General features: G+C 43.3%; 1 protein-coding gene across 2 annotated transcripts; it reads left to right on the top strand.

Annotated features, from left to right (window-relative positions):
• The first annotated feature begins 6,964 nt into the window (after window positions 1-6,964).
• On the top strand, window positions 6,965-48,003 carry si:ch211-137a8.4 (neurofilament heavy polypeptide). 2 transcript variants are annotated; one of them, XM_005929351.3, is made up of 4 exons: window positions 6,965-7,159; window positions 38,644-40,211; window positions 42,432-42,959; window positions 46,962-48,003. In XM_005929351.3, exons 2-4 carry the CDS (start codon window positions 38,849-38,851, stop codon window positions 46,982-46,984), a joined length of 1,914 nt encoding a protein of 637 aa, XP_005929413.1. In that variant the 5' UTR covers window positions 6,965-7,159; window positions 38,644-38,848; the 3' UTR covers window positions 46,985-48,003. The 2 variants fall into 2 exon arrangements, with proteins under 2 accessions (XP_005929413.1, XP_005929414.1); XM_005929352.3 differs by lacking the exon at window positions 6,965-7,159 and adding an exon at window positions 24,465-25,481.
• Window positions 48,004-53,697: the final 5,694 nt, after the last annotated feature.

Genomic DNA, 53,697 nt, shown 5'->3' with positions numbered 1-53,697 from the left:
AGCATGTATAATGTAAACAGAATTGGTCCTAGCACTGAACCCTGTGGAACTCCATAATTAACCTCAGTGTGTGAAGAGGACTCTCCATTTACATGTACAAACTGGAGTCTGTAGCCACTTTTCCATAAGTACCTAGTCACAACACTCGAGTTGGATCGACTGGTTTTCCATTACAATCTGGTACTACCTAACATGTGTGGTTGTCATCATAGCAATGTGTCCAAGCATCATGCAACACGAACGCTACAAAACAGGTGGATGTCAAAGCAAGAATATACCTGCTGCTCGGTCTGTGGCTTTTCATTACACTCGGGGAAAACGGCGTTGTTTCTTGTTCGCCGGGTTTCGAAATGGCCGTTTTAATTTTCATGAATGAGAAACTCTCATGAGTAGTGAAGCTACTGACCAGCCAGTCGGTGGCATGCAGTCTGGCAACATCACATTTTAGTACCTGCTTGGATCGCCTGGAATCCTGGGCAGGTACTAAAAAGTACCTGGTACCAGGAACTATGACCTAATGGAAAACTGTGGCCAACTGTGCTGAGTCGATCCGAGTAGGTACTTATGGAAAAGGGGCTTGTTAGACAGATATAATTCTAACCACTGCAGGGCAGTGCCTTTGATACCTACAGGATGTTCAGATCACTGTAATAAAATATTATGGTCTGGTTGCCGTTAGACCGACTGCAGATTTCAGTTGCTTGCTTTGCGTTTTACTTCCCCAAACATAAGACACAAAATCTGTCAGCCCGACACACAGAATCAAACTCTCAGATTTTAAACCAGGTAGACATTTCTGCCGTAAACTGTACACGTATAAGTAGGACCTCCACACGTGAAACGTAACGTGCCCATCCCTCTGCTCTGAGGAATCCCACGGAGCAGCTGTGAATGGAATTACACGCTTACCTGAAAGCATCAGTGCATATTTATGTGTGTGTCAGTGCTCCTGGTCTCAAAGGCTCATTAGGTGAGCATATGGAGTGATGAGTGAAAAAGGTCTGCCGGTGATGGGGAACAGAAACAAGCCTGACTCAGCACTCTGGCTGCTGAATTACAGCTCGACGGTTTTACCTCTCAGCTTTTAATACACCGCGCTGAGTAGAACACACTAAAACTCGCACGACTTACCTTCGAATATCCGAGATTTGTTTTATTGGTCCGCAGAGATTTTATGCAGTCTTTAAAAAGGTAGAAAATGATTTTAATTTGCCTTTTAACCTTTTTTTTAATATACAGACAGGAAGTGTCCTCTGAGAGGGACGGACCTGTTACTGCTGTGCAGGAGCAGTCAGGTGAAAATGATTTTTCCTCGGTTCAGTCGGGGATTTCAGCATGCTGTGACCCTGCAGGCAGTCTGAACCACTGGTAATAAAATGGAGACACATTAATTCCTGAAATGTTTCGAGATATCAGAGCGTGCAGTAGAACATCAATATATCATTACCACTTAAATGTCGAGACAGCAGTGTAATTACTGCAGACGAGAAAGCTGCCAGCCTCTATCAGTTCAGGAGATGTTTATATTCCCTCATGAAGATGCAGGATACTGAGAATGTGCTGCACATTTTAACCCCTTAAATCCAGCCACCGCTGATGATACTGAACCTGTTGTAGAGGTTCTGGACTCCAGATTTGCTGCAACAAAAAACAACAATATTGCAAACGTTCCAGTCACAGCGGTGTTAGGTGGTAGAGTGTGCCTCACAGATTAGCTTTTTTGTTTCCTGTCAGGCTATTTGACCGGTAAACCAACATCACACTAATGACTTTCTCATCGGCACACACTAATAAGACAGTGTGTCACTTTGACTGCGAGGTTTATTTCTTGTTAGCCGACATATGAGCCAAAGGAAAAGGCAGCTAACATGATGAGTTGGCTAAACTTTAAAAATGTAAACCAAGCTTGCCAATGTAGCTGCCATCACCAGTGTGTGAATGTGTGTGTGAATGTGTGTGTGAATGTGTGTGTGAATGGGTGGATGACTGGATATGTAAAGCGCTTTGGGGTCCTTAGGGACTAGTAAAGTGCTATACAAATACAGACCATTTACCTTTTTTTTTACCAAACTTGCTACCTCAAAAAAGACTGACTGTGTAGGACTTCAAATGGATACGTTAAATACACTTAATATAATGATAATATAATATAATGAATACAAAACGTTACCTGATGAATCGTGATTTATGCTGAGACATTCAGAATTTGGTGATGTTGTCATGTCAGTATGGACTAAAAAGTTTACTTTGTTAGTCTTTTTCTGAATAATTAAGAACACATCAGATACACTTCATCTCCATCTATCTATCTATCTATCTATCTATCTATCTATCTATCTATCTATCTATCTATCTATCTATCTATCTATCTATCTATCTATCTATCTATCTATCTATCTATCTAATCTATCTATCTATCTATCTATCTATCTATCTATCTATCTATCTATCTATCTATCTATCTATCTATCTATCTATCTATCTATTGTTACTTATGTAATTTTTTAGTATACTTTGCATAAAAACAGATAGAGAAGAATTTTGGTAGAACTGTCCTATAGCCTGTGAGTCCACAGTATTTAAATTATGTTCTAACTCTCTATGATCTCACACTTTGCCTCATTCACATGAAAATCTCCAATAACACACAGTTACAGAACTTTAATACATTAGTGATTACAGTTTTTCTCAGTCGCTTTGGTGCATTTCTCACAACAGAATTGAACTCTCCACCACTACTAAGGCACTTCTCAAAACAATTAGTGCAAACTGCAAAACATGGTGGATAACTTGCAAAAGTGAGTCACTCCATCAAAAAGAAAAGTCAGGTGTCCAAAATAAGTTGTCAATGCATCAACAACAAATCCCTTGAGCAAAACAGACAATACATTCATCAAAAGCAAGTACTGATACCAAACAAAGTGTCAGGGCTGTCACAATTACAAGTCAGTAGTCCAGCACCTTTGGTCACGAAATCACATGGTCTGAACATGTTCTCATTGTGACGGATGTCTTTGTAGGTGCTTCCCAATGACATGTCAAGTCCGGACCGCATGCATGGCATGTTGAAAACCATAAATTGTAAAGGACAATCAAGACACTCCATATGCACTCTTGATAATATTTAATTTAAACTGTTCACAGCATTGTGCAAACTGGGGAAATACAGTAAATCCAACATTTTACAGCAAACAAACTCACTTAGACAGTAAACCTCACTGCAGTAGTTACGACTCAAAAAAAACAAACTGAAAAACAGACACTGCTGCATATCAATCATTGATATCTAGACGCTCCTGTCTGTTGGTTTACATTACAGTATATATGTACTTGTGGAGTGGGGGATGCTGTGCCGCGGTTCACCTGTGACTGGGTAGGAGAGGCTTTTCATTGGTTGCAAGTAGGAGTGACACACACCAATTTTCATTAGTGTGAGATAAGGTTCACCTGAGACATGTAGTTTATGGAGATTTTCATGGGAACTCCTCCAAAATAGGGTTTTCAAAATGGGTGTATGAATCGTTTGACAAGCTGTTCAGCAATTTTGAGTGCACTGACACAAGCAATGCAATGAAGACTATTAGTTGTAAGGACAATGACTATTCAGCCGGTACAAGTATGAATAATTGTGACATTCATGATGAAAGAAAGGAGATAGTGATGAATAGGAAGTCAAACGTGACCATTCTTTAGATATTTGTACTCACTCAACTGCTTCATGTCCAAAGGCATTTGCCTTTGGACGCAGTGAACGTGAAACCGCCACAGGGTTGTGCCAAAACGACTACATGTTGTGGTGGTTGAACTAACTGTTGTGCAATGTTTAATTCTGTTGTGAGAAATGCACCAAAGCGACTGAGAAAAACTGTAACCCTGAACACGAGCACTGTTGCTGGTGGCCTGTTGCTGCTCTCGCTCCAAAAAACACTGGAAAGCACTTCTCATCCACTGGAATGACCAGTTAAACACATAAACATGACTAAACTAAGGCAGGTAAGTATGAGTATTCTGTACTTTGAAAAACCAAGTACGAGTCACTGACTCAATATGAGTATAAATAAAGTTAAAGGCAGTCCACTGTGTGCATTTACAGTGTGAGGTCCTGTTTGCTCTGCCGGACTTTATATTGCTCACATTGTGGCATGTTTGGCATCGTTAAAAAGACTGTCACGTTTTTTATGGTCAGAAGATGTTGTTGTGGGCTGAGACATCTGCAGTCATGTTTTAAGTCTCATTGCTGCCAACGTCCAAAAACTTGGAACATTTTTTAGAACATCTTATCAAAATGGCCAGATGTGCACCCCAGAAAACGGGCCTGGATCAGATTTTATGAGGGATACAATTCATGTGGAAATGTGCAGTCAAATAATACATCTTCATCTGGTGACTTTTCTTAAACTATGAAAAAACAAGTTTGATTTCATCCACTAGGATCCTCTGTTGAATCTCCTTTGTTCTCTCCTTGGCTCTCCTCCTTTGCCCATCCACTCCTTCCCCATGTCTCCTCTCCTCAGAGGCACAGAGGGGGGATGAGGGCAGAGCAGAGGTAAAGGAGGAGCAGGAGAAAAGGAGGCTGCTGGCTGTCATGTCAAATCATCATCAGCATCAGACTGCAGAGTCAACGGCACGCTGAGTGACACATCCCTTTTCTGCTCGCTCACTCTCTCGTCTTCTTCGTGTCTCTTTTAAGATCCTTTAAGGGGTCGGCGTTGGACCGCGCTGTGTCTGCACGTGACAATTAACCCAGTCCCAGAAGCTTTAGGCTTCAGAATAAAACAGCTACATTTCTTCTTTGCTCTTTAATGATCTGCAAACGAATGCACTGCAGTGTTGGGCAGTGGAGCAGACGTTTGTTTTTAAACTGGACTTATTTTTCTCATTTCCAGCTCCTCATTTCAGAGTAGCTTTGCGTGATCTTTTGTGGAAAGCAACCCATGTGAAATCTTTTTAGAATGAGCATGAGCGTTTCTGGTGGGTCAATAGAAACTCTAAAAATTCATGCAGGGAAATTAAAAATCTTAACTGACACACAGCAGGGTCACTGAGTTGGGATAAATGGGATCAGTTGTAGTCAGTTCCAGCTCTATATTTTCATGCTCCTGCTAATAGATTTGCTTTGCATGATTCACAGTTCAAAATGATCCTTATTTGAATATACTGGGCCTCGGTGCAGCCCCTCAGTTTATCAGCTGTCTGAAATAAACAGTTTTAGCCCCTCCCACTTTAAGCCAACAGCTTTTTTAATTAGCTGTCCCGCATAAACAACAAGTTTAAACAACAGGTGGGTGGAGCTTTGTGAGATGATCAGATTATGGATGGTCTCACTTTGTGATATCATCCAGAGCTAAGAGCAAAAAAACAAATAAACATAAATCTGTGTTTAGAGCAATGTCCAACAATATTCAGTTATATCTGTTAAGATCCAATGAATGCAGCTTATTGAACAGTTGGCATGGAGTGAATGTTTAGCAGAGACTGTGATTTGGTTTGGTCTGTGCAGAAATTCAGAGTTGTGTTATCAGTTAAGTCTGTGAAGCAGCTTTCTTATGACTCTCCTACATAAAATAAAGCTGGTGTGTCACACTACTGCAGTAGTTACAAGGAGTAAAGTGCAGTTGCTGTTTATTGCTCTGCAAACACACTTGAAATGCTGTAAAACCAACCGTATCATCCGTCGCTGCTGGACACTCCCCCAAAATGTCACATCAGGACAGCTTCTTCAGAAGCAGAGCGCAGTTAAAGGATGAAGATTATTAGACTGTGGTTGTGCCAAGTCTGTTCAGGTACATTAAAAACTAGAAATTTCGTGCCCAGAAACAGAAATGTGAATCTTTTGTCCTGTCTTGCTCCCCTAAACCCCAACTGCTGAGGATTCTTCCTGGTAAAGGGGAGTTTTTCCTTTCCACTGTCGCCAAGTTTTTGCTCATGGGGGTCATTTTTCAGTTTTCTACCTTTACTGCTGTTTACTGTAGATGCGATTTACTGCTATCTAAATAAAACTGAACTGCCTTGAATTAGTAAATTAACACTTGTGAATATTTTACAAACTGCTGTGAGACTGTTATTATCATAGTACAGCCAAATATTTTTGACACTGCCCCCTTATGACAGCAGATCCTCTCTGCAGTCCGTAGCTTCCAGCGAGCTACCAATGAGCTGCCTCCACTGAGCTATCATTTCCCCTTAAAGTGGACCTCAGAGCAACTGCAGTTCTGCAGGTTTCCAGTTGTGCTGAAAGAAAAACTGCAGCCATAATGTACACACAGTGAAGATGCAGTGTGGACACAAAAGGAGGAAATCCAGAGAAGATCCGAGCGTTTTGTGCATATTTTAAATTTAGGAGGAAGGGGCCACCTCGCCCTGCACCCTCCTCTCTTTTTCTTCTTTTCTTGCATTGATGCTTTGCCCCCATTGTTCTCTGGCCTACACACACACACACACACACACACACACACACACACACACACACACACACACACACAAGGATGGAAAACAATGCGTGAAGCGTGAATGGAGCAGCCACCACAGGGAGAGTTGTAAGCTGCTGGCGCACAGAGGAGCGCCGCTGACTATCTCACTCCATCTGCTCCCTTTGTCTCTCACTCATCTCTCTCTCTTTTAATTCAAAGTTTGCACGCGCATCCCTCGCACGAGGGATGGAGAGAAAAATCTTTTTCACATTTTCTCAGAAACATTTTTTTGGGCAGTCTAAGGAGGTGGAGTCGGGTGAAGTGATGGTGGTGAGGGTGGAGATGATGGGGCTCCTGGACAAGGGGCGCAGAAGGGGTGGTTGCTAGGGGCAACCAAATAACGTTGAGAGGTGAACGGTGCGTGTGTGTGTGTGTGTGTGTGTGTGTGTGTGTGTGTGTGTGTGTGTGTGTGTGTGTGTGAGAGAGTGTGTGAGTGAGAGAGAGAGAAGAACCTGCCAACGTCCCGCTGCTCAACCCCTCGCGCCAATTTCATCTCACACAATTGGCTGAGCGAGAGAGAGAGAGCGACGACGCAGGCAGACGCGCGAGCGAGCAACAGAGAGAGAGAGAGAGAGAGAGAGGATGGCTGGTAGGATTTAGCCCCGGCAGCGTCTTTTCCCGTCCAACACAACAAGCTTATTACCTTTCTGTCCACGCGCCTGGAAACGGATTTACGCACACGAAAGGAGGTTTGTTTGCCTCTTTTATTTCTGCATTTCTCCACTCTGACCATCACTCTGCCGAGTGGCACATCTCTGGCGTCTTATTCATGTTTTCCTGCTCACCTCTTAATGAGCGGAGCCTTTTATTTCGGCTGCAGTTGGAGGCTACAGGTCGCAGGAGTGTGTTTAATGGCGATTAGCCGGCGGGTAATTAGCCTTTAACGGTCATATTAACCTGGTAGTAGTAGTGGTGGAGGTGGTGGTGGTGGTGGTGGCGTGCGGGGCAGTGAGGGTGTGCTGATCTGGGGTCCTCGTGCGAGGGCTTGTTTTTGTCGGCGGTGACGGTTGCGGAGGGGGACAATGAGCGGGGGCTGTTGTTTGGCGACGTCTCGCGCGCTTGTGCCCAAAAAGCCTTTGATCCAATTGCGTCTGTTTGCAAAGAGACACGTTTATATATATTTATTTCCATAGATTTTTTTTTCTTTAATTGAGTTGGGGGGGGGGGGACACAGGATGGTTGCCGTGTTTTTGTGACGTTATGGAGCCTCACAGGAGCTGTGTGTGATAGGTGATGATACTCGCGCGGGGCTTGCGGTTGATACTTTGATGTCACACGGAGCTGTTAATGTCTCTCCGTGCTTCCACGCGGCTCCAAGGGGCGTTTGTTGCTCTCCGGGACGGACGGTTAGGTCGGTCCCTGTGGCTCTGACATGTGTGTCTGTCATCTCCTACTTGCGCGCGCGCGCGCGCCTGTGTGTGTTTCTGTTTTGAGCGCGTGCAGTCTGGAGAATATCCTACCACAAAAATAAAATCAGTGAATTAGAACAAATAATAATAATTTCAAAAACAACCCGTCGAGGCGCGTGAGGTTGTTTACGCGCCCGGACAGCAGCGAGCGCAATAAACACAGAATCTCAGTCTGAATGCGCGCGCAGGAAGAAAAGAGACTGGAAAGGGGGCGGGGAGGGGAGAGGGCGCGTGAGGGTCTTTAAGCCATTTTCGATGAAGCGCGTGTTTAAAAAAAATGGTGCGCACATGTCGACAGACAGAATCACATCACAATCAGAGCCCAGCGTGCACGTGAGAAACGTAAACGAGGTCAGCGCGAGGAAAGCGGGAAAACTCGTGTATGTAGTGTCACTACCGGCTGTTTCCCGTCCTGTTGGCCCTGATGTGTCGAGGCTGGGGGTTAAAAGTGAGAAGTATGCCACTCTTTTCTTCCTCCAACAATAGACAACGACGTGCTTGTTGGGAATCTGGCGCTTCACTTGTTTTGCTCAGTGATGGATTCTCTGCGAGCCCCCCTCTCTCTGTTGTTGTTGATCTTAAAGCCATGAACCCCTCACTCATTTGCTGCTTATCTTGATTATGATTAAACTACCAGGTGGTGATTAATCGATCATTTAGCGGTTGTTTTGGGGGCCCATGTGCCGTCCATTGTTCCCTGTATAAAGCTTTTCATAAAGACACATTGAACGGTGTCGAGTTGGAGCTGAATGCGAATGTTTGTGCTGATATTTTTCTGTCCTTCCTGCATCGATGTGAAGTGTGTCTGCAGCAGGTGTAGTAAACACTGAAGTCTGCTGACCTTCTGCATCATCATGTTTTTATCGCTTTGTTCATATTTCTGCAGTGTTTCAGCTCTGATTTGGATTTTTTTACTACATAACTTACAGAATTATCCTTTAAAACTGCAACATGGTGGTAGGATTTTAAACGTTTTCCCCTCCTTTGGTGTGTTTGGGAGGAAAGACGAAGGGGCACACGATTTAAAAACATGTCGCCATATTAGAAGCTTTTTTTGCCCCCCAAAATGGAGGGGGGAGGAGGCTCAGAGAGGAGCTCATTAGCAATGCAAATTAGTTTTTTTCCCCTCTTCATCGGGGGCTCGGGCACCTGCTGTCTCGAGCATGCGCGCGGCTGGCTGGCTGGCTGGCTTCCTCCCCTCGTCGTCCTCCTCGGGCCTCGTGTGCGCGCCTCCCTCCCTCCTTCCCTCTGCCTCCTTCTCATTAGACTTATGTTCCATTTTCCACTGCGCGCACACGCTGCAGGAGCTTTGACGGATAAAGAATAAATAAATAAAATAAGAAGGAGGAGGAGAGCTCGTGCACTCCTCTCTCGCTCATGCAGCTTCTAGCAGAACATGGTGGAAATAAACGGAGGAAAAGAGGGGAAATAAAAATGTGGGAGGACGGTTAGGGTTGAAGTTAAACTAGAAAAGGAAGAAGGACACGGAGCTAGGAGAGAGGAAAAAAGGAAGCAAAAGTGAAGAATGAGAGGTCACCTTATTTTAACTCAAATTTCACATTCACACGGGATAAAATATAGATAGTTGTGGTCTAACGCACATGTAGGGTTGTTTTATCTGCTTGGAAAGTCTGACGTCATACATTTACAGGTCCAAACGCTCCTTCAGGTTCTAAAATCAAACCAACCCTGAGACAGCACTCCAAATCCTTTCAGCTCCCTCTGACTGAAAGATGCTAAAAAAGAAGAAATTAAAGCATACAGCTGTGCTACAACTCTGCAGTATTTTTATGTGATATAACACTGTTGCCTATTGTTACACCCATTTTTCTGTATTTTGGGGTGCCGTCAGGTGGTCTGGTGCACTGCTCCTTGCTAAATGGCGCTAGGAGAGCCAAGCGTCTCCTCGTTCAGACGGCTCATGTCTGAAATGACTGATTTGTCACAGCAGCAGATTAAATTTAGAGTTTGGTGTTTAGACTCCGGGCTTGCTGTTTTTTGATGATGGATGTAAACATTGGTGCATGATGAGTAAACGTCTGCCTGGAGGCTACAGGTGGATGCTGGGGTGGTGGAGGGGTTGAAACAAGTCAGAGGAAACTTTCAGTGTGAGTGTTTTTGGAGTTGTGATCAAAGTGAAGTGTGTTGTGACACAGGGCAGTATTTTTTATGTATTTTGTACTAAATTTAACTTCCATAAGTTTATTAAGTACATTCAGTTTTAGTTTAGTTTTTAATAGATTATTAGAATATATATTGGTATTTATCAGGGAAAAAAATGTAGTAGATACTTTAGTCTGAATATTAGTCATAAACTGAATTCTCACATAGTTTCTCCTGTTTCTGTTATATTTTTCTTTATATTTCTTATTTAATTTAAATGATACTCTTCTTATGACACATTGTTTAGTTTTATTTTGTTCACCTTTAGTTTAGTTTCAGTTAAATAGATTAATCTTCCTCACACAAATGCGTCAGTATATCCGTCCAACATCTATAGATTTATTGATTTTAGCGCCTGATATTTACCTGATGTTGCCTGGATTTTGTGGCTTTATAATATTTGCACATTACATAAAGAAAGAAGTAGAAGTGGAAAAACTAGAAAACCAAAATAAACATTAAAAATAATCAGAACTCAACAGTCAAAGTTAAAATATCAGCATCCAACCCAAACTCACAGTGTTTACATTTTACAAACAGGTTTAGTTTGCTTTTGCCGATGGGAGGAAACTGTTGTACATACCAGTATGAATAAATCTGCAGAATATTTGTATGTTTGCTGATATGGTTAAAGAATAAAACTGATGTCAGAATCTGACATTTATCACATAAATTTTTCATGAGATAAATGTTTAAAGATCTGAGAAAGCTAAAAGGCTGCAGTTTTTACATAACGATCAAAGGGAGGAAAAATGTCGCCATTAGCTTTGGTTGTTTTAAACATCGATGCTGGGGCAGAATTCATAGTAAACACTGATTCATTGACGCACAGAAGATGGAAATCTGGACTAGAGCCCCGTGTTTTGATCGGTATTGGCCTTGTCCACTGACATCGGCACAGAATAAAACGGCATTTACTGAAGTCAGAGCCGATGTCAGTTGCGTTACATCAGTTTTTCACCAAATTAATGGCATTTAGTAAATATTTATGATTAAGATTTCTCTGTTTGTCTGCAGGAAAGGGGGATAAATAATAATCACTAATAGAGAGAGAGAGATCGGTGTCAGCTATTGGTCCAGTTGTGATGTCACACCCAGTTCTGATTTTTCTTACAAAAATCTGTGTATAACATGTCGAACGTTTAGTTTGACCTTTGACCCTAGGCTGCTCATCGTTGCACAGTCAGTATAACGTTTAAAAACATATTTCAAGTTTTGACTCAGTACCAAGGCGATATGGTCACCTTCAGCACACACGCAGTCCCAGCTTGTGTCAGAAAGAAGACTAATTAGCTGATAAGCAAAGGTTAATGGGCTGAATGATGAATGGGAGATAAATGAACGAACGCAGGAGACGAGAAGACGGGACGACGAAGATGAACGATAGACAAAAATGACAAATTATTGTTGGGGTTAAAATGGCGAAAGTAAGAAGAGAAATGGGCAGGAAGCAATGACGAGGAGCAAAAGGATGGATGATGGCTTATACGTGGAGGAACATGCATAAAGGAAAGGAGAGAGCGATGTAGAGGATGGCACGGCAAATTAAAGAGACAGAAAAAGAAGAAAAGGGTAAGAATGAGGAGAAGAAATGAGGTTAAGAAGGAGAAAGAAGGCACAAAAGGAAACAGGAAGATGTTAACAATGAAAGATGGAGCAGAAGGATATTAGGAGCCAAAGAGACAGTGAGGAAAGGAGTGAAGAAATAAGAGAAGGGTAATAAATGGAAGGAAGGGAGGAATGAGAAGTGGTGAAGGAGGTCTCATTTAGAGGAAGATTAAAGGAGACAAAATAGTTGAAGGTGATAATGATCAATCAGTGAGTGAAATATAAATGACAGAAGTTTTGTGGGAACCCAGGACGCTGTGTTCAGCATCACGTATCGCAGCTAACCGCGAACAATCAGCGAGGAAAATGGATCTATAGATGCCGAATGCGGCGAGCGCGATGGGAGAGCAGAGGAGGGGATTGTTTCCTCTGGTCACGCGTGGATCATGTGGTTGTTTTCAATTCAGTGAAATGCACAACATGTGCAAAGTCTTCGCTTTACTGTCATGCAAGACTACGATGGATCCACGAGTTTCTCCGTATACGCTCATCTTTACCATTAAAAGGTCACCTGTTTAGCATCGATGTCCCACGTGTGGGACTAATAAAGGTTATCTTATCTTATCTTATCTTAAATCATTGGGATACGGCTAAACCCTGATTTCTGATTAGCTTAGTCATGCTCATTTTTTAAACTTCTCACCTTACAGCGTGTTTTTTTTCAGTATGTTTGATTTATGTAATGCTCTGCATGTCTGCAGCGATGTATCTGCAGCATCGCTCTGGTAGGTCAGGAACAGAGTTTATGATGTGAAGTGTCTGACCAGCGCTGCGTTTCTGGGTCGGATGTTGGTTGATTGATATATTAGCTTATGCATTGCTCATTTTTTGGTATTAGCATTGTGATTGCGAGCTAGTTGGCACATCACATACTCCCCCTGAAAGTGTGACATGATGACAGCTTTTGTCAGACATCACCTGTGGCTTAGCAAAGGTGCCAGCTGACACAGCAGCGTTGGATGCAGGGAGACCTACAAGGTGCACACTGGAAAGCTGTAGTAGTGGTGAGGAAGTTTTGGCTGTAAAAACTGCCTGGTCAGGTGGAGGAAACAGTAATTCAATTCAATTCAATTCAATTTTATTTATATAGCGCCAAATCACAACAAAAGTCGCCTCAAGGCGCTTCATAGATACAGAGAAAAACCCAACAATCATATGACCCCCTATGAGCAAGCACTTTGGCGACAGTGGGAAGGAAAAACTCCCTTTTAACAGGAAGAAACCTCCGGCAGAACCAGGCTCAGGGAGGGGCGGGGCCATCTGCTGTGATTGGTTGAGGTGAGAGAAGGAAGACAGGATAAAGACATGCTGTGGAAGAGAGACAGAGGTTAATAACAGATATGATTCAATGCAGAGAGGTCTGTTAACACATAGTGAGTGAGAAAGGTGACTGGAAAGGAAAAACTCAATGCATCATGGGAATCCCCCGGCAGCCTACGTCTATTGCAGCATAACTAAGGGAGGATTCAGGGTCACCTGGTCCAGCCCTAACTATATGCTTTAGCAAAAAGGAAAGTTTTAAGCCTGATCTTGAAAGTAGAGATAGTGTCTGTCTCCCGAATCCAAACTGGAAGCTGGTTCCACAGAAGAGGGGCCTGAAAACTGAAGGCTCTGCCTCCCATTCTACTTTTAAATACTCTAGGAACAACAAGTAGGCCTGCAGAGCGAGAGCGAAGTACTGGGTTAGATTGTAATGTTGTAGGCTGCATATAAGAATTGGACATAAACATTAGAGGGCCTGCATTAGCTTCATTTTTCAGTCAAAAAGGTTGCTGTTTGATTCAGATCTGCCCCTTTGATGAAAAATGATGAGTTTGGAATGACCGCCCTGTCACCTTAACTCCCCAGAACGAGAACGGGCTGGTTAGCAACTTAAGGTGAAGACGCAGCTCGACTCACTGTCGTCTGAGCTGCAGATTCCAGCGTGTGCTGCAGACAAGTTAAAGAGTTAAAAACACTGAAGTGAATGGACGTGGATGTGACAGCGCCATTTCTAAAGCACCCCAGTCATAAGGGTTTTATATTGGCACATACTGGATGACACAGACACTCAGGTGTCTGGATTTGGGCTATAAATAAACTGGATTTTCAAAGCTGAAGAATATATGAGTAAGGGAATATTTAACTTAATTTAACTAAAGTCCAAACACGATGTCTTTAAGGAATGCTCTGCTGCATTTTGTTCACATTTCTCTGAGAATTTAACATTTTAAGAGGAGTTAAAATCTTTTGAAGAGATGTGCAGAATTAACCAGAAACTCTCAAACTTTCTTTTAATAATCACCCCCTTGTTTCTTTGAATATTTGTGGTTGTTGAGACTGTTCATCCAACAAAACAAGTGATTTGGGGAAGTTTTGAGATGTTCCAGAACAAACTGGGAATAACTAAAAACAACAGCAACCTGCACCTCCGCAGCAGGTTTTGGCTCGTCGAGGTGGCTGTTGACTCGCATATGTTTGTGTGTTGATGCTGAATGGCTGATATGAAGAGATTATTTGACCAGAAAATAAAATGTGGAGGAAAAAAAGAAAACCTCTGCTGGAAAGACTTAAGAGATAACATCAAATCGGTATTAAGCTACGCAGACAGATAGCGCTGCCATGGATAAAATATTTAGCTGGATTTCCAAATCAGCCTTTTCCCCCCACATTACTCTGAGAGTGTGTGTGTGTGTCTCCCCCCAAATCCTACCCAGCATGCCTGCGGAAAACAGGGTCAGGCCGGAGAAAAAAGAGAACGAGAGCGAGCACATGATGGGCAGATAAAGGCTCGTCTGTGTCAGAGGGAGAAGAGAGCAAGGAGGAGGAGGAGGGCAGGACGATGAAGGGGCCTCTCTGTTGAAGGAGGGAGTTCAGGCTCTATAGAAATCTCCCATGGTGGACAGAAACAAGGCATTTAGTCTGTGAGTCGGCCTCTGGAACGCCATAATAGGCTCTTATAATGATGCCACTATGGACAGGGACTAGAAAACACAGAATGTCCCTTTAAACTGAGCTTTTGGTGAGAAATGCCTGTAGTGTGAAGGAGGTGGATGAGCTGTTGGAGGGCCTGCAGTAACATGGACTCTCTGTTAAAGTCAACTTATCCTACTTTTACTTACTTCATGGGCAAAGTTTTGAATACTGAGGTCAGAGTATGTACACGTAATCCCTGAAACCGAAGGTCAGACTTCTCTCTGCTCCCAGTGCTCAGTGTTTTACTCTTAGATGTCACAGACAGCAGATTTCCTCAATATGGTCATTCACGCAGAGAAGCCACGCCCACCTGCAGTATAGACTTGCTTACGAGGGGCAGCCAATGAAAGGAAAATATGACAGATTTTTCTCCCAGGATTCAAAGTTTAAAAAAATATGGGTGCCTAATGAATGGGTTTCAAGAATGCATGGTGAGTAAAAAGTGGATTAAAAATGATTAAAATCCCCAAAGAGGATACAGTCTGAGGAAAAACATAAATCTACCCAGATTAAATTTATCTGTAAGTGTATCAAAGAAAATTTGCTGATTAATTTCACGAGTTGTGCTGAAATAACACTGAGCGAAGAAAAGAAAATCTTCCACTGTGACTATTAAACCATTAAATAGACCAAATATGCTTTTCTCTGTGATTTTTGTGAGGCACGGCCAATCAGAAGACAGTCGGCTTAAAGGAGGAGGAGCTAAAACAGCTTGTTTTAAATAGAATGAACTGAGTTCCCTCAGAACTGAGAAGGATTATTTTGAGTTGTGAATCATGCAAAGCTACTCTATTAGGACTTCCAAGCATTGTTTGGGGAATTTGGTTAATGCTCACGCGTGAGTTCTCGTATATTCACTTAATGAGCAACTGGTCTCTTTGGAAGAGAACTTGATTGGAAGTTAATAAGTGTTAACTGGAAATGTTATAGGTTTGCAAAAATTACATATTAAGTTTGGATTCCTGTGTTGAACCTTGAATATAAATCATTCTGTCGTTAAAGAAGAGAAGCAGGGCTGATGGTTGGAGAAACTTGCCTCTTGTTCAGATAATGTGGGAAGTAGTTTCACAGTTGGAATTGCAGTGGATGTTTTTCATTGTCCACGATGCATCTGTGCTTCCAGTCGCCCACGCTTCCTTCACGCCAAGCTTCAAACAGAAGATGCTGTCGTTTTGGTCTTTTCTGCAGCTTCGAATTTGAACGTAAAATAAAAGGCTGACTTCTGAGAGAACGTCACATCTGTACAGCCTGGATTTCATTTTGACTTCTAAAAAGAAAAACCTTTATTCTTCTCAGACTGTCAACAAATATTTGACCAGATAGAGGAAAATTCCTTCTTCCCAACTAGTGAATGATATGTTTTATTAGGACGAGCAGACAGCAGCTTCAGATCCAGGTATCCATTTAAATGAAGTCAGGAAATATACCGACTTATTATCAGTCACGTATTTCATATGTGAAATATCATCAACACTTTTCACAGGATTCTACATTAAATGTGTGTTTGTAACATGGTGAAAAGCTGTTTTCCTATTCGGTTTAATTTACACGGCACCAAATCACAACAACAGTCGCCTCGAGGCACTTTACATTGAGAGGTAGACCCTACAATAACACATACAGAGAAAAACCCAACAATCATATGACCCCCTATGAGCAAGCACTTCCAGGTGTGCCTCAAGATTTTATGACATATTCATTATAATGCATTTTAAAGATAATGATATATGTATAGAAAACATTGTTTAAATCACTTCTGTCAGAGGGAAGTTTGGTCTGTTGGTTCACTGGTGGATGGTGGGAATTATGGGAGGGTAACACACATGCTCTGAACCACAAATAAGGTGCAGATGATCCACTGCCTAAAGAATAGAAAGGAAGTAAGTCCACTAAAATGGAATATTAATGCTTTGATTGGACATTTGAATGGGATATCAGTCCGATCCTGTCTTAAAAAGTTGGTTCAATTGACATTATTTGATTTCGTCACCTCGGATCAGCTCCACAACGTGTCTGTGAGGAGCAGTAAAGGAAGGTAAACTCCGAGTCAGAGGAGGAAAGTCAATAACAGCAGTTTCCTAATGACTCTCAAAGTTGAAATCAAACTATCAAATTTGTTGAATAACATTAAAATATTTTTGTTCCTAGTCTCCGCTTCACAGTCGGGGTTACAGCTTTTTAATTTGACACCATTATTACAGAACCCAGCATGAGCAGATACCAGAAGCAAAGGTATCAGTATTGGACCTGGAAAAAAATTGGATTGGTGCATCCCTAACTTGGACACCAAACATCCTTTCTATTCATAGGAGGGCTGAATCTGAACCAGACACAGGAAGATTGTGAATTAGACTGTGTCAGAGTGTGAGGTGATGCAGGCAAAGAGGAAGGCATCAAATCTGAATTTTGCATATGTGAGTACTGGTGTGATATGGTCAGAAAAGGTTTCACCTTTGTTGTGTTTAAAATATTGACAAATGATTAACAGCAAAGACGGAAAACACCGGGTCCAAATTCCAGGAGGGTCCATGCAGAGTGTTTGAGTCGGCCTTTCAGCTCTCCTGTGAAGGACTTCATCAGCTTCTAAAGCTGAAGATGCCGTTCAGATGAAACTTTTGCAGAGGACATAAGTTTGTCCAGTTTGTCTTGAGTCAAGCATATTAGCCCATCGTGACCGGCATGGACCTACACACATATGTCTACAAGGAGAACCTCACACAGCTCTAACAGATCAATACAAACAATGAGCCGACAGCTCTGTTTCTTTTTTGTCTCCCAGATTGTGTGTTCATGCTCTCCGGGTGTGGTGCAGATAAAATAAAACTCCTGATTTCAGCTTGTAAGAGAACCAGGAAGTAAAAACAGACCTTAAACTCCGACTTCACTGTGCATGGACAGTTTGGCCTCTGAGACTTCCTCCACTTGGCTAAATTAATGAATAACTTTCTCAAACAGACACCGTCACTGTAGTTCTTCAGTTAAAATGTAAACCGTGCTGTTAATCAAGCTGCAAGTGAAACAGCAGAGTCCAAAGTTACAGCGGTGCCCCGGAGATATAAATTAATCTTAAATACTGTCCTTACTCCTTGCTTGGCATCAACCCAAATTAGTCTGGATTAGGACTGCTGTCTCCATCCTTCTTAAGATGGTGTGACAGAGACTTCCCCCTTTTAGGTTTTACTGGCTGTCAGAAGATTTTAGTGAGTTCAGACTCTAATGTCTGTGCCGTCTCCAAAAACTGCATTTTTCTTTTAGTGGGTGCACAACAGTAAAGGTAATTATTCAGTTAGCTTTACTGGTATTCAGTTATTCAATTCCATATTTTTATTCATGGACTGTATCAGAGCAGCTTTGCATTATTCACTGTTCAAAATAATCCTTGTGTGTCTTGTACTCGGTCTAAGTGCAACCACTCAATTCATCTTCTGTCTGACAGAAGTTGTTCTAGTCCCTCCCCCTTTTGGGATAACTTTTTTTCTGATGGGCGGTTCCATTCATATCTACATACCTGCCAGTCCAGACGACAGAGTGGTTGAGCTGATGTATCAGTGTGTCCCGATAGCTAACATACAACAAAAAGTCATTATGTCCGCTTTTCTTCATCGAGTTCTTCGCCTTTCTCAACAGAACTCCATCTGGAACTGATTTAAACACAGAATGACTACAAGTTGCAGCTTTTTAACCTCTAGTGTCGAATCACTGCAAAAAGTAAACGCAGCACGACACAGATTTCTGTGCCATGGGTCTGAGTCTGGACACTGGTGACATTAGTTCGACTCCACTGTGGCCTTTTCTGCTGCTACCAGGGTCACAGCTGCCACAGAGGACTTCACGTTCGTGTCCTCTAAAAGTTTCTGGCAAAGCGAAAATGATCTATCGAGGTTTTTAAAGATGGTGAAACACGATTAAACAAAAGGCATTTTAGTGTTGTCTGCTTTGAAGATGAGCCCCTTCTCACCAACTTTTAACCAACCTGCAGGCCCGAAAAAGCCAACACTGAAGTGCAGTTTCTCTAATGACCATTAGAGGCTGCCTCCAAATCTTCAAAATGCTACCCTTCAGCCTTCTAGTAGTTGCACCTGTGGTATCAATTGAAAGTCCTTGGTAACCTTAACACAGCTGAAGTGCTAAAGTTCAAAGTAATCCTTATTTACCGTCACATTAAAGGCTTTAATGGACCTTCATGAACTGCTGTGAGAGTTTGTTGGAACGAACCTGCTGCACAAATGTTCAAGAAAGCTGAGCAAGGGTCACATGTCAGATGGTTTTCAGAAACATTTCGGATCAATTGTGTTTGTTAGACTTGATTTTGATTAAACCAGCAGAAACTGCTGGTTCTGCTGCAAATCCATTTAAACAAGTTTTTATGTCAACACTGAAGATGTGTGAGGGAAGTCCTTCACAGGCAAACCCGTGTGAGGACACTGTGTGTGGTCTCTGCTGCTCCTGCAGATGGATCTAACATGCTTAAAGCATGTGCCGTGTCATTTGAAACTTTATGGCTCAGCGAAATCGTCCTGTCTCTTGACCCTCTGCACTCTGTGGTCAGAGATGAAGGTTAGTGTCAGAGCCAGACACCTGCCTGGAGTTGAACTGTTTTACCTTCAGCAGACAGGGTGGAGGTGACGGTGGTCCCGCGGCCCCACTGTGCATCAGGGTAGCATTTTAGATCAGAGAGCTTGTTTCATGGTTTTAATTTTAAGTCTGTCCTTTCTACTTCAGGTTCACCGGAGGCTTTAAAAAAGATGATGGTCTGGGTTAAAACAAACCCCGTGTCACAAACCAAATCGTCCATCTGTATACGTGTGGTTACACATGTGTGAAACAGCACTAGCGTAGCTTTTTAAGAGCCAGTGTGCTTCATAGACGTGGCCTTTTCAGTTCAGTTTTATTTACATAGCACTAGGGCTGCTCGATTATGGCAAAAATGATAATCACGATTATTTTCACTGAAATTGAGATCACGATTATTTGACGATATTTATTTAACCCTTTAAGACCTACTATAGAACCAAGTCCACCAGAGCTTTTTTTTTTTACATGCTGTAGTGCCATTTGTGGGAGCATTTCAAGTTGCTATACATCAATACAACTGTTATAGCCCATATTTTAATAATATGTATGCATTAAGTCCATAGTAATTACATAAATTGCAAAAAAGTGCAATAAACTACAAAAAAAATTGAAAATCGCTTTTGTTTTGTTTACATATATTTCTACTTGGAGAAATTTAAGAGGTTTATCCCTCAAAACTTTAAATACAATAAAGTTGCAAAAAATAGTTTCCCACCACAGGAAATTTATTTTGAGTGTCTTCATAGTTTTATTTTGGAGATACAGCAATTTTTATATACTGCAGGAAAAACAAAAAACAATCCTATGATGCAAATTTGCAAAGAAAACAGCATGGTGCATCATTTCACTGTGGGAAGTGTTACGAACAGCTGATAGGAACGGCAAAGCGTGTTTCTGGAATATTATGTTTTTGTTCCTGCAAGCGCTTTTTATGCAATTTTTGCAAAGCTATATGTGGAACGAAACCGTGACCGAGGACAAGCTGATGGCATCAGATGTAAGTACAACTCCTCCGGTTTCATATGCAAAACAAATTATTGCGCTAGCTTACACGGTTCAGGTTCTACAGGGATTTAAAAATAGTTACGCAAAACGGAGCGTGCTGCTCTGACCGGCTTTAAAGGGTTAACAATGACTTTAAAAAATAATATAAAATAGTGTGCAACACCACTGAAGTTTTTTTTTTACTCTCTTTCAACCAACGGCAGTCACTCTCCTCTCCAAATAACTTCTGCTTAGCTTTCCAAGCTTCCCTCGGGTCCTCTTAATCAGCGGTCTCCAACCTTTTTTGCGCCACGGACCAGTTTATGCCCGACAATATTTTCACGGACCGGCCTTTAAGGTGTCGCGGATAAATGAGGGAGGGGCTAATAATCGGCTCAGTCATTTTTAATGATCGTTGAAAGCCCAGATCGTAATCGTGATTAAAATTCGATTAATTGAGCAGCCCTACATAGCACCAAATCACAACAGCAGTCACCTCACGGTGCTTTACACTGTAAGGTAAAGAACCTGCGATAATGCAGAGAAAACCTCAACAATAAAAAAGGGGCTTCCATTGAGCAAGGCGACAGCGGGACAGAAAAACTCCCTTTTAACGGGATACACCTCTGACTGAACCAGGCTCAGGGACTCATCTGCTGCGGGACAAAGGACACTAAACATATTCTCTCATATCTTCATTTTCTTTGGTAAAACGTTGGCCCTGCCTTCCTGGATTTGATTATTTCTCACTGAGAGGCGTTGCTATCAAATCCAACAACCTTGAGTTTCAGGGCAAACTGTTTAACATGTCAGCATTCGGGGGATATTTACCCTCTTTTGTGGGCTCTTTTAAACTGAAGGATGAATCAGGAGGACAGCGGTCTCTTGTTTTTCTCTGCTCTTGTAGTGGTTGAATGGGTTGCTGTGTTGTTATTGCATTTCTGCAGATGTCACGGCCCTGTGGAGACTTAACACTGTACGTGTGATCTGTTTTTAATCCACAGTAGTAATGTGTTTTCCCCCCTCTCTCTCTTTATCTGCCTTGTAGCTACTCTCCTTTTTGCAGCTCTTTGGCAGATTGAGCTGAATTGAAGGGTTTTTGATTCAGCGTTGTGCCCTCATTACCATGCAGACCTATATTTTCAAAATACAATTCCCTAATTATCCGTGCTGTCGTAGTTCTGCATCAGGAGCAGGAGGGGTGCTCTGAAAAGGCTTTCATGTGCAGCGCAGTGAGGGTCCCGTTATTCTCAACTCCTTCATCAAAAAAGAAAGAAAGATTTGTGTGTGCTGGTTCAGATGAGAGCGTTTGTTCCTGGTTATTCAGGGAAAGAAAGAGCAGGAAGTCTTGCATTTTTGGGAGGATTGTTGAAGAACTGCAGCTGTTTGGTTTTTTTTAAAGGACCACCTATGAAAGTACAAATGAACAAGGGCCCAGCCAGCGGTGCATTACATGGATGGATGGCACTAATAATTGATATTTAGGTTCAAACGGTTAACTCATTGGCCAAGCTTCTTCTTCTGTAAATGCAACACCCTGAGAACTTTCTTATTTTCCTGACACGGGTGGATGCAAGGCTAGAAGATGAGCAGCCAACTGTCCTGCATGGTGGTGTGACCCTTTAAAGTTTACCCAGAATGCATTTTTTGAGGTGAAAACAGATTGAATTGGGTGACAATGCTTGTTTCTATTCCTTTGCAGACATTAGGGGCCAGATTTACTAAACAGGGCAAAGTATCACAAAAAGCCCAAATAGTTGTGATTTTATGGGGGATTTAAAGAAATTGTGCCGTTGTCCAAATCCAGGTACTGTCAGTTCACTTCAATATCAACAAATAAGTATTTAAATCAGTCTGCACACTGGATTTAAATATTCTTCCCCTGATATTTCGCAGCTTGAGAAAGGAAGTCCCAGAAACACACATCCAACAGGGTCAGCTGCAGAAAGCTCTGAATTCTCAGCTCTTACAGTCTTGTAGCTGCGCTGTCTTTGTAAATACAAACTTCTGCTTTTTGTCCTGGCACAGTACGCTAGGAAATCCTAAACATTGTTCTTGTTTAACTGCGTTGTATAGCACTAAATTTTGAAAGACCAAAACCAACAGTGTGCTCCTCTGGTATTCACAGGAGAAAGCCCTGCAGGTTTTCCTGTTGCTTTTCATTCTTGCTGTTGAATTTACAGACAGGACGTCACCACACATATCCTTACAGTCAAATATTCAAAAACAAAGGGGAGATAAAGACATAAATGGAGGCAACTCTCAGACAGCAGCAGAGAGACTGTGTGGTCCCATGGGCTGAATCCAGTTTAAATTGGCTGCTTTCCTCGCTCAGGATTAGACCTGGGCTTAATACCTTTACACTAAAAGGCCTTTCCGTTCTCTCCGAGGGCAATCTGCTGCAGGAACACACCCGGCTTTTAATCCACAACAACAACAAGTGCGTGGCTGAAGCTGGCGGAGGCGAACCGCACCACGACGAGCTCAAAGTCTAGTTTAAAAAATAACAGAAGTCTGGGAAATTATTAGACAGAGTAAATCGGTTCTTATGCAAACGAGGAAGCGGTTTCTGTTTCTGGCAGCCATCTTTGTTTTGGTCAAGGAAGGTGCAGCTTATGGGGAGCTTTCAAGTTCTTTAACAACAACCGGATACAGGAGACTGGTGCCAATTAGATAAGTTCATTGACACAGATTGAATCAAGAACTGGTCTAAAAGCAGATTATTTCTTCTTCTATGGTTCTTTAATGTGAAGGTGCTGTTTTCCTCGCTGGTAACCGGAGTATCTTTGGATTTTGGTTGGATAAAATGGAGAATCTGAAGACTCCAGTTTGTTTTTATTTGACTTTATGATTGTGTCATGCAAAAACACCACCATGTCCAACTGTAAACCCCCCAAGACACAATCAAGAAGAAACTGCAGCCATGCTATGAATATTACAGAGTACTCACACAACCTGCATGTTTGTAAATCTGATGATTTTATGGGTAAGAGGAAGGATTCCTGTTACAGACCATTATCTTATTAACAGCTTGCCGTAACGTCATGTTCATGGCTGAAGTTTTACTTGATCCAAGTACGTTTGTTATGTTGTTAAAAAATATTTCAACAAGTTCTCTTAAAACAAGTCAATAACTTTATCCTAATTATGTTTCATTTTAAATTATTAACACACTGTAGCAGAGCAGTAATGTTGCTGCGATTCACGCTCAGCTCTCAGGCGACCTGTGAATCCTCCAAAAAAATAAAGACTTGCTGTTTTTAAATGTTCATATTCATACAGTCGCCTGCAGTTAATTGCATTAGTGACTAGTGACGTGAACTAGCCTTCGAAACATTTCAGAATACGGTACGAAGCAAGCGAGCTCTGCTGAGCTTTAGGGCTGCCGCGATTAGTCCACTAGTCACGATTACGTCGACTATTAAAATCGTCGACGACTGATTTAATAGTCGACGCGTCGTTTGAAGCTTTGTAAGATCCCAAAAGCCGCAGGAGTAAGTAGCAGGATTTAAGAGTGTAATAACAGACTGAAACAGAAGATGGCAGCACTGCATGTACAAGGATGCCAGCTGCCGTTAAACCCCGAAGAAGAAGAAGCTGCGGCCCAGCTCAGTTTCCAACAATGGCGGCAGCTAGTTAGTTTTAATATTACTCTTATTCTTCTTTCTGGGTCACAAAATAAACGTTTAGGCGAGAATGTAGCTGTGTAAACCTCAAATATCTGCTCAGTTTATCAAGACACCACATATTTTGAAAAGCGCTCTGACACTTTTGGAGACCCACTAGCTCGATAGCTAGCCGGGGGCTAGGTCACTAGCGCCGTGAGAACACCGGACTCCCGGCAAATCGTTTTCAAACCCACCGCCGTCTTTCACTACTCAGGTTAAACATGATATATAAGTCACTTAGATAACTTAAAATGTTATTGTTTGGCTTTTTTCAGTATTTTATTTGTTCCTGAGTAAATCGGTTTGGCTGAGATTAAAGTTATAGTTTTTACACAGCTGATTATCAGAAGTGTGAGATGCTCCAGAATATACTCCGGTGTCCTGTTATATTTTAGATAGCAAGGAGTTTATTAAACTTCACCGAAACAATCTGCAAATTTCATTAAAATTTAATAAACTATCATCTTGTCTTTATTTTTAGTTAGCACATAGCTGAAACACTTAAAGCTGTAAGCTAATGATAGTTATATAAGAGCAGAAGCTGCTGGTGCAATAAGCTGTACGTTTTATGTCCAATGGATGGTGATCTGATTAGTCGACTAATCGCAGAAATAATCGGTGACTGGTCGACTATCAAAATAATCGTTTGTGGCAGCCCTACTGAGCTTAAGTCCGAGTACCGGAGGAAGCAGTGCAGTAAAGCTGCAGCAGTGCAAACTGAAATATGACTGAATTTTTATGTTTTCATTTGATAACTCAGAAAATGCATATTTACACTTTTCTGTTTGGTCCTAATTGGCTGTTAAGCCTGTTTGAACATGGGTTGGAAAATGTGTTTGTCTCTTTCTTGTCCGTTTATCGCAGAGAATATTGAAGCTGCATTTCACGTTGAGCTTGATCTTCTCCATCTTCAGGCTGTCGTCCGAATCGCAGCAACTGAGCTGTTTTTTTGCTGTCATAATTTTAGTGGTTGTGATGTGGTGAAGCGGGCAGCACTCAGTTATTTTGCAGGTGAGCAAAATGATGTGACGTCCTGCTGTTATGTGAGCGTGCTCAGAGCCTGAGGCCTGGGTTAGCAAAGGAAGCCGATGCTTATGTTTGGGGTGCCGTCATCTCTGACTGGGTTTTAGATTTCAGCAGCAAACCAGTGTTTGAAATTCTTACTGAATATATTACCAAAATTATTCAGACTAATTATCATAAACAAATAGTTTCAAATGTATTAAATTAACCAGTAATGCTAATCCAACCAAAGCACCTTCAGACAGCAGAGGCAGGGTTCACTTTCTGTTCAGACTCACAGGAAACACCTCTGAGGAGCCTCCTTACCTGTCCTTAAACCCTCCCACTGTGAAATCAGCTCCTGGCTTTACAATCAATCAAAATGTGCTGCTTTGCGTTTTGCTTTGATCTGATTGGCTCACAGTCTCACAGTATGGTGGCCAGCAGGGACAAACTTTACAACCAGCAAGGAACAAAGAAGTAATTAGTCTCAATCAAGTAATCAAGGCGATCAGAGCAGCTGATTGAATTTAAATTCTTCTGTCATGTGTTGGGACGCTGTGTGGTATTTTTAGGCTCTGATTAATCCACCAAATGCTCTGATGTTACCTGCCGGCACACGAAACGAGGCAAAATGAACTCCTGAGGTAAAGTCCTTGTTTTTGTTCAAATAATCCATTCGAGATTTTGGTTTCAGTTTCCCTGGTCCTGTTGAAATATGGCTCAAGTGTTTGGGTGCAACAGTAAGCTGCGTATTTGTGAAGCGTGATACGTTTGCTGCTCTGAAGCCAGAAATGAAATGACCACATGTGTGCCGGAGCCGGTTTTATACACACTTCTACTCCGGCTGCTGGTTTAAGCCCAGGTAGCTTCGCTCTGTGGTAGCTTTCAGTCGTTGTGGACTACTTCTTTATTTTCTCTCTTGTTTAACAAGTGGACAAAACAGCACTTTTATTCTGTTTAATATAATAACAATGAAAAACAGTTTTCAGTTCTTTATCTGTGGTGAAAACACAGAACAGTTTCTTTCTTCCACGTGATCCCAGCATCCTCCTCCGTCACACCAACCCTCAGCACGTCCTTCATCACTACATCCATCAGTCTTCTCTGAGGTCTTCCTCTTTCCCTCCTGGCTAGCTGGAGTCCAGTATATCCTCCCTCCCTCCTCCGCACATATCCAAGCCATCTCAGCCTCTCCAACTTTGAGCCGTCCCTGTGATGGACTCATTTCTGATCCCGTCCATCGTGGTCATTCCTAATAAAAATCTGGACATCTTCAGCGCTGCCTCCTGTCTTTCCGTCAGTGCCGCCATCTCCAAACCTTCCCTTTCCTTTTCTCGCTGCCAGTCACAAATCACCCGCTCCACCCTGCCTGCATGCTCTTCTTATCTGAATTTAAAAATTCAGTTTTCCATTATTTAATATTTTATCTACAATGAAAACAGAGGAAACTGTCTGGTGTTTGATGATGGATGCGTGGTTAAAAACGTACACCTTTTTATTTAATGGAATACTAATACCATTAAATCCCACCTCATCCTTGGGTTTTTAATGGTATGCGTGGAGTGAAAATACAAACTACACACGCCTGTGACGATACGAGGTTTTTGCATGAGGGACAAATCCACAGCCTTTAATTTTGACTTTACATGTTCCCTCTGTAATCTGTCATCCTCAGGCTGTTGATTCAGCAGGCGCCAGAATCTGTTGTCAAATGAGGTTGAATTGGTTTTGTCTGTACAGCGTTCAGCATATTAAAGACAGAGTTTTCTGTTATGTTATCAAGGTTAGTTCCTGATTTTTGCCACTTTCAATGCATCACGCTGTGTAAAGGCTGCTGTCCTGGGAAACCTGATCATCTCTCTGTTGTCGTCGTCCAGCTGTTTGTCTGAAGGCAGTTAAATTGTGAATGCTTTTGCCTTCGTCTCAGCCGCTATGCTCGGCCTCCGTCTCAAAGGTCACAGGTTCAATTCCCTCAGCAGCTACTGTGTCCTGGAGGAAGATTTCGGCTCGTTATCGCTGTACTTCTGTCAGCTCTGTAAAGTGGACCTTTTCCTGCAGGCCTGGTTTCATTTAATGGTTTTTATTACAAAGCGCTGCAGAGTGCTGGAGTTCAGGGCTCGATATTTCATGAGTGTAACCTCACATCACCTGGAATGTCACCTTCACCGGTACTTTCACACAGTGAAGCTTATCGCTGTTGCATGACTTAACCTGTGAATGTCTGTTTGCTTTGTTATCTGTTATACTGTTACACATCTGGCTCCTCACAAAGTTTCAAGAAATCAAACCGTTTTTTTCCCTGTCCCTGCAACCTGATAACTTAGACAGTGGATTTTACTAATATGGTCATCTGAGACCCAGAAGCCCCGCCCACCTGTTTTTCAGACTGGGCAGCCAATCAGAAGAAAGCTAGCTTTCACTAAGGGCATGTTTTATAAGAAGCCTCTGCTTTTTTATCAGAAAGTTTATTTTTCTACCCCAACACATCCACTGGACAGTAACGAGTCTGCACCACGTGATTCTGAAATGTTTTCCAATGAAGTCACTCTGCTGGTGTCAAACTGAGTAAGCAGAGGTTTTTACTTTTAAGTGTGTGCTAACGTCGCGCTGTCAGACTGGGCTTTTGTCACTTTGGACTGAATAGTGTGGTGTTTGTGAGCAGCAGGAATTGTGGCCTTCAGCTGTTGGAGATGTTTGTGTGTCGGACACTTTGCTTCACATGCAGCTCAAACCAAGTTACAGTAATTTAATTTGCTGTAAAACCAGGAATAAAATGAGGTCAGGGGTAAAATCTACTCAATTACTAACAGAATTATGTAAATTAGCAGTGTGACGGGGAAAATGGTGGCACATCTTATTTTTGCTGTTGTTATGCTTCCCTTTAACAACAACTAACCTCCACAAAAGGTTCCAGGTAAAGCGGCGACTGCTGAGTCAGTTATTGGACAGGAGCCTGTGTTTCCATGTCATCTGTGACTTACTAAATAGATTACCCACAAATCCTCTCTGATCAGGCGTTGAGCTGTGGACCATCTTTGTCACCGATAACTAAACAATAACCAGACAAATAAGAGAGCGAGCGACGAGCACCTGTATAAATATATTTAAAAATCAAAGTTAAGTTGTAAAGTCTTCAATGATCAGCATGTTGTTTGTTGAGATTATACTTTAGAGATTTCCAACATAATGTCCCAGGGACAGAAAATGAATGAATAAAACATTCTTTTATGTTAGGGCTGCAGCCTTCAACTATTACAGTAATTCAATATTTATTCTATCAATGAATGAGAAAGCAATAATAAGATAAGATAAGATAACCTTTATTAGTCCCACACGTGGGAAATTTGTTTTGTCACAGCAGGAAGTGGACAGTGCAAAAGTTATGAGGCAAAAATTAGAATACAATAAGAATAAATACAGTACACAGCTGTACAGAATAGAATAAAATACTATATACAGTAGAATAAAATAAATATACAATAAGATAAAAATAGAATACAAATACAAATGCTATATACAACTGAGTAAGAATACAACGATGACTATTTAATAACTATTAAAAAGAGAAACACAAGCCTTTTAACATCAATTAAATAGTTTAACTGCACATAATAGATGTTAAAAGCAACTAAACCTTTTGTTGTTACTTAATATTTTTGAAAGAGAACATTTTCATAAATGCAAAAATAATGACAAATGCAGTAAAATGAAATGGCCATTACTTTGTCTTCTTGGAGAGCTTTCTTACTAATGCAGGAAAGCATGTTGTCTAAAAATTGCAAATAATGTTACTAAAGCCTTGAAATGAATCCAGTGCCCCCCGTGCCCCCCTTTAGATGCTCCCCTGATTATTGGAGGTATGACAGCGATGGAAAGTGGGACGGCTGCTGATTTAAACACGTAACAGTTCATCTACATACATGCACTTATATTCTACTGTAGGTTTACTGTAGAGTTTTCACTGTGTAAAACAAACAGTAACGTGCACACAGACTCAGCCTCGACATTAAACTAGTTACAAGGTGACAACTGAGTCGTTTGCATCAAGTTTTTAAAAAAAAAATTTAAATAGCTGAGTAATTCAAGTCACACGACGAGTCATTGGAGCCTTTTTTATATACTCAGCTTTATGTAGAACATTACAACATACTGTAGATTTATGTCGCCTGTTTAATCTGTGACACAGCTTTATAATAAATGTGAAGGCTACACCGCGCCCTCTTTAGAGTCCCTGCTGCATGCTGCTGTCTTCTAGAAAAAGAGAGGAAGGACATCTGTATTCTTACGTTTACAAAAAATAAGATCAACTTAAACTAAACCAGCAGTTTATCTGAATAAGCAGAAGTTTAGTTTCAAGTTTTACTTCAGGTTTGCCGTCTCTATAAAAGAAAGCAGTGCTGAATGTGAAGCGGCTCCACCAGAAGCTTCATCTGCACTGCTGCTGTGTTTTCAACCTTTCTGTTGAGCAAAACAAAGACTGCTTGAATCTTAGGATACGTCCTGGTCACACATGTGCCCCTCAATACATGTAACGGTCCATCTGGTTCAAATGTGAGCGACACGCTGTACGGCCCTGAATCATCAGCGTCAGCTCCCTGCTGTGTTTTCTGCTTCACTAAGAGCAGTCTCTTTATTTCATTAACCTCAGGCATTTCCTTTAATGTGACAGCAGGAAAAATCTACTTGTTAACAATGAAACTCTACTTAAACTTAACGTTGAATTTTAATTTTATATAGCGCCAAATTAGGACAACAGTCACCTTATATTGTAGTGAAAGGTACAGACTTGGTTATGCTGACAAATCAAATCATAATCAGCAATCAAACGACTAAACATTTGGCGACAGTGGGAAGGAAAAAACTCCCTTTTAACAGGAAGCAACCTTTGGCAGAACCAGGCACAGTGGGCGGAGCCATCTCCTGCAACAGGGTGGGTGTGGACTGAGATTGCTATGCCTACTTAGGCGTTGCAGGTTGGAAAATGTCTTGAAAGTAAAAGCTGGTTTAGTCTTTGTGGGCAGTATTTGTGTTGTTGATCATGTTCATACAGATCAGAACAGAATCGGAGTGAATGGCAGCTGCAGTGAACCATATTTTTGTCGTTACTGGAAGTAAAAGTATCCACGAGCGCTTCAGTTCCTCAGAAGGTTTAAATGTGGAGCTTGACAGTGAGTGTGAAACCTGCGAAGGGTTAGGTGAGGAAGCTGAGTGCTGTATTTGTGTGTGGATGCAGCACTGAGTGTTTTTACGTGTCCATGTTGGTATCAGGAAGGTGTGAAGAGGAGGCCTATTATCGCAGTGTGAAGTGGTAAACTGTGATTGGCCATTCTGACGCTTCCCCATTGACCCCCATTATAGCTGCATTAACGGGCGTCCTGCAGGATTAGATTGCCATCACAGAGAGTGAAAACACATGCAGCTGGAAATGCACCCGAGAGACGCCGAAGGCCCTCGCATGATGACAAAGTTATCTGCGCCAGCGACGGTTTACCTCCAGAACTTTCAAACTTTCTAATATGAACAGAGTAAATCTCTGCAGACAGGTGAGAAGGGAGACGATGGTGTTCACTGTAGGGCTGCCACAAAGGATTATTTTGATAGTCGACCAGTCACCGATTATTTTTGCGATTAGTCGACTAATCAGATCATCATCCATTGGATGTAAAAATACAGCTTATTGCACCAGCAGCATCTGCTCTTATATAACTATCATTAGCTTACAGCTTTAAGTGTTTAAGGTGCTAACTAACAATAAAGACAAGATGATAGTTTATTAAACTTCACCGAAACAATCTGCAAATTTCATTAAAATTTAATAAACTCCTTGCTATCTAAAATATAACAGGACACCGGAGTATATTCTCCAGCATCTCACACTTCTGATAATCAGCTGTCTGCTTGACGTTTATTCAGCTGTGTAAAAACTATAACTTTAATCTCAGCCAAACAGATTTACTCAGGAACAAATAAAATACTAAAAAAGCCAAACAACAACATTTTGAAGTTATCTAAGTGACTTATATATCATGTTTAACCTGAGTAGTGAAAGACGGCGGTGGGTTTGAAAACGATTTGCCGGGAGTCCGGTGTTCTCACGGCTCTAGTGACCTAGCCCCCGGCTAGCTATCGAGCTAGTGGGTAACAGACGTCTCCGAAAACGTCGGAGCGCTTTTGAAAATATGTGGTGTCTTGATAAACTGAGCAGATATTTGAGGTTTACACAGCTACATTCTCGCCTGAAAACATGTTAAACGTTTATTTTGTGACCCAGAAAGAATAATAAGTAATATTAAAACTAACTAGCTACCGCCATTGTTGGAAACTGAGCTGGGCCGCGCTATGAATTCTGGGACACAGCTTCTTCTTCTTCGGGGTTTAACGACAGCTGGCATCCTTGTACATGCAGTGCTGCCATCTTCTGTTTCAGTCCGTTATTACACTCTTAAATCCTGCTACTTATTCCTGCGTCTTTTGGGATCTTACAAAGCTTCAAACGACGCGTCGACTATTAAATCAGTCGACGACGATTTTGATAGTCGACGTAATCGTGACTAGTCGACTAATCGTGGCAGCCCTAATTCACTGGTACATAAATATTAGATTTCTGCTTCAGTTGGCGTAGATGATGGATTAAATGTTCCCTTTCTGTCAGGTAATCTACAAAATGTACATACTGAACATGGACAGAGCCACTGATTAGTAAAGTCCAACCTCTGACTCCTTAACTGAGCATTTTCATAGCCGCCATTTTCGTTTTGTGAAACACAAAATGTGTAAAATGAGGATCATGTTGTTTTAAATAAGACTTGAAACCATAAACCAGGCTTTACATAAACCTTTGGATTATTCATTGATTGGTTAGCGTGAGCGTCTTACTGCTTTCAGTTCGAGTCACATGGTTTTCTCCTTTCCTGCTCTCAGTCTCACTGCGAGCACACCTCCGTGCACAAAGAGTGGAGCAGATTTTAATCACAGTGAAGATGCAAGAAAAGCTGTTAGCATGTTAGTGTGAAATGCTTTCTAACTGCTGATGCTTTGCTGTTAGCTTCCGTCATGCAGTGTTAGCTCTCCTCTCACCTACAGCATAATCATATAAAGCTACAGAGGCATAATTGATTCCACTTTTGTGTGGACACGTGTTTAAATGTTGCGTCCGGCTATCTTGCCCTAATCTTAACTGTGCATCGAGTTGGCTCTGAAATAATAAAGATGTTTGTTGCAAGTTGCCAAAGACTGATGGAAAACAAATCAAGTAAATTGCTAGTGAACACTACGCAGCTTTCAGATGTCTTCATTAAAATGTTTTCTCATTACGTTGATAAAAATGAATTCATTACATCCTCCCAAACTGTATTTGCTGTTCCAAATTGGTAGTTCATGAATTAGAAATATGCTTCAGCTCGCAGCAGTGTTGCTGTGTTTACGGTTACGATACAAAGAGGTTTCGAGTCTCATGCGTCTCACTCAGTCAGCGTTGTGCTTTGACTCCACATATTACACACGTCCTAAGCTCTGACTGTGCAGCTGTGCTTTTGCTTTCCATTGGAATTGAAGTGCAGTTGTGTGCTTTCGATCTTTTGCATGAAGTTAAACTTTGACTCCCGGCCGTACGGTGCTCACAGACAGACTGCATCATAGTGAGTCTGTACCAGCCCCGCGCAGAAGGTGACTCATCCCAGCTGCTTCATGTGCCTAAAATGTATTATTATCGACAACGCTCAACTTAACTCACAGCTGCACAAACGCAACACATCTTGTTGGTCCTTTGAGTCTTCACTTGACCTTGACAAACTACACCACATCCACTCCCTTCGTTTAAACCTTTCCAAGATGCCGGCGTCACGATAGCGGTCGTTGCTCATGTTAAACGAAGACGGTCGTTTTCTCGTACCAGTCAGGAGCAGTGTAATCAAAAGAGATTTTATTTTTTCATATTTCCCCAAGACCTCAGAACAGAACGAGGCAATGACGGCAGACATGATATTTATAAAGTCAGGAACAATATTTTAAAAAGGGAGGCTGGGGTGAGGTGGGCTGCACAGCTGGTTGCAGATGTGACTGTAGGTTAAATGAACATTAATAGATCCCAACTGTAGCAGGTCTGAACCAACACTGTGGTCGATTCCATTCTCTTTACTTCATTAGACCAAATTTTAATTATTTCTTCAAATACTTTCAGGAGACTCGAGCTTCAGGACTCTTCTCAGTTTCCAGAACTTGTGGTGTTGAGTTTTTACGCAGTGGTGTGGTGGTGGATTGCCAAGCGGCTTGCAGAAGCAAATGTAGGTGGTCTTAAGCATCTTGGCTCAGTGTCCTTTATGATATTTGCCATTGATATGTCTAGAAGGAAGTCTGCTAAACCACCAGATGATGTGGGCTGAAACCAGATGAGCTGATCTGCCGAGCTTGACTTCATGGCCTACCTGAGTGAAGGTTATGCTTGATTGAATCAATTAGATTTTAAATGTTGCTGAAATGTGTGGCTGACTCCTACTTCCTGTGGCAAACATTGAGGACATCAGCATTTAAATGTATCATTTGACTAGTTATGGGGACATGTGCTCGGCTCTGTTACAATAAATAAAAATGGTGAATTTGGGTCTAACAATCAGAAAGATGAATATAAAGCTGATAAACCGGGAGAGATGAAGACTGACAAACAGGTTGGAGGAAAAAGATCAAGTCAGAGATGGAGAGACATGGGAAGGTGAACGAGAACAAACGTGATACAAAAGATGCCGAAAGAAGAAGCTGGCATCGCAAAAGACACGAAGGCAAAAACGAGACGGTGACGGCAGGAGAGACGGAAAGAGTGAAATGAATAACTGAATGTGGCTGAGAGGAAAAAGGAAGGAGGATGAATTAAAGTGAAAAGGAAGAGACAGAAGAGAACACAGCATGAAAGGAGAGGCAAAAACACCCAAAGACAAAGATTTAATGAGAGGGAGAGAATAAAGACGAGTGCAAGAGAGAGGAAAACAAACGAGAACGAAAGAGACGGACGAGAAAAAAACAGACAGACGGAGGTGAATGGTAAGAGGCAAACGAACAGAAAGAGACGATTCACAATCAGCCCATGTCTGCGCCACTCCTCCTCCTCCCCTTCCTCGCTCCCTCCCTCCATTTTGTCGTCGTCCTCTGTCTGATGCTGTTCCAACACCTCGGGGCTTCAGCCTCACATCCACCATCCAACACGCTAATGCTCCTCTGCTGCAGCGTAATCAGACGCCAGCAAGAAACACAACAAAAACACAATCCATCCAAAATAAAGAGCGACTGAAACAAAGCCCCAGCTCGTCTCGTGTGGGCGAACGTGCCTCAAACATCGAGGTAGAACCCAGCAGAAAGTTGGATCAACTGATGCTATAACGTCTGTTTAAAGCTGCAGTGATGAGGATTTCTATTCTCCCGTGTCGCCGTGCGATTAATCCTTAAATCCCGTTTAATGAATCCGTGGTTGAGATGATCGGTCACCTCTAATTCACAGCAGAGCAACTTTTTCTCACCGGTCCTGTTTTATTTGAAGCACTTGTCTGCTCTCTGAAGGCCTTGGCTCAATGCTGATGTTCAGTGTTCTTTGAATCAGTTTATTAAAAATGTAAAAAACGGTCTGTTAGGTTATGTCAGTTTTGAAGCTCAGCGTTACGCCAAATGAGGAGCGTGAGACGAGTTTCAGACTTTGTTAGAAGCTTTAAAGACGGGATTGAAACGGCTTTCAGATGCAGACATGAAGGGTTAGGGTTACCCCTCTCTGGTCTGCTTAAGCAATCAATAAATAACAATTAATGTGTGGCCCAGGTGTGCCCCACATCTGCATTTCTGGTAAGTATTGAGACCTTTGTGCCAGACCTCCCTCACGCAGGTAGATCCTGTAAAGTCCAGCTCCTGACTTTTTAGGGCTTGTTGGACCCTCGTGATACCTGCTGTATTCCAGCTCATGAAATCAACCTTTTTTGCGCCACGCACCGGTTTATGCCCGACAATATTTTCATGGACCGGCTTTTAAGGTGTCGTTGATAAATACAAAATAAAACTAGTACCGGTACCGAAAAAAAGATTTATTCATAACACACGTGAAAAGACCCAGGAAAACAGAGTACACGATAACAAAATAACACTAAAAACCGCTAAAACCCCTGAAAACCAGACATTTTACACCTGAGCCTCAACTCTCGCAGCCCGGTACCAAACGACTCACGGACCGGTACCGGTCCGGGGGGTTGGGGACCGCTGATCTAGGGTAGGGGTACGTACCATAACCTCATGTCATGTCACAAAACGCATAAATAACCCGGTAGCCTAGAACACAAAACCAGTGGCTGACACTACTACTCTTTGTTTAAAGTCCAGTGGATTTGATTCGATCCAAAGAACATCCCTAAAATCCCACAGGTCTGATTCTTTGGTAGGTTTTGTAAGACTCACTTAAATGATTAATAATGACCAATATTAAAGTGAAAACAGCCAAAACAAAGCAGCCTGCAATGGAAAAACAGATGGTGGTGCCAGTGTCCATCAGTCTGTATGACTTGTTGTACTTTGGCATCAATCAGCGGCGCATCAATGAAATTATTCTATTTTTCATCCTGTAAAAACGGAACTGAAATGACATATCGAAGTAAACCCGAGTCGACGTTTGCTTGGGAAGTATTTTGATGAAACCAAGCCCATCGGCGTCTGAATTATTGATAAGCAGAATATTTGATCAAGAGCTTCTTAATCTCTGTCCAAACTCAGCTGCTAATGTGATGTTTCCAAACAGTCTGAGCGAACGCGTCGCCAGATGAAGGAAAGAGGCAAACAAACCAATTATTGGAAGAACGGGACCAAGATGGCTGATATTTGACAAACTGTGATGAAGTCCAGTGAGCTGGAGTTAAATCAGTCAGCTCCAGCTGGGGGGGGATAGTATAAAGGTGAATGCATGTGCTGAGCGTCATGTGGCTGCTAGCCTAATTTGTGTTTATTTCGGCTAAATGACGCAGTGATTTTAATATTGTGTGATAGTGGCGGTGTATGTGTTTCTATCCCTAGGCTACAACCTTCAGGGGCTCAGAAACCAGCCACATGGTCACATTTATTTCTGCCAATGCTTTTATTTTGTCTCTTGGATTTTAACTCTAATGTTGCTGCTTTTTCCAGTCACTTCATATAATTTGTGTATATTTTTTGTTTTTATTAAATGCTGCCCTTCTTTAAAACGCACCAAATAAATGAATAACAGCCAGTCAGGCCCATTAGTGTGCTTGACATTGGTAAAGGTGAAAAAATATTCACCATTTGAGCTTCCAGATTCAATAACTCAGACATGAAATGATACGAAACCTCTTTCTGACTGCGGTAAAGTCCTGTACAGCATGAAAAACACGAGTAAGAAGTGACCATTGTGGCTAAGGCAGCCACGGCTATAAAAGTATTTATTCCAATATATTTTTGCATAATTCAGGGCAGTTTTTATTGCCCGACTGTACGGCCCACAGCTGCACACACAGTCTGGTTTCAGGTTTCCTAGCTGGATAATTTTGATGTCGATTGTTACAGCTTGGACATCATAGTCAGACTTCCAGGTCTGAGGCTGGAACAAGGCTGATTGCTCCCTCTTGGTTAAGGAGTTGTTGTCCCAAGCAAGGAGCTGAAGTATCCTGAGTTCTTGTTAATGAGTGATGGGAAGGAAGGTGCAAGACCGACGGACTGACGTGCCATCCAACGTTCGCAGTCAGTATATTTGTGGCAACGAGAGAACTGAGCTGAGCTCACACGACCACCAGCTGTGGGTCGCGGCCAAAAGAGTATAATCTCAGCTAAGAGTGCAAGAAAGGAGCTTCCTCTGAAGGGCGTGAAGGTGACTCTGATGAAGGAGATGGGGAGAGGAGATCCGGGCATCTCTGCTGAGACTGCTGCAAGCGGCAAAGAAATGATGCATGGATGGAGCACTTCGACGCCGTCCTCTGTCACCACAATCTTTTATTACAACGATTAGTTTAGCAAAAAAAGGGCTTTTATCACCTGCTCTCACCAAACCTTTGAAGCGTCAACACTGGCAGGCATGAATATATAAATGAGTGAGTCGGTCAGGCCGGGACACAGCACTTTGGGGCAAAGCCACATAATGTTGGTATCAAATGTCACAGCGAAGGTAGTAAAGATAACACGTCATTTAGATGTGGCACTATGTCGCAGGTAGCTCTTTGCTCTTCCCACAGATTTCCTTTCGTTCGTATTTCCTCCGAGCAATGTCAGCGAGGTCTGTCGCAGGTGTGCAGATGTGCACACATCACTCAGTAACTGCTCTCTGTGATTGCCGTCCGTTATATCTGAGAGCCCTCGTGGTTTTTTGCTGCATTGTTTTGTTTCTAGTCATTGTTTCTGCATAATGACGGGGTTTCGCTTTTTGTGTGCGTAGGTATGAAATTGAACTTGATTTGAACTAAAACCAGCAGCAGTTTATGTCATTCACTCCAGAGTAAGATGGTTGTAACAACGTGCAAAGGTAAAAGCAGTGCTGTAAAATTAGTGATTGGGGTGGCTGGGTAAACCAAGCGTCTAACACAAACGCTTTGTATCGTCCTCACCGGGATTTATTTATGTAAATCCAAATCTTTACTACAGAGGTGTTGAACAAGAAATCAGACGGCCCGTAAATCTGCCTCTCGCGCCGCTCAGCCATCACGGGATAATGAGCGCAAATCATCCGTCCCATCAGCAAGCCAGAATGACAGGCAGTCGACCAGTAAGCCATCCAGTTGGCCGGTCAGTCAGTTGTGGCAACAGCATAGTGTGAGATTATCTGGAGCATGTGATGTATGTGTTTACACCTCGCTCCCTCCGTCTGCCTCTCCTCTGTGTGATTGTCTCTCCACCTGAGTGCCTCTCCATCGGCGTCTGACTCACTCTTTTCACCTTCTCCTCTGAGAGTGTGCGACTGTGCACACTAAACGTCTGGACTCTCAGAGCTGAAAATTACTCTGCGTCGGCACTCGTGCACGTGTGTGTGAGTCATTGATCTGCTGATTCATTCATTAAACTGTCAAAATGTGTTACAACCGAGGAATGTTTGGAAGCAGCAGTCTGGTCGTGTTTTATAGTTTTCCTCAATGAAAACAAACCACACCAGCAGCACACTGATCTCACCAGCAGGTGTTTTATGTGCGTCTCTCAGAACAAGACGGACAGTGTCTAATTGGTGCCACGTACCAAACATAAAATACACGATGATTACCCAAAATGCACTTTTGCTGAGTCAGTGCTTGTGTTCTTATACATCATAAAGAACACAATTGGTGTCAATTTATGATTGAAGCTAACATCCCGTCCCACTCTCCTGTGATACTGATGGAGTTGTAAAGGAAAAATAAATCGTGCTGAACGACAACAAGCAAACAACAAATGCGTTACAAGATCCTGTGAGCGCGACACCGAGGCCTTCCACTTCTGTGTAGGTTTTGCATTTCATCCTTTTAAAAGGTGTGTTGCGTGTATTTATATCTTTGTGTGGACCAAAAATTGCAAGTTTACTGTATTTATAGGGACCAAAATCCAAGTCGCACAAGTTGAAGGAATTTTAGAGACAAAATATGTGGTTTTAGTGTCAGGGTTACAGTTAGGCTATGTTTAGGGTAAGGTTAGTGCGTGTGCGTGTGATTAGGAAACATGCCTGTATTTTGTGTCCTGCTGAGATTCCTTATCATGTTACACTTCATTCCTCATTCGGTGCAGACCAGACCAGACTCATTGAGCGCCTATGGTGTTGCTTCAGACTATTAACCATCTGTCTCTTGCTCTCTCTCCCTTTTTTTCCTCCTGCAGGAGTTTGGAGGTCTAGTAGGATGCTGAGTATCTTTCCTCCTCGCCACTGCTCTCAACCCTGCTCTCCATGACCTGAGAGTACCACCACAGCGGGAGGAACGAAACACTAGAGAGAGAGGAAGAGGAGGACAGAAGGCCAGGGAAGAAAGGCAGGCCGGAAGGAAGAGACTTTTTTTGTTGTTATTGTTTGGTTTCCCTTTCTGAGATGGCGGCAACGGAGGCCAGCACAGCACCAGTGCTCCAGGAAGATGGAAAAAGCACAGAAAATAAGCCAGCAGAGGTGGAGCAAGCGGCCAAAAACGCCAACACGAGCTCAGAGACTGTCAACGACGAGGCTGTCAATAAAGACAGCACAGCCGTCAACAGCGAGGTTGTCGAAAACAAAGAGACTGTGAATAACGACACAGCGGTGGCGGACACAGTGGGAACTGAGGAGGGGGGAGCCGCGGCGGCAGGCGAGGATGCGCCGCCGCCTCAGAGCTGCGAAAACACCACTTCCTCTGAACCCAAGACCTCGTTCCTGGACTCCTTCCTCAACAAGAGTGGCCTGGGAAAGGTGATGGGTGGAAGGAAGAAGAAAGAGCAGAGCGCCCCCACGGCTGGAGGCGAGGAGGGCGCGGCTGAAGGAGGGGAGAAGGAGGCCGACAAAGGAGGGGAGGAAGCTGCAGCAGCAGCAGCGGAGGGAGGAGCAGAAGGAGGTGCAGAAGGTGAGGCGGCGACAGAGAAGGCTGCAGAAAATGGAGAGAAGGAAGACGAGAAGAAAGCGGAGAAGGGCAAACCAGCGGAGGCGAAATCCACAGTTCGAGATTTGATCAGGAAGCCTGTGGCGAGAATCTTCTCCCATCGCAGCACTGAGAAGAAGGAGGGCGCCGCTGCAGAGCCCCAGAAACCAGTAAAGGTCCGGTCCAAGTCTCTGGACCGGCTGGAAGATCCCGAAGCACTTAACACCACTGCAGACTCCATCGTAGAAGAAGGAGGAGCAGCGGGAGGTGCAGAAGGGGAACAGAAAGCCTCGGCCTCTTCAGCAACCACTAAGCACATGAAGCGCTGGCACTCCTTCAAGAAGCTCATGGCTCAGAAGGCACATAAGAAGACTGGAGGAGGTGAGGATGGGAAAGAGGAAGGTGCAGAGGGAGAAGGAGGTGGCGGAGACTCCTCCACACTTGACTCCAAAGAGTCAGGCCAGAAGAGGTGGAAGCTCAAACGCTCCTGGACCTTCCAGGGCTTGAAGAGGGACACCTCCATGTCCGGCATCAGCGGCAAGGCCAAGGGCTCCGACAAAGACTCCGCTGAAAACGCCAAGCCCGAGGAGCCTGCAGGAGGAGCTGAGGGAGGAGAGGAAGCAGCTAAGGCAGAGGGAGGAGCAGAGGAGGGCAAGACAGAGGGAGGGGAGGAGAAGGAGAAAGCAGAGGGAGGTGAGGAGGAGAAGGCGGCGGCAGCAGGTGGAACGGTGACACAACACGCCAACGAGATCTGGACTTCCTTCAAGAAGCGGGTCATCCCCAAGAGCAAACGCACCAACACGGAGTGCCACCCCGGAGGCGAGGAGGAGGCGCCTGTGGCCTCGGGTGAGTCAGCGCAGAGTCGAGCGCGCGAACATAACTGGTCTTTACGAAGTCTTCATCTGACCTCAGTCACCCTGACGTCAGCCAGCCAAAGCAGTTGCAACCGTCTTTATCCAGGCTGTCAGTGAAGCATGTGCAGGTCCAGTGGCTGCAGGTGTGTAACCGCATTCTGCAGGTATGTGGGCGTTAATGTGGGAGGAGCCAAGGCTGATAATGTTAGCCACACTCGGCAGACTGTTGCTTTAATTTAGGCTTGTTTTACTCATAAATGCAGCCTTTTAACGGCTTCAACTCTGCATATCAAGATGTTCTTCTAAAGGACAGGGTGTGGGCATCCGTGCGTGACGAGTGACCGTGTTGGTGTTACGCTCATCAACTCTTGAAACTTTAGAGGTTCCTCTTTAAAATCCCTCCATCCATCCATTCGCTTCTGCTCATCCAGTTTTTACAATTATAACCAAATGAAACTCATTTAATATCTCGCCACTTATCACATGACCTGCACTGGGGGTTTGGCCTTTAGATTGAGAATCGCTGCACTTTGGGCGTCGTCATTTCCAAGTTTCTGCTTCATGATCTTTTGGAGGAAGTTAAAGCGAGCAGAGATGTATTAAGAGTCTTTCTGCAGGTCTTAAGCGTTGCTGTGTTTTTGTCAGCGCCACAGTTGGACACCGTTTAAAAATTCAGCTTCTGAAGCCGGCAGCTTGTTTGCACTCGTTTCAGTCTGTCGCTCTCCACCAAGGACACGCAGGAGTTAAAGGCTTTCTAACTCTGGGGGAGGTAATGTAATTGAACATTGTCCCAAATAAAATATTCAACGGGTGATGTGAAATTCAAATTACAGCATAACTTAGGTCAACAGAAGAGACTAAATTAAGCTTTACTTTCTGCTCTTTCTTCACAAGAACACAGCAGAGTGAAAATGAGAGATTTGTTTCTTTAATGGCTGAGAAAATATTCCACCTTCTTTGGTTCAGAGTTGAAATTTCATGTTTTAATTTTAAAAATCTCAAGTTTGTTCTTGGTTTTTTGCTTTAAGATAAGAAAAACTTTATTCATTGGGAAACATGGCAGCTCAAATATTCACCACAACCTGAAAAAAACTTAAATAACATGATGTCATTGTTATCCAAAAGGGCTTATTCCTGTTCCTGCCTTTCACAATAAAAGACCTCAACAGAAACAGTGTAATGATCCTTGGATGAGCTGATATCGTCGTGTTTGTGTTGTTCCCAGATCATCATGAAAATGTTGTTCCAGGTTCAACATTGCAAGTGACCAATCACATTGTTGTGACGTTATTCTTTTGCGCGCCAAGCCATTCGTTCATTTATGAAATTCCAAATTTTGCAAGTACAATATCAGTTCTGCTTACCGTTTACCGTTTATTAAAGGGTTAGGGTTAGGGTCAGGGTCCGTTGATCGGCGGACAGAGGTGGTTTCTCGCAGCTTAAGTACAGTTTTTTGTTTTACGGCGTTTTTTCCCGAAGTCGCAAAAGTATGACGTCACAACATTCTGATTGGTCACTTGCAATGTTGATCCTGGAAAAACATTTAATATGATGATCTGGGAACAACACCAACACGACGATATCAGATCGTGCAATGATCCTTAACGTAGAAGAAGGAAAATCTTAAAAAAGAAACCAAACTACAGAAATATCAGAAGCACTTTACAAAATAGACTCGACAGCTTGTCTTTGGTTTTACTACTTATCAGCTGTTTTCTTAAAAAGGAAATGAACATTTGTCTTTTTGTTTGAAGAACCTGATTGAATGAATTTCATGAATGTTTGCCAAGTGTAAGAAAGGACCACATTAGCAAAATTAATGAAATCATAAAACAAGAAGAAAGAGAAAACAGGGATGTATTTGATAAGACGTGATATGATAAGGACTTACAGTCTTCAGTGTAATTAGATTAAATGTTGGCACCGCGCTGGGTGAGCAGCGGCGTGAATACGATAACGTGAGAATTAGGATTTTTACATTGATGCCATAGGTGGAGCTACTAAAAATATCGGACAAGTTAGAAGCTTAGAGATCTGGACCTCAAGGACGAGGTCAGACTCTAATATTTTTAATCAATAAATTTGTTTTTAGTAATATAAATATTTGCTAACACTTGATGAACACTTCTTCCACTCACCCGCTGTAATCCTGTGCGACTAATTGATGCACACCCTGATGAACTTTAACCTCAAATGCTTTTTTCCACTCCAGGTGAGGAAGGCGCCACAGAGGACGGCAAAGACGGAAAGTCGGCCAAAGCCAAGCGCTCACATTTTGGCCGTGCGGTTTCCCTGAAGAACTTCATCATGCGGAAGGGCAAGTCCACCAGTGTGGACACGGGCGAGGGCGCCAAGGAGGAGGAGGCCGCAGAGGGAGGAGAGGCAGCGGCGGCGACAGAGGAGGGAGGCGCTGACGGCGAAGCTGCCGCAGCGATTGCGGAGGCCAACGACAAAGATGCAGCGACGGCAGCTGAGAAGACACCAGCGGAGGAGAGTGGAGCGGAGGTGGCGAAGGAGCCGGAGAAGGAGCCGGAGAAGACAACGGCCGAAGCTCCGGTGACCAACGGGGAGAACGGCTGCTCCAACGGCACAGAGGAGGAGAACGCCACACATAATCACCAGGAGGAGGAGGAGGAAAAGACGACGGGGAGCAGCCCCATGAAGAAGAGCAAGGAGGCGGGAGGGGTGAAAGATGAGGCCAACGCCAAGATCATCAACGCCACGGCGCCCGTGAACAGCGGTGAGTTAGAGCACGTCGACCGGGACTCTGACGAGCCTCAGAACAGCAGCAGCAGCAAAGATGGAGAAGCTAACGGCAAACGGCAAGAAGCGCTAACAAACGATAGCAATAAACGCGCCGCACACAGGGACCGCCAGACGCAGATAGCATTAGCTGTTAGCGGGGAGAAGGGGGAAGGGCAGGGGGTGGCGGAGTCTCCGCAGAATGGAGGTTGTCACGATGCTGAAGATTCACATGACCAGAGAGAGGGTGAGGAGGAGGAAATGAGGAAGAGGGATCTAAGAGAGGCGGCCGTGGTCATTGTTCAAAACGTGATGTCAGCAGCAACCGACCAATTAGAGAAGGAGCTGTGTGTGGACAATGGGTTAAACGGGTGCTATGATGCCGACGCCAGATACTAGGAACACACGCACGTGATACAGTGAAATGTGACAATGTAAAGTAACACACACGTTAGCACAGATTAGCACAGACGTGGCGATCATGGAGCTCTGAGGGGAGGAGCCTATCTTTGTGCAACGACTGAAAGCAGGAGGAGGAGCAGTCTCCTCAAATGTCACAAATACAAAAAAATCTGATTCAGAATGAAAACAAATGAAAAGCAGGAAAGCAGCTGACGCCTGCAGGCGCTCCAGAGTTTAGCACTGAGATGTAAACTGAACTTTGTCTGCGGCCGAGGTGACTTAACAAACATGCAGTTACTGAATTTGAAACAGGATTTCCTTTGAACTTTGAAATTCAATAAGAAGACACGATTTGAAAGAATTGAATCTAATTTATTTAGTTTAAGTAATACATTTTTTGGTGATTAGACTCAGATGAAGCTCCACAGCAGGTCAGAGTCCTGGTGAAAGATTGGCTGTCATGAAGACTTGGCTGAGTTTAATAGTGTGGTCAGAAGAGATGATGTATAGTCTAGCAGCCCAAACACCTGAGAGCGCAGGTAGATGAGTGAATACAGATGTTTCTTACTGAACCTGTACAATAAGAGGTTAAAGAGCTGAAGGTGGCTGTTTGAAGCCCAAATCCAACCAGCTGCTGGCCTCCGTGGTGACAGGGACCTGCACCGCAGCCGGGGTAAAATCTAGCCTATGGTCACCGTTTGCGTTACACTCTGATATCACCACAGCCCTGTAACACTGGCGCTCGACTCACTGCAGTCTCCTGCTGAAATACAGGTGTGACGGCAAATTCGAGCTGCTGGGACTGATGGTTCAAAGCTGTTTGAAAGGTTACCGTTTCACCCCGGCTGCATTCAGTCGTTAAGCTAAGCTAGGCTAACCGTGACCAGCTCCATATTCAGCCCACGCACTGACTGACGCTGTTTACCTGTACGTTGAAAGGTGCACGCACAGAACCACGCACTGTATTTATAGGCATGCCAGCTTTTCTGGGCGATCGCTCGGTAAACATAACGCAGTTCTTCCTGAATCCCTTTAAGTAAGTCGTAGAGTAGATGTTTGCTCAGCAGCGAATCACCTGCGAGTGTTCAGCAGAGAGAGAGAGAGTTCATGCACAGATGAGCAGCAAAAAGCCATCAACGGTGACCGGGACTCAGGTGGCGAGCGCGGGAGGAAGCCGGCTGCTCGTGGACTTGTATGAAAATGTAAATATCAGATCATCCGCTCTGCGGCACATCCCGTTAGAGCTAATTTGATGTTGAAGTCGCTTTGGTAGGTTTTGACCCACACACGAGAGGATCGAGGACGGGCACGAGGAAGTGTGACGATGGAGGTGAAATTTAGCATCTCCTGACATTTGGAGCCTTTTCTCTTCTTTACGTGGGGGCGGTCTGCTCCGTGGACTTGCTCTTTTCCTTCCTGTTCCCACCACTTCCCCCGTTCCCACCAGGAAGCCGGCAGGAGCTGCTGGACGCTGATCAGTAGGAGGTGAAGTGCCTGCGAATCAGAAGGTGCTCCGTTTCCTCCTCCATTATTTATCACTTCCAGCCTCCTCTTCATTCAAGCGCTACGTGAGGCTCTGTGTCCAGCGAGCGCCTCGCTTTGATCTCTTGCAGCCCGGCAGATGCTCGCAGAGAGGATCGCAGCTCCTGCTGCTGCTGCTGTGCCGTTCACGGGGAGTCTATTTGAAGCTCCAAGTCTTTTGCTAAAATGAGCTCGGTTTAACGCCCGGCGTTTAGGACAGTGTGCCGAGCTGTCTGCGACACCAGCAGCTGGGCTCTGCTGAAACGCTCAGTAAAGGGTTTTTATTTGGTGGCACAAAGAACCAGCATGGAAATAAATGCCATACCAAAACAGATGAAAATTTCAGCTCTGATAATTAGTTTAGATTTTTGGATGAAGCATCTAAAATTTCACTCAGCAAAACTGGAGCTCAGACTTCATGGACCGTCTGCTAGCATGAATGACCTCACAGCAGCCGTATTATTGGTCACATGATGCCATTAAAAATACTCCAAAAGGCTCCAACAGCACAAACGCAACCCAGAGGTCCAGTTCAGGGACTCCAGTTAGCTGAGGTGAAGCCTAGCAGACCACTAGCACCTACCTGTGTCACCGTCCACCTGTCAGTCAAAGAGGCCACGCCCCTAACCCCTAATTGGTGGTGAGACCAGTGTCTGTATCAGGCTGTAAACGTGCTTCTTTCTGCTGTAAAGTTGCACATTTTAACACAGACTCTGTTTTTGGCACTTCGGCGTTGTGCTTTCAGCTTCCAGCCCTCTAACTGGCTGCTTGGTTGACATACTGGTGGAGCTTCTAACTGAAAATGCTGCAGCAATTTGGCAGCTTTTTAAGGCTCAGTGTGTGATGAGCAGAGAAGGTGAGAGGTTTGGAAACCAAATAAATGATGTGGCACAGCTCTTGGAGAAAGACTCAGATGTCTTTACATCTGTAGTAACAGAATTACCATGTTTGTGCATTTAAACCTCCTTTCTTCTCCGGCCAGTACAGAGTTGGCTTCTGTTATTTTCCATATGGATGCTGTGCAAGTCCAAACTGCCGTCGATAACGCAGGAAGATTAATTTGTGGAAACTCTCAAGTTCAGTGCATGAAGTGTTATTGTAACCGTCACTGCATTGATAATATAAAAACGCATCTTTTGGGTCTGAAGTGAAGCCAGTGCACAAGTGCCTTAAAGCTGCATTCTTCCTGCAGGGGGATGCAGCTCACACTTTGGGAATCAGTGATGCAGAAATGTTTTAAAAGCCTTTTAACGTTGGCAAAATAAAGCAAGGAGTTAATTTAGTAAATTACGGCCACGTTGGACTCAGAAAAGGATGTTAATCCAATGAGCTTGCAGTGTGCTTCAGTTTGTGTGCTCACTCATCACATCTGGTCTCAAAACGCAGAGGTGGCGTCGGTGAAAAACGTCTCGAGGCGTTAAACAGGACTTGATGTGCTGAGTCCGTCTTTCGTACGTGTGCTGGATTCGGATCAGATTGGATACCGTGCTGACTCGCGGCTCCATCTTGTGGTTCAAACTGGAATAACATGAAAACGCAGCTCCGTGATCGCACAAGCTCCTGTGCTTCCTGCTGCTAGTTTTACACGAATCACGTTTAAGGCACCGGTTTTGTCACAGCGCTTCGACCTCTGACCTCGATCCTCAGGTGGCTTCTAGCTCTCACTAGCTGTAGCTGAGACAGCAACGGGAGAGAAAAGCTGGGTCTGGACAGACTCTCCTCCCTCGCTCGCTCTCGGAGGGTTTTCTGTGTGAGCGAGGCAAAGACAGGCTGCAGTGGGTGGTCGGGTTTATTTACTAGAGGGCAAATCTCCTCCTCAAGGTCAAGAGCACAAAGAGCACAAGCACAGGTAGAGTAGCTGTCACGTGATCCTCCATGATGTGACGACTCATTGTTGTCCTCGTCAGCTGTCGTTGTGTTGTGTTGTTCTGCTCTGTGTGCGTCCTGTGAGACCAACCTCCTCGTACTAAACCACTGAACACACGCGCAGCATTTAACCCTTTTATGTGACTGTTGCTTCTTCTTTTTTCCAATTTTTTAATCCTTTTTTTCGATCTCTTCTGTTATCATTTACCAGACAAAAAGGCGGGAAACGTGTGAGGCCACACAAAGAGGATTAGAACTGCCCGGGATTCGCTGAGCAAGGAGCTCTGAGCCCCACCCCCACCCCCCAACTCCTCCACTTTCTTGTCCTCTTATTTCCTCCCCGTCCTCCTCCTCTCTCCCTTCATCCCTCCCAATAAATGGAGTAATCACGTGTTATCAAACCAACATGAGAAACGAGAGACGGAGAGAAAGATGCAATTCATGTAGATGAGAAGAAAAATGATTACTCGGAAAGCAATAATTCAAGCCCTTCTTTTTGTCCATCCATCCATCATCCATCCATCCTTCATCCATCCACCCCCTCTGTCCGATACAAACATCCAGTCTTTTTCTTTTCTTAATCCTTTCTTTGCTTGTCTGTGAGATTTTATATTGTCTACGAGAGAAAATGAAGAATAAAAAATGAAAATCGAGACATTCCACTTTCCTCCCCCTTCTCTTCCTGAAGCTCTGCCGACTCCTGATTGGTGGATTACATAAAAAAAAAATTAAAAAAAAGAGAGAAAAAGACTGTTAGTTTTATATCGACGGCCATTTTGGTTTGTAGTCCCCCCTCTCCTCCTCCTCTTCCTCCTCTTCTTCTTCTTCCTCCCCATCTTTGCCCCCCGTAGATATTTGACAGTACAGCAGGACCATGTTGCTTCCATATATAAACCGCCCCAAGGACTGCCACTTCCCCACCAACACTGCAATGTCTTCAGCTCTGTGTGTTTAATGTTTTTAGACTGTTATATTGTGTACATGAATTTAAAACAAAGAAAAAAAAAAAAGAAAATCCATCATTGAATATTAAAGTCAAACTGTTTCTTTTTGTTTGTTTTGTTCCCGTTTGGTTTCAATTCTTCTTTTGTTTTTATTTTTTAAAAACATCTTCTCACTGTTACCGACGATTATGCTGTAATTAAAATAATAATAATAATAATGATGTTTTGTTGGTCCAAGTTTTCACATGTCCGCTAGCAAATTGTCAAGAAAAGAAATGGTACAATAAAGACTAAAATCTAACAACTAAACTGCAGGTTTCTATTTTTATCTGCACGCCTGAAGGCTCCTATGGGTTGAGGGGAGGGCGGGGCGATATGCTGAAATATGATTGGGCGCTCGTTAATCTGCATATCGATAATCTCATCCTTTTACGTAACGGGTGGAATAATACGAGATTTCTTTGTATTAAAGTAGATCTGCGTGTACTATCTGGCAGCAGGCGGCTGCTGCTTCCTGCGGACGGTCCAGGACGTCCGTATGCCGGACGCTGGTGTCGCACAGGTGGATCAAAACTTTATAAAGGACTCGGCGACCTCTTACAACATCTTCATTTTAAATAAAGCATCACGTTTGTGCAAGTAGAGTGAAAGCAGTCCACGCTGTCAGTAGCCATTTAGCGTATTCATTTTAGTTCTAGTTAATGAAGCTGTGCAAAGTTTAACTGTCACGTTCCCTCAGTTACACAGAAGGGCCTGATAGTGGCTGAAATCCAGGAACAACACACATCAAAGCAAGAATGCAGATCATAAAATAATGTTTGTTCATGAACAACAGAAGCAGAATGAATGTGTTTTATACAAACTCATCAGGTACCTACACAACAGGTGAGGGCTTGCAGGACCTGATACCATCACACAACAGGAAACAGGCTAGTTCATGATCCTATCATTCGGGGCTTGATACCCATTCTCAGGGTGGGGGTGATGGCGTCTCCCCCCTGACCTGCCGTCCTGGCTCCTCCTTGCCGTAGCGTGATGTCCCTCATCAATCTCTAGCCGTGAGAGTGGTCCCCTCCTCCACACAGCTGGAATTGAACTTGCAACTCCCACTCCAAAGGCATGTAGTCTTACTACTACACTATCCAGTAGGATCCAATCGGTTCACTCTGAGGGAAAACTAAAGGACATAAATGTAATTTTCCATGGCTGATAACTGCAATAAAATGCAGGCTTTGGTGTTTTAAAACAGGAAATCATTTTAGCTCCATTCACTCTCATCATCGAGGATTTGGTCCTGCTGAGTTTCAGCCAATATCTGAGCAACATTTATAAAAGAAAGTGGAATGTCGGGGCAGCAGTATAGATCCCCTTTGTAAGAAAAGCATTTGACTTGCCTGATGTTGTTACTCCTAAATCAAATAGGTCTCAAAGGGTGGAGGGGAGGGGCTAAGAGACGAGGGCCGTGCAGCAGAAAATCGTGTGCTGTATATATGTAGAAGGTTTACTGGTGGAGATTGGAGAGTCGAGCTTCCAGTGTCCGGGTGAAGGTCCGCGGGCCAAACGTTGACGCTCACGGCAGCAGTAATAACACATGTCTCGCCGTCTGTGAAGTGTGTGATGATGATAATTCCCCGCTGTCAGTTAAAATCGGCAGCATACTGTCTCGCTGTCAGGCCAAATCTCTGGGATTATGTTATTATAATGTGGGAGTACAGTAGCCGAGCGTGCGCACACACACACGGAAACACCCTGAGGAAAACTGCTGCTTTGTCATTTAAAGACATCTTAATGGACGGCGTGTGATAATACAGCTCATGTTGGGAACAGCTCTGAATAGCAGATGGAGACGATGTCGGAATAACAGCTCGGTGGTTAAAGTCGTCTTTTTCTGAGTTCAGGTCAAAGACAGAAAAAAACAGGCCGAACAGACGGATTACAAATCGGGATTATAACGCAGAGACACCAGCTGCTAATTACAGAGCAACACCTACATGAACGGGGCCCACAGGCCTCTGCTTTTAGGATTAAAGTAACACCAGCGCACAGACTAACATCCAGGCTCCAGCAGTCATCCTCAAGTTTGGACGAATTCTATTCTTCATTTCATTAAAGACAGATAACGTAACCCAAATTTGAATGTTTCTGCTCATGCTCAGTGCCAGTTTTTCATGCTTGGAGTCTGGAGCAGCTTTGCATGATTCACAGTTTGAAACTAATTTAGGCTTTACTGGCTTTTTAAAAGTGTACTTGGACACAAATTCTTTAGCTTTAGATTTAGAATAAATGACATACAGTGTAAATATATACAACCAAGGAGGAAACAAAATAGTTGTACTTGGAGGCGAATAGAGTCTGAGTAGCCTGAGTGATGATTCATGGGTGGGTGGAGAGGGGTGGGGTTTGTTAGCAGTCTGATGGCCCAGGGGAGGAAGCTGTTAGTGAGTCTGGAGGTGTGGACCTGACTGACCTCAGGTGCATCGGGTCAAACAGGCGGTGGGCGGGGATGCCAGGGCTCTGTGGTGGGCCTGCTTTACCTGAAACAGGAAGATGGCAATGGTCCAGGTTAGAGCAGGGGGACATGGCCAAAAATATTTATCACGATATACATTTGAAAATTTGCGATAACGATATAACTGACACGAGACAAAATACTTTACAACGCCACAACTTTATTAGTGCAAAAAAACCCATCAGTGCATTTTCACTTAAACAAGCAGCTGTTTTTTATCTGCATTAAAGTTATATAAACATGTAACAGTGCAAATGCAAATTCCTCACTGACAGTTTAACCAAAAGGCATTTCCAGTGGAAACTGGCCGACATGTCCTCAGCATAACCATGTATAACATCCACACAACTTAAAAAGAGGTTATACACACACAATATGGTAACATCAGGGGTCGGCAACCCCGGGCACGCCGCAGCTGGTACACAAAGGGTTAACTGATGGCACGACCATAGCTGGACTGTGATTTTTCGTTTTTATGGGTCAATGATTTTTTTATTTTATTTTATTTTTGTAACGGTATAAACAGTGAGAGGTGGTGGACTGGCCAGATGCAGGTCGATGTGTAACAATAACTCAGTTGTTTGGTGGTGGCTATGGCGGAGCTTCCACAGAGGCCAGCAGGTGGATGAGGGAAGGGGAGGCAGGAGGAGGAGAGACCCGAGGCGGCCGCCAGTCCGAGTGTCAGGTGAACTGAACTTCAGGTAAGAAGTTATGACCTGCAGTCTATCTGGGTCAGATATAAACCAAGTTTAGGTGGAGTTTATTTTCGTTGTGCTGACTTTTTACAGTCAGTTACAATAACTCGTACTGCGTGAGCTAGCATGACGGAGTTTCTATACAGCTGGGTGGTGCTATGATGTTACTGATAGTGAACTTTATTTTATTCATAAGGTTAGTTAGTAGAGTTGCCAACCGTCCCGTACAAAACGGAATCGTCCCGCATTCAGAGAAAATATTACTCGTTTTGTGTTGAGCTGAGAAGGAACACAGTTTGTCCCGGGCAATTCAGCTACAATGAAAAAGACACAAAGCTGGATTTATTCTGTGTTTACGCTGCACAGCTGCCTCTTCTTCTCTCTTCTCTCTCCCGTTTCTACTTCAATCATGAAACTGATCAATGATCAGCTGATCGGCTCTCTTGTTTGTTTATCGCTCACTTTGCGCCGAAAGAGGAAACCAGCGGATGTCGCGCTAAACAACAGCAGCACGTTTAAGCTTGATCAGCTGTTGTTAGAATTTATTTAATATTAATTTCTAGTATCAGCTGATGTTTGCTGGAGCCACAGCTGTAAAAACTGCGGGCAATAGCGCACTGCTGGCACGTCTCTGCGCACAGAGAATCTGCGTTGCGCACAAACAAAATCTGACCTGAATTGAAATTAACATTAAAACTTTAACAATTGTGTTCTGCAGTGTTAGTCAGTGAGTGACTGGCTGCTCCTGTATGGGATTAGAAAGATGCCATCTTATCCCACAGTCCAGACTCATGTGATTCACATTCGTATATACGCAGCTAATCAACGACGTTGACAGGCTCTGACAGCGTCCTTATGTGCGACGCCGGTGTTTTAGCAAAGCGGCTGATGTGGAGTGAAGCCACGTTAATGACAACGTGTGCAACCATTGGAGATGTGAGCAGGACAGACGGAACAACTGACGGACAAAGTGTGGACTTTATACCAGTTTTTAAATTGTGTTGATCGGCCGCGTAAAACCAGAGTTATGATAAAATATCTGCAATGTTTGGTTTTCTTCCTGAATACTGTCGTTGTTTATATTTGGAAACCAACCCCCCGCCCAGCCTTTCCTATTGGTGGAAAAATGTACCATGTGGACCAATCAAAAAATGATAAGGCAACATGGTATTTAGTTGTTTAGGGAGGGGGAAGTTTTAGGAGTGACGGCGTGTTTGAGATGTGAGAGATTTGCAACGTTTAGCGCAAATCTTGTGTAGTGAGTGTGTAGTGTAGTCAATAGTGTTGTTGTGTGTGTCAGAACAATGAGGCGGCTGCTGAGTGTTACAGGTGTTACAGCAGTGACACATCTGCTGCTGTCAGGCCTGCAGGTATCAGGCTGTTGTTCTCCTTCATCTCATAGTGGACAGAAATTATTTTTTGGAGCGGCACAAATAATTTGTGTGGCATCAGATTTGATGCAGAACAGCTGATTGTTCTGTAAATAGTTTGAAATGTTTGTTTAAAAACGCCTTGGCTGCATTTTTAGGTAAAAGCTGCAAAACACTTTGTTGTTTGCATGACTCAGTTACTTTTTTGAAGAAGTAACTATATAATTAATTGCCCAACATTGCTCATTATTTACTGTATTTTGCAGACAGAGTTACAGACTCTCTCCCAGACCACAGACTCATCATACAAGTCAGAGCTTTATTTAAAAAAAAGAAAAGAAAGAAAGTTGTGTTTTCAAAATTGGAGTTCAAGTTATTTTTCCTTCCAGTAGTGTTAACATGCTGCAGGTCAGGAACTAGATTTGTTTAAATTGTCATTGTAAAGCAGTTAAAGTCGTCTAACATAAATGTAAACGCTGTAATGTGATTCTTTTAATAAACATGTAACTTGGATGCTGGCGTGACCACAGTGCACACGTCTGCTGTTGCTCACAGTGGTCCAGGGGACGCTCAGCGGCGCACTTAAAATCAATCCTTTGATTTTTCTGAAAGTCGACAGAGCCCCTTATAATCCCGTGTGCCTTATGTATGAACTCTGGTTGTGTTTACTGACCTCGAAACGATTTTATGTGCACGGCGCTCGAAAATCTGTCAAATGTTTCAGTACGACTTTGCTAAGCTACGAAGCCGCACCGCTTGATGGATTGTCGGAGCATTACGGCTGTCGTAGGCGGAGCCTCGCGGAGTGATACGTACTGTGCTTCAACATAATGTTACCGCAGGGGTCGGCAACCTTTCTGATGACGAGTGGATCTAAAATTTGCTCAGCAGTCAGTGTGCCATATGATTGCATTTAATAATGCTCTATATTAACAGTTACACATTATATAGAACAACTTTCTAGAATTATATTTGTTTGCAGATGTTGGCAGCTATCAGCGAATAGTTATCAGCTATTTTGAAACAAAAAAAAGACACTTTTTATCCATAGCTGGACTCCATCGGGCATACGCTGGCGATTTTTTGTTTTTATGGGCCGATCGTTTTTTTTTTTTTTGGAAGGGTATAAATAATGAAAGGTGTTGGATTGGCCAATTGGTCATGATCGACTCTGGGCTGGACCAATTACAGCCGAGGAGGTCGGATGCACCCTCCCCCTTGTTTAGCAATCTTATAGACGAACTAAAGAAAATGGAGAACAAAAAAAGGAAAGGAGGTGCAGAAAAAATTAGGGCCAAAAAGAAACAAGCCCTTCAGGCAGACGCTGCCAAATGTGTAAAAATAACTGAATTGTTTGGCGGTAGCTATGGCATAGCTTCCACAGATTTAGCAACATCAGCAAGTGGTGGAGGCCAATCTCTCTCTTTTT

This window comes from Haplochromis burtoni, unplaced genomic scaffold (genome assembly GCF_018398535.1).
Source record: "Haplochromis burtoni strain Fernald_Lab_line unplaced genomic scaffold, NCSU_Asbu1 Contig_123, whole genome shotgun sequence".
Lineage (NCBI taxonomy): Eukaryota > Metazoa > Chordata > Actinopteri > Cichliformes > Cichlidae > Haplochromis > Haplochromis burtoni.
The sequence above is the reverse complement of the archived record's forward strand: the minus strand, read 5'-3'. Positions and strand labels throughout refer to the sequence as shown.

Coding starts and splice junctions, on each gene's coding strand:
- si:ch211-137a8.4 (XM_005929351.3), top strand. CDS start 38,849: ATGGCGGCAACGGAGGCCAGCACAGCACCAGTGCTCCAGGAAGATGGA. Junction 40,212..42,431: donor GGAGGCGCCTGTGGCCTCGG/GTGAGTCAGCGC, acceptor TTTCCACTCCAG/GTGAGGAAGGCGCCACAGAG. Junction 42,960..46,961: donor CACGGCGCCCGTGAACAGCG/GTGAGTTAGAGC, acceptor ATCATTTACCAG/ACAAAAAGGCGGGAAACGTG.